The 64,858-nt window shown below is 39.4% G+C and overlaps 4 protein-coding genes and 1 pseudogene across 4 annotated transcripts; 4 read left to right on the forward strand and 1 right to left on the reverse strand.

The window, feature by feature from the left end:
- Nucleotides 1-3,582: 3,582 nt before the first annotated feature.
- LOC123234497 (zinc-alpha-2-glycoprotein-like) lies at nucleotides 3,583-8,071 on the forward strand. The gene is made up of 5 exons (XM_044660397.1): nucleotides 3,583-3,697; nucleotides 5,129-5,392; nucleotides 6,236-6,502; nucleotides 7,528-7,806; nucleotides 7,929-8,071. The coding sequence occupies exons 1-5, from the start codon at nucleotides 3,583-3,585 to the stop codon at nucleotides 8,069-8,071; spliced, it is 1,068 nt and encodes a 355-aa protein (XP_044516332.1).
- A 3,906-nt stretch (nucleotides 8,072-11,977) lies between these two features.
- LOC123233112 lies at nucleotides 11,978-35,781 on the reverse strand (annotated as a pseudogene).
- On the forward strand, nucleotides 26,847-31,621 carry LOC123234498 (zinc-alpha-2-glycoprotein-like). The gene is made up of 5 exons (XM_044660398.1): nucleotides 26,847-26,961; nucleotides 28,413-28,673; nucleotides 29,574-29,840; nucleotides 30,878-31,156; nucleotides 31,279-31,621. Exons 1-5 carry the CDS (start codon nucleotides 26,847-26,849, stop codon nucleotides 31,473-31,475), a joined length of 1,119 nt encoding a protein of 372 aa, XP_044516333.1. The 3' UTR covers nucleotides 31,476-31,621.
- Nucleotides 35,782-42,438: 6,657 nt separating the features above from the next.
- LOC123234499 (zinc-alpha-2-glycoprotein-like) lies at nucleotides 42,439-46,871 on the forward strand. The gene is made up of 5 exons (XM_044660400.1): nucleotides 42,439-42,523; nucleotides 43,955-44,215; nucleotides 45,043-45,309; nucleotides 46,338-46,616; nucleotides 46,744-46,871. Exons 1-5 carry the CDS (start codon nucleotides 42,439-42,441, stop codon nucleotides 46,869-46,871), a joined length of 1,020 nt encoding a protein of 339 aa, XP_044516335.1.
- A 9,311-nt stretch (nucleotides 46,872-56,182) lies between these two features.
- On the forward strand, nucleotides 56,183-60,658 carry LOC123233113 (zinc-alpha-2-glycoprotein-like). Its single transcript, XM_044659282.1, has 5 exons — nucleotides 56,183-56,297; nucleotides 57,743-58,003; nucleotides 58,856-59,122; nucleotides 60,125-60,403; nucleotides 60,531-60,658. The coding sequence occupies exons 1-5, from the start codon at nucleotides 56,183-56,185 to the stop codon at nucleotides 60,656-60,658; spliced, it is 1,050 nt and encodes a 349-aa protein (XP_044515217.1).
- The last annotated feature ends 4,200 nt before the right edge of the window (nucleotides 60,659-64,858 follow it).

Consider the following 64,858-nt stretch of genomic DNA (forward strand, 5'->3'; position numbering starts at 1 on the left):
TCAGTCTTTGCTAGTCTCTGGGCTCTGTCTTGCTTAGGTCTCAGTTAGTGTAGATAAGTCCCTTCCCTGACCCTGGGTTTGCCCTTAGTCTGAAGAGTGTGGTAACCCCTATTCCCATCCTTTATCTTAGTTGTCCCTGATTAAAAGTGTTAAACTCTTGCCTTTACTCGCTGGTTTCCATAGGTCTAGTCTAGATACTGCAGAGTGGCAGTTGGGCCCAACTGCTACTTCAGTAGCAGTCACCTCCTTGGCAGTAAAACCTGGTCTCCCAACTTTGTTTGATCCTGTCCATCTGTCATTCCTGCCTCCCTCACCCCATTGTGAACCCACAGATAATTTTAGTTAACTTCCCTGGTAATCCTCCATTACATAACCATGGAAAAATATTGCAAATTAATTAATTAAATAAAAATTAAAAAAAAAAAGAACCAATATTCACTATTGATTCTAAGAAGGAAGGTAAGGGTTTTAAAAAATAAATTAAAAAAATAAAAATAAGACTCACTGCATGCTAGGCAAAAGACACATAAGGAAAAGAAGTTGAGGAAATTATAGCACTGACCATTCGGCAGTCTGATAAAACCTACAAATTCCTTTTCAGAATCATGTTTTAAAAAAATTAAATAAAATAAGTAAAAATAATATTAGAGACCAGGTAGATGACTGGTAGAGGTTCAATAAATAGGGGTTAGAAAGAAAATGAATTACACTGAAATAGAGTCATTTAAAAAATTTAGACAAATCTCTTAATCCCATGTTATGAACTCTTATTCTAGGACCATTTTTAGACTGAAAGATGACTTTCAGTACCATCTGAACTTACCCCAAGACATCATGTTCTTGTTGTAGGATTCTAAGGCCTGGCTGAGGTTCAATATAAGGAACTCATTTTTCCTAGTCATCATCCTCCTCCTCCTCATGATCATCAAGGATATTTAAGTTTGCAAAGTACTTTATAAAAATTATCTCATCCTTTCCTCCTGTGAGGTAGGGGTTATTATTATGCCTGTTTTGCAAATGAGTTAACTGAGGCAGATAAGTTAAGGAATTCACTCAGTTTTAGATACTCGATAATGGCAATTTTCAATTCAGATCTTTCTTATTTTAAGTCCACTTTTCTGATCAACCTACCCATTCCTGTTCTACCCATCAAAGGAATAGCTGACCTTCAACAGGTGTTTCAGTCAAGCGGCACATAGTGTATTCTCTGAACTTTCCCCAACCTCAGAGATTCCAAAGCTCAGACAAATAAGCAATCTGGTTCTCTCACAAATACGTTTTGCCTACAGTTATAGGCTCTTGTAAGAAGAAAGACAGCCTCTATATGTTTCCATGTGCTCATTCTGTGCATTCTTCCCCAGCAGAACATAAGCTCCTGGAGGGCAGGGACTATTTCCCTTCTGTCTTTGTAGGACTGTCACATAATAGTGCTTGATAAATACTTGTTGATTGAGAGAACACAGACAATGAAGCATCTGTGGGATTATTGCAATTGCCATTATGGGCACACATTGAAAAAAGGTACTTATTGACTTGCCAAAGGTAGTTTCTGTTTGAGCAATCATGTCATCTTTCAGCGCAGTAAATAATGAAAACTATAATTTTTAAAAATGTTGACCCTATTGGAAGGATTTTCCTTTTTTTTAAGGTCTTGTTGATAAATATTTATCAATCAACTCTCAAAAAATATGTACAGTTTCCAGTTTCATCTGCACTTTTAACCTTTTCTCCATCAACTTGTTAAGTCTAGACAACCTAAAAAAAATCAAGTCCTGCTTTGTGTGTACCAGTTTTAGAGATGTAAAGTTAGGAGCCTAGTCCAATAATTATGTGGGAAGAGACAAGAATTTGAAGAAAGGAGATTGAAGTAGGTGATTGAGGGAAAAGCCTGGAAGCAAGAGATATTGTGTACGTAGAAGGAGTAGGTATCTGTCATCTAATTGGCTATATGAGGAAAGAAGAATATAAGACTCTAAATTATAAGCCTTTCAGACTGAAAAGATGAGAATCAATGGATAAACTCTTATCACTGCTGTTCGGTCATGTCATCTATTTTTGACTCTCCACAACCCAATTTGAGATTTTCTTGGCAGAGATATTGGAGTACTTGGTCATTTCCTTCTCTAGTTTGTTTTCAAGATGAGGAAACCGAGGCCAGCAGGAGCTAATTGACTTACCCAGGATCAGATTTGACCAGAGTCTGATGCCAGATGTGAACTCAGCAAAAAGAGTCTTCCTAGTAGGAGTATGAATCATGTAACCATGTTAAAAATGAATATTAATAAATGTTTAAATTAAAAAAAAGGAGTCTTCCTGACATCAGGTCTGGCATTTCTCCATCTTGCCACCTAGCTGCCATACTATGTGTCAGGCATTCATCTAAATGCTGGAAATTAGGGAAAGAGGCAAGGAATGCTTTGGGGGAAAGGTTAATTAAGACTTCACTTTAAGGCAGAGTGAAGTTTTGTTCATGGTGGGACAAATGGAGAAATTTCCACAAGGGAGTCGTGAATAGAGGACTTTGAGCTCTGGGAAATTGAATGTATAGCCAAGACTTCCAGGGTCACATACATGAGACTGATAACTGAAGCCCAGGGATAAAGGTAAGTTAACACTTTCCAGAACCAGTGCCCTTAGGTCCAAATCCCAGGGAAGGGAATAGACTCAGACTCAGCGATGAACAAGGGTGTTACACCTCCCAGTCATAATGATAATGATAAAAGCCAGACACACAGATGGTGAGCCTACAAACACTGCAACATGCCACCCAGGATTCAGTGTCCTGGTCCTGGCAGTCATCCAGGGGCCACATTGGGAGGAGATAATAATTAATCAGCATGGAAAGGCAATGTGGAATAGGATCAAGAATATCAACAGACTTAACGCTAGTATGACTTCTCTTTGAATTCTTCCTTAGACTTTTGCTAGTTTCACCCTAGAAAAGTACTTTAATCTCTCTTGGACTCAGTTTCCTTGTCTGAAAAATGAGGATGGATAATAGTGCCTGCTTCTGCCCCACAGGATTATTGTGACAAACAAGTGAGATAATAATAAATGGAAAGTCCTTTGCTTACCTTAGAAGGGTGTATTCACTGTTATTATTATTATTAAGGGCATATTTTTAAACATGTATCTCCATTTAAACCTGCCCCATAAAATCAGGGGGTCCCTGAGAGCAGGATAAAAGGAGCAATGGGGCCTCTTCCTATTTCTCCCTTCAGAATGAAATCTCCCTTCAGATAGAACAATGTCTAGGTTCAACTAACACTTAGGAATGACAACTGGGTGGTTGGCTCTGAAACAACCAGTCCATCTGGGGCTTCCCAGAAAGTACCTGATGATGACTGTGCTCTGAGGCACTTTCCCCTCACCACAGACTCTGTTTCACTTCCTCTCTTATGTCTGCTGAGCAGGGAACGTTTCAGCCTGGTAACAGGCATCTTAGATGACATTGAGAAGAGGGCAGGGTCTAAGCAGAGCCAACCCCATCCTGGGTAGGGTTAGAGGATGAAAAGCCATATTTAATACACAGGAGACCTCAGTTCCCTTTTAGGTACTGCCTGAGGCTGTTTGGTGTGCTTGATGAAGCCAGGTAGCCCCCTTCTGAGGTCCACTGGATGTCAGAGGAGCTGGAGATGGTTCTTTTCAGCTGGGCTTCTCATTCTGGAAGTATTTGCTCTGAGAAAGACACAGGCAGGTAAGTGTAGAGAGAAGGGGGTTCAGTAGACAGTGTAGAGACAATGGAGCTTTTGGTCTGATGGGGAAAACTTATTCATTGCCTTTAAAAGGTTTGAGGTAAGGCAGTCAGTCAACAAACATTTATTGAGTATATTTGTTGATTAATTCATTATTAAGCATATTAAACATAATTATTGTTATACTCCAGTAAAAATGCTAGGTACTGGGGATACCACCACCACCAAAAATAAAATAAACAGAAAGAACATAGTCCCTGCCTAAAAGGAGCTCATGCTCTAAGAGGGAGAGAACATGTAAATTCAAAAATAACTAGATACATCTAAGGGAGATGAAAAATAATGGAAAACTAACAATTGTTATCCGTGATGGAATGTTTGATGTGAAATATGGTAAATGGGCTAATTTGACTGAAATGTTAAATGCATGAAGGAGAGGACTAGGAATATAGCCTAGAAAGGAAGACTGGAATCAGAATGTGAATGACTTTAAACACCATTAGCTGCCAAAGTTTGTATTTCATCATAGAAGAAGTAGGGAACCACTAAAGTCTTTTGGAGATGGAGTGTGGTGTGCTTTGGGAATAGAAAATGGGAAGATTGGGGAGGACCGATTGAAGAAGGAGAATTCAAAAGAAAGAAACTCATTTAGAAGGAGATTGCCAAGATCCTGGCAAGAGGGAATAAGGGCCTGAACTATGGTGGGGGATGTGTGAATGGAGAGAAAGAAAGAAAGATGTGAGAGAGGAGCTGGAGGCAGAATTAGCTGGGCTTGGCTGCTGGTCCGATATTGAGGAAGGACAGAGAGAGGGAAGATCTGAGAATGGATCTGAGATTACAAACTTGGATGATGAGAATATTAGGGCTATTCTTGGCAAAAATAGAAAGTAAGTGAGAAGCATGGGTTTACAGAGAAATGAATGACAACGTTTTTGACATACTGAGTTTCAAATACGGAAAGATAATCTAATTGAAGAGGTCTGAAAGGAAAGAGTTTTTTAATAAACATTTATTAATCCTCTATTATTCAGTAGGTACTGTAATAAATCCCTTATAAATGCCTCCTTTGAGTACCAATAAAACAATAAGCATTCAGTGTCTTTACTATTTTCATTTTATGGATAATGAAATTCAGGTTTAAAGAGTTTAAGATCATACAGCTTAAATGTCTGAAGCTAGATTTGAACTCAAGTCTTTCTAATTACAAGCCCAGCACTCTATCCTCTGAACCAACTAGCTGATGATAGTTGGAGCTCAAAAGAAAGAGACTATGAGTTGGATATGTACATTTTGGAGTCACCTGTTCAGTGACATTTAATAATAGTAGGAGACAGAGAAAGGGCAAAGAAATGGCTGAGAGGAGGCTCTGGTCCTCTGGTATCCCCAAACCTGAAACATCATCTTCTCTTCTTCTCTTCCTTTCTATAATTCAGCCCACCACAGGCATATGATTCAGTTGACCGCAGTGGGTACAGGCTACTCTGTCTTGGAACTAAGTGCAATTAGCCTCATAGATGATGTTGAAGTGGTGTTTTATAACAAAGCACAGAAGCAAATTGCTATCAAGATACCCTGGGTCTCCAAACTAGTGGGAATTAATTATCTCACACAGCTACATGATTTATTGGTGAGCCATGAGCAACATTTCCACTGGACATTCCAATTCTTACTACTACGGAATAACACTAACCCAGACAGTAAGTCAGGTTTCCCCTCATCCTGTTTTTCATTATTTTGTCTGTTTGTCTCCCAAGCCCAGCAGATCCATGGATCCCCAGTAGGTCATACCACTGAGACAAATTTCTTTGGGCCCTGTCCACTGTATATACTTCCCTGGAGAAAGAACTATCAAGGATCCAGCCCTGGGCCTTAGGCTTCACCCAGTTGGATTAACATCCAGGATCACCATCTCCTATAATCCTTTTAAGAGATTTCTACCTTCTGCCCAGCGACTTTCACTCCATGCCAAAATTTCTTAATCAATAAACCTGAACTCATAGAATAAGTCCCATGCTCTCCTTCAGTCCCAGAGCTTAGAAATGTGCTACAGTCCATCCTAGTTACTGATCTCTCTCTTCATCTGGATTTCAGACATTAGTTCTAGCACCAACTCCTTTCATTATCTTTTACTCCTGCAATTACCCACAACAGACACACTAAGTAATTTCTGGGTTTTGTTTAAAAGGAAAGAAAATACTCAAACTCAGATACAAATTGTCCATAGAGCTTTGAGAGCAAAAAAGTGCACTAAGAATTTGGGGATGCACTGCATAACATGATAGTTCAAGCTGTATGGAGTAGAAATGAGCATAGCCCCAGAATGAAGAGAACCTAACTCCTAAGTTATTCTATGGTACCTGAATTTCCTGTGATTCTCTAGAGACAGTCCAACTTGATTGTGAGCCACAAGCTATAAGTAGCTCCCAATGTTTTTAAAAAAGGAAAATCCTTTTCATACATCTCCCCCAAAAATGGGCTCCTCCTTTGGGTTCCCTGTCCTCTTTCCACCCATAAAAACCCAACTCTGTGTTCCTCCACAGGAAACCACACAGCCCAGCTCCTGGGAGAATGTGAAGTGGACAATGACATCACAGTAAAGAGTCATGCCCATTTAATTTGGGGTGGGAAGGAAAGTTACCGGATAGATGAAGAGGTTGGGCATTGGGAGAACATAGATCCTGATGTCAAACGATACCAACATGTTCTGGAGAGACCTTTATGGACCAATCTAAGGAAACGCTACATGAAGCTATTTTGTGTTGACATAATGAGGAAAATCGTTGAATATTCAAGCATAAGGGATAATGGTGAGTGTTAACTTCTTCCCATCTCCTCCTTAAAGGTCTAGGTTACCTCCGCAATCCTTTTCAGTCCCAGAGAAAGAGACTGCAACCCCACCTTCTGATCATAGACCCAGCTGACAATGGGAAATTTTGTTTTAATGTGAAAAAGTTTGCATTAAGTTCTTTTTTCCTTCTTTTCTTTTTCTTCCTTTCTTATTTTCTTTTTTCTTTTCCATATTTCCTTCCTTCTCTCTATTTTCATCTATCCTTTTTTCCTTTCTTTTTTCTCTACTTTCTTTTCTTTTTACTTCTTTTTTTCTGTTATTTAAGTCCTTTCTTTCCTTCCTTTCTTTTCTCCTTCCTTACCTTTTCTTTTCTTTCTCCTTTCTTTCTCTCTTCCATTCTCTTCTTCTTTACTTTTTCTATTCTTTAAGTTAAAGTCTCACCCCCATGACTTATCAAAGGTAGAGGGTAATCCTAGGAGCTAAGAAATCATGGCAGCAAAATACATATTCTGAAATGATCTCCCAAAGCTGAGAAATCTTTGTTCACAGTACCAGGGATGATGAACTATGTATTTGCTGTGTAAAGAGCTGTCTAGCCAAATTTGAAACATTAGGATGCCGGCCACAAGTAATATTTTACTTTTATTTGGGGAGGTAGTGACAGAGATACATGAAGGATAGCCTAGTAAGAATGGTGGGTATTCAATCTTAATGATCAGTAGTATCCCCACTGATTCAATCATGGGTCATAGAAGACTAAGCTTCTTGAAGATGGTTTAGAAAGCTATTGGTGATAAGTTTGTCAAAACCAACTGATGGTGACTCAGTAACTAGCCGTTAACTTAGCACTCTTTCGGGTGTCCAGAAAGATACATAGGAATAAAAAGTACTCTCAAGGACCTGATGGATCCATTGGGTACAAGAGCACAGGAGATGCTGCAATAAGGAAGCTGAGAGCATTCATGAAGTTAAAGATAAAATGGAAGCATCAAACACTGACTAAGATTGTGACATGAGACCTTCTTCCTTGATCTCTCCTCCTAGTGGCCCCAGAGGTGGTTGTATCTCAACATGTCAGCCCAGAAGGCAGCATCATTCTCTCCTGCATTGCCACAGGTTTCTACCCTCGCTCCATCATCATGCACTGGGAAAAGAATGGGAAGCTGGGGATATGGGGAAATGAGAGTTCCAGTGGCACCCTGCCCAATATGGATTCCACCTTCTACCTCAAAGTTACCTTAGAACTCCCACCAGAGGACTCAGGTGCAGGTTATACCTGCGTAATAGAACATAGTGAGCTGAAGAGTCCTGCTATGTATTCAGGTCAGTGTTTTAGCCACATACTCTCATTACATCCCTAAGAAACTTAGCCCCAGAGTTCCATTCTCTCCCCACTTCTTTCATTGAATGCACACTCACTTACATTCTACTCTTTATTTCTATAGTCCCTAGAAAAACCACTAAAAACAAGCCTTGGATTCTTGCACTGGGCATCATGTTAGCTGTCATGATACTGCTGAGCTGTGCTGGGGTATTCATCAAATGGAAGATGAGGAAGACAGGTATGCATGTAAGAAGAGAGAAGTGACAGGAAGATTTTGGATTGGGAGCACCCAAGGAGACAGGAGATATTGGTATCATAGCAACCTCAATAACTAATTGTAAGAAAATGTTTTGAGAATAGAATCCCAGAATCTTAGGGTCAAAGAAGTACACAAATTTTATAAAATCCAAACTTTACCCAATCAAAAAGCTCCTCAATATCATCCTGGCAAGACAATCTCCAATCCTCAGACATCTTATCTGTAATAGGGGGATATCAATGGCACTTGCATTACAATAATATTCACATAAAGTGCCAGTCAAATCTTTAAGTGCTATGGAAATATTGGTAATCATTATGACTCAAATAATACAGTTAGAGACCACTTTTTTAAAACTGTCATGCCATGTCCAAGGCACATTCCTGATTTCTATGAAGTTTTCAGTCCATTAAAATACCCAGGTCTTTATTATTACAGAAAATATTTTATTGGTGTGTGCATGTATGCATTTATATAACTATAGTATTTAAATTTTATATAAATTTCAATCTAATTCAATGCAATCCAAAAAGAATTTGTCAAGGACCTATTAGTGTCTTGCTAGACTCCTTTAAGACAAAGACAAAAGGAAAATAGTCCCTGCTCTCATAGAGCTTACATTCTATTGGGGTAACTCCTATCAAATTTCATCATCTTAAATTCTGCCCATTGTTCTACCCTTTAAAAATCTTTTGAGATCCTGCCTCATCAACTGTTTTTTTTTAATTTTAAACCCTTAACTTCTGTGTATTGACTTATAGGTGGAAGATTGGTAAGGGTAGGCAATGGGGGTCAAGTGACTTGCCCAGGGTCACACAGCTGGGAAGTGTCTGAGGCCAGATTTGAACCTAGGACCTCCTGTCTCTAGGCCTGGCTCTCAATCCACTGAGCTACCCAGCTGCCCCCTCCACTGTTTTTTTTTAATATTTTTGATGACATTAGCTATCCCTCCAGTATTGGAAACATCTCCAAATTAGATGTTAATGTCATCTATGGCTTCATCCAAGCCATCAAAAACATGGTACCTCTTAGTGAAGAAGCTTCTCTTGCTAGACACTCGGAAATCAGTCAATTGTGTCTTTCAACTCATTAGAATAAATATTTATTAAATACTTGCTATGCTCAAATTAATAGATAGCATGGTTTATAGAATAGAGACTCTGTCCTGAAGTTAGGAAGACCTGGATTCATGTCTCACGTACTGGCTGTGTCACACAGACCTTGAACAAGTCACACACAGAGCCTCAGGTAACTCTCTAAGACTAAATTATAGAAAGTGCAAATCTTCACTGATAGAGGGAGTTCCTCAGTTGGATTTCCCTATACCCATGATGGCACCTGTTGAGACTCTCAAAAAAAGACAGAGGGGGAAGGATTATATACCTTAATAACATTTAGTAGAATCATGTCAATTAATGAAGTTCAGCTCACTGCCTTCTATGAAGAATCCATCATCTTCCCTTAAAAAAATGTTCACTCACTCATCTATTTCCAGACCAGCAGGACTGTGTATGTTGGGAGCATGCATGTGATAATATGATGTGGGGTATCATGGTTAAAGTAAACAGAAAGAGATGCTCTGCCCCATGGGGAAATGTGAATGTGACCCTGGATCATCCCTGGCATGATGTCTTCTTTGTTCTGATTCCACATAATATCTGGTCTAACCTGGAGTTCATGTAGGATCCAACGTTTGCCCTCCTACAACACAGAACCTCCTCATGAATAAGCTTTCCCTAATAAAATCTATTTGATTCTGATGCGGAACAGGCCCCTTTTTCTTTGGCATCACAATAACTTCTCATGAAGATGGGAGGGTCCCTCAGGATAGGTATAATCAAACAGAACCACCCAAAACTCATTGTAGACTTCTCCCACTCACCATCATTTTTTCAGGGATCATTCTTGATGGATCCTCAATGAAATAATCAAGGGTTCATTTTAGTACCTTGAGATGTCCTTAATCCAAGACTGGAGATTTGAGTTTATTGAGGATACCTGTTATCATGAAATAAGGTAAATAATCTGAGCAGGTCAAAGAAACGCAGTTTGGGTCAAAGGAATGATAAAGCGGATATTAGGGGATTATAAAGTGATTGGGGGAGGAACGAAGGAATGGGAAGGTATTTAGGAGATAAAGGAAATGGGGTATGTAGGAGAGGCAGCTCAAACAGGTTTATTCCCAGAGGCTTGAGACAGGATACAGGGAGGAAACCAGGGCCAGCAAGAAATGTTAGGTTTGGCTGGAGAGTTTCTCTTGTTAGTTTCAAAGTCTCTTTTGGGAGGGGTCGAGGAGGCTCCTCCCTGCCAGTCAAACTGATGCTGGAGGAAGTCTGGGGGAGGTACTTCCTGCCAAGATGAATGCCCGAGTTTTCTTAAGAAATAAAAGAAAAATGATCCCTTCCCCTTGAGCCCTTGTCTTAATTTTGGACACAATGACTCACCTCAGGGTTTGAACAGGTAACAAGGGGATTTATTCATACCAGGGTCAGTCAGGAGGGGGGAGGGGTTCAGGGTTTTCTAACTGCTGCTAGGGAGAAGGTGAGGGTGGGGGATGGGTCGTGGAGAGGTTAGACAGAGAGTCCGGCTCTCCCAGTCAGGAAGATTTGACTGCCTTTTAAGTAAGTCTTTATCAAACTTAGGGGTAACTTATTTGAGGATACTCCAATTATGTAAAAAAAAAAAACTAAAATCACTATGTTCAATCACCAAGCCCTCCCTTCCAACCAGAACCCAAAGGAAAATCAGGGAAGGGGAGGGATGGAGATGGGAGATCAGGGAGAGGTCCAGAGAAATGAGATAGGTCCAAATTTCCCCAAAACAAAATAAGCACAGGCCAAAGCCGAAGCAATTAGGCCAAAGCCGAAAGGCCAAAGCAAAAGCCTCCAGCCACAGCGAAAGCCAGAAGGCAAAAGCCCCGTCCGTCCGTCCGTTGGAACTTCACCTCTATTTATAGCTTTAAGTTCTGACTTTCTGAACATTCTAAGATGTTTAACTGACTTTTTTTGACTGTTAGAAATTACAGAAGCAAAAAGTTTCTGTTAGCCACCTTGCATTACATACCTGAAATGTCTCTAGTCAACTTGTCAGTTTCTTTTTTTTTTTAAATGTTTAGGTTTTATTTAAAAATCTCAGTGTTCATTATCATAGTTAAAAGATTGCATACCATTAGATATGCTGTAACCAAAGGAAATTCTCATTAAGGAAAGATGGATTTACTATAATCTGATCTTTTATAAAAAGTAACTGCAAGTTATTGATAACAAAATTTCTTTTTTACTTTCTTAAGTCTAATTCTCTCAAATATTAAACCTTGTTTCTACTCCCCTCTATCTAAAGTTCAACCATGGTCACATTAGGAAATATCTCTGTTCATTTGTTAATCAGAAATACAATTCGAGTGGCATTTATTTCCATCTGCTTCTTCAGCTGGGTTTTAGCTTTATTATATTTTACAAGAAAACAGAAATGTAGTGGCCCAATAAACTCTTTCATGTTGCAACTGAGGCTTAATGATGGCACTGGAGAAAAACAGTGGTGATGCAGAGTAAGGCCAACTCACCCTTATCTGGCCATGGGATCTTTTATTCCTGTCTGGCTTGCATTGTACAAGGAGGTTTTTCTGGTCAGGTTGCCTACACAAAACCTGACTGAAAGAAAAAGTTGACATGCTTTGGTTGATCCAGTTTAAGAGCAATGCTCATTCTTTTGTAGGTGAATAGAGTCTCTCCTTCAATGTGTTAGTTGGGGTATGATACCAATATGAAGAAAATTATCAGTGTAGCTCAGATGTTTCCTTAGCCACTGCAAAGGTATCTCCAACATTGGCTCAATTCCATGAATCAGAATTTGATTCTTCTTTGCCCCGGCTTCAGGAGTAATTGCAGGATAAACTTCTTTTAAGAGTTCTCTTAGTGTAGGCAATTATCCATCTGCAGCAACTGGTCAAAATGACTTCTGAATGAAAGATCATTTAGTTGTTGCTAATAAATTCTATAAGGTATGTATCAAAATCCATTATCTTCTGCAGAATAGTCCGTGAATTTCCAATTAATGGCCCCAAACTGGTAAAATTTATCATTTTGTAATCCCATCCAGAGTTGTTTATGATCCTTTTTCTGTATTTCATAAGTGGCTTGACTTTTAAGCTTTAAATGTTATGAGGGGTGAAGGAACACTAGAGGTCTTGAGCCAGTACAAGCCCAGCAAGAGGATGGAGTTGGTTGTGGTGAAAGAATGAGTGAACTCAGCTGGGAATGAACTCCCTTTATGTTCAAATCCAAACCCAAAGGCTGAGTGCCCAGTGAACCTCACTGCTAGGTACTAGGCTCCTTTAAGATGTCAGGCAGCTGGCCCCTCCCTTCTGAGGAAACTGCCTCCTATAGGATAACGGCAGACCAGCAGGAAGTGGGTGTTAGAGCTTCCTTCCCACAGCAATGGCATTTAGTTCAACCCTAACCGTTCAGAATTCTCTCCTTGTTGCTTGTTCTTCTCAACCTTTGGTGGTAAGCAATAACTACAAGATTCTCTGGTTGAAGGCCATGGGATTTATTGATAACTGGGGAAGGAAAAAGACAAGGTAAGAGGGTTTGATTTTAGCTAAACTGTTAGTATGGTTTGGCTGGCTGAAGCTGGCAAAGGTCCTAAGAAGGTCTTGGCAGGCTGAGGGCTGACAGCCCTCAGTCAAACCTAGCAGTCTTTGGTCAAGAAACTTACCAGATATATTGGCTAAACTTGTAAATTATGATAATAGATAATATTGATTTGTTCTTAATGTTAATTCCTAAAACCCTACTCTATCCTAAGCCTAATTCCCATGTTCCCGCTCCCTCCTCCTGGAGCCTGGTGGAAGGGGGGGGGGGTGAGGGGTAAGTGAGTGCTCAGGGTGAAGTCAGGGGGAAAACAGAACCCAGGCTTGGGTTTCCAGGGCCTTTTATAGTCTCGGTTCAACTGCCAGTTGGCACCTGGCACATGGCGCATGCCATCGTCAACATTCCATCCAGGGCAACTGACAGGATTGCCTAAGCCAAACATGGCAATGCTAAACCTGCATTACATAAAGCATCAGCTTCTTTCATACAAGACATAAAATGGGCTTCAATTGTATCCTTTGATGGACAATGCAGAAGGTCTCTCTCTGGAAAACTCTTAAAATGTACTGTGATATTCCAAGGAAGAGCTGTATTTGATGCAAGAAGATCAAACAACAAACCAATTGGATAATGCCATTTCAGTGATGTGCCTTCATATTCAAATCACATCTCACTAATGCCTTCTTATCTCATAACCTTCTGAAAGTGCTTTTCACTTTGTCAGTAACCAACTTGAAGTAACTTACTCTTGTTAAAGCAATTAATAAGGTTCTGCTTCTCTTTCAGTTATCTAATCTGGAATGTAAAATGGAGTGTAAAATAGGCTGTTATTCATCCAAACCACACATCACAAAGCACATCTTTGTTAGCTGTCATTCTTCCAGTGGATAAGGCAGCACATATAGGATAAATTTTTCCTTTGATTAAAAATACACTTGAACAGGCATGGGAGGTGGAGAAGCCTCCCTCCTACTAGACACTACTTCTGTACTTGGACCCTCCCCTCTAGTCAACTTATTACATGGGATTCAACATTTTGTTGACCACTTCCATGCTTTATCTCTATGTTCTAAAACCATTTTTCCTGGGAGACACAACAGAAGTATTTTCATATTATTTGAAGTTAGAATTATGTAAAAAAAAGGACACAGTCTAAGCCATTACAAATCTGCAGTGCACATCTGAACTATGTGAGTACTTCACAGGATTCTTTATTCACATTGATTGGGATCTAACTGTATTTCTGTCTTGTAATATTACTCCATTCGCTCTAAGAAGTGGTCCTCCTCTTTGAGCTTTCTCTTGTTTCAAATGTAGCTTTACAAAGCACAAAGCTGTTCATGATTGTCCTGTAAAAAATAAAAAGGTGGTTTGGCCAAAGTTGTAATCATATATAATGAGAGAGAGAGAGAGAAGAGAGGGAGAGAGAGAGAGAGAGAGAGAGAGAGAGAGAGAGAGAGAGAGAGAGAGAGAGAGAGAGAAAAGAGACAAGAAGAGAGAAGCCCATTGTGGTCATCTCCATGTTACACTTCCACTTGCCCAGCATCATCCCAGGAAGTCAGTCTTTTCCAGAACAGAAGTAAAAAAAGCTCTCTCCTTCCAACACTCAAATTTTAAACCCCACTAGCTCATCTCTCCTTGCTGGACATTGCATTTTTTTAAACCCTTGACTTCTTTGTATTGACTTATAGGTGGAAGATTGGTAAGGGTAGGCAATGGGGGTCAAGTGACTTGCCCAGGGTCACACAGCTGGGAAGTGTCTGAGGCCAGATTTGAACCTAGGACCTCCTGTCTCTAGGCCTGGCTCTCAATCCACTGAGCTACCCAGCTGCCCCTGGACATTGCATTTTGATGCTCACAGTGACATACCTGGATATCATATTAGATATGGCATTACTCTCAACATCCATCAATAGGGTGCCTAAGGATGATGGTATTTTACTTCACAGGGTCCCAAGAATATGTCTAAGCTTAGCCACCCTAAAATAATTCTTAGATGTCATTAATACTTTTTTTTTCTATTCATAATTAGTTATCATATTCATTCATCTTTTATAAATGTCTTTGGAAAAGCTAATTTTGTAGTTGAACATCCTGAGTGGCAACATTAATATTTCAAACAGCTTCTCTCCTTTTCTTTTTTTAATCAATATTGCTTGTATTTGTTCTAGAGTACATGGCATCTGTCTTGATTGAAATTCCCTAGTAGAATTGGTGGCCTTGAGATGCTATGTGTTGTTTCTCTTAAATCATTGACATTCATTCTTTCAAAATCTATGGTACAATCTGAAATGCCAAATTTTCATTTCTTTATCGATCATAAACTCTATGAAAATGTTGTTACTACCTCTCATTATTCTCATCAATTCTTCATCAACAATCAGTTTCTCCTCATCATTCTAGTCAGAATAGGGGACTTAGAAGAGGTTCCTTTGACCTTTTAAAGAAGTTATTAGTAAGGCAAATTTTCTCATCTGTTATGATTTTGGAAGAAGGATGTCCAATATCCTGAAAATGCTCCCATCAATAGCATATTGTGATGTTGTGTCATATTTATAATCTATTTCCCAAACACAATATCTATTTCCTGTTTCCAACTCTGTGATCTGCGGTATAGTCCCACTATAGTTTTGCCTGTGATTCTCTTTCCATTGGTCATTAATCAAATGCTCCCAAGTTTGCTCCAAATTGTAAATTTATCGTAAGATTTCACCTTCTAAGTTTTCAGGGCTATACTATCACTTCTTTTATCTATTTTTTCTTTTTTTTTTTTAAATTTTAAACCCTTAACTTCTGGGTATTGATTTTTATAGGTGGAAGATTGGTAAGGGTAGGCAATGGGGGTCAAGTGACTTGCCCAGGGTCACACAGCTGGGAAGTGTCTGAGGCCGGATTTGAACCTAGGACCTCCTGTCTCTAGGCCTGGCTTTACTATTTTTTCTTTTTAATTAGATTGGCCTTCCATTAGAGATTCCAAGAATGAATTACATCCCTCAGAGACTCATGGATATCATACTATTTATAAGATTTAGAGCCTATAAAGAATTTAGTAATCATCTAGTTCATCCTTATAATGTGATTTATTGTATAAATTGAGACTTCTAAAGAGTAAGCAACTTGCCTAGTATAAATGAGACAATAAGTACCAGAGGTAGCATCAGGATAATTATTTCTATTCAAAATCCAACCTTATTTACAAGTGGCTATAAGGTCTTGGTACAATAGGATGGTCCATAGAGGGGCAGCATAAACAGGGACCTTAGACAAGGAGTCTCTTGCGCTAGGGTTCTGTACCAGAAAGGTAATGAGGGGAGTTTCTAAGTTTTCCCAGGAGTCCACAGAGATCAAAACAGATTTTTAGGGGCTGATGGTCCTCTATGAAAATGGTGGTAGCCAGGTTTTTGTCTGGGGGTTGGGAGGGAATGAGCAAGTGATTGTAAGCACAGGACCAAGGAGAGAGAAGGGGGGCAGAGTGGTGTCTGTGTTGGCAATGCAGCTCTCTTCTGTTGTGAAGGAAGTCCTACTGTGTGACCTCGAGGGTTCTGTCCCCAGGCTGTTGCCTTGGTCCCTGCTGATAAACAAGCATATAAATGAACTTTAACCAATATCAATTCTCTCTCCACTTGTAGCAGAGTCAAACCTTTGACTCAGTGTCAGGTAAGGGAATATAGTAGGAGCAAAGGAATTTTCCTGTCTATAGTTTGGTTGAAAAACTTCTACACAATGGGAGTACAAGGTCCTATGCCATCCTCCCCACCCCTCCTTCAAATATCTAAGGGAACAGGAGTGATGGTTTCAGTCTTCTGTAGCTTCTTCATAGCTGATAAGGGGTGCAGAATCCCTGGGAGGAGGAGGGGAGGGCATGGGCATGGGGTCTGCGGGGTCCTGTCCATAGCAAAGGTGTAGGTCTAAAGGCTGGGAGATTTGAAGGGCGTGTCTGGCAATCCTATGACAGGGCTGACAGGTCACCAGGGGGAGCATCAGTCTCCAAGGCAGAAGTATGGAAAATGGGCCAGCACCAGATATCTTAGCCAACAGACTCCATCTCCTGAAAACATCCTCTGACAGGAATTTACCCTTTTAGGGAATTTGATTCTGGAGTTGTTTGCAGAGTTGACATGTGATGTTTCTGTTAAAGAATATTCTTTCGGAAAGCCCACATTTACATAGTAACAATATGTCAAAGATGAATTTCTGTACCCCAGATCTTAGAAATCCAGAAAACTTTGGGTTATTTTTCAAAACTCAAGAGCCAAACTTTAATTGTGGCAAATCAAGGCTGCATATACAAGCCATTTATTAATAACTCTACCTAGTTCTCAAAGTATGTTCCCTAAAAATTTGATAATTTTCAATAATTAACCTAATAGGTTGTTTGGGGAAATGGAAACCTGTATTCTTATTCAATTTGCCTTATGTGCTGAGTATGGGAATTTATCACAAAAGAGAAGGCAGACAGGGAAAACATTTCCTCACATCCCAAGGGACACATAGTGAGGGGCTTCACACCGTGGCTGGCTCATGGCATTGTTGTCTCATTCAAGGTTTAGCAGCCCAGATGGTCAGAAAAGTTCAATCCAACTTCAGCCCTCGAATCACTTCTCTAACCATCATAGGTCATTCTGTCTTATTTGTAGTTCATCACCATTGGATCTCAGAAGCCTTCTTTTCCCTTAAAGACAAGTCTTTCCCATTACAGCTCAGAGAAATTCTACTTATCAGCAGTCTAGAAACAATTTTTCATACTCTCAAACAAGCCTTTCACATCCCTACAAGGCTGATCACTCATACACACACACACACACACACACACACACACACACACACACACACACACATATTTTGGTAATAAGGAACACAAGTGCTTAATTGAGTAGCTCCATAGTAAATATAAATAAGGGCTGTATCATCTCCTGGATCTAGGCCTAAGACAAGACCAAACAGGAATCTTTTCAGGGTAACCTTCCAGAGAAATTCCAGAAGCATTTGTGATTGATTTTTCCAAAACCACATAAATCAATTTTAGAAATATCCCTAGGTCAAAGATCCAATTATAAAAGCAGCATTTCTATCTGTTCTGTTTCACCTTCTCTCTCTCTCTCTCTCTCTCTCTCTCTCTCTCTCTCTCTCTCTCTCTCTCTCTCTCTCTCTCTCTCTCTCTCCACAAACCTGCATAAGCAAGTTTTATGGACCCCAGATCAAAGGTCCTCCTTCTTCCACATTCAAACACAACATACTCCTTCACCTTCTTTGATTTGCTTTTACCATCATAAAAATGAACATTCCATTTCGTATAAATACTGTGTCTCTAGTATAGTGCTCATCAGTTATAAATTTTAGGTCATATTAGCAGTAATTCCCATAACAGTCATAAAATTGTGAGCAAGTGTTGTTCATCCATATGCCATTTTTAAAATCCTGCCTGTTTCTGGTCTACTATATGCAATATATATGTTAAAACAGGTCAATATTGAATGAAAATATCAACTAATATCTGGGGGTCTCTCAAGTTACATTCTCAAGATTTGTGTGAGGCAACTCATCAATTATATATTACTCAACACATTTTATAATTTTGGACATGGAAAGTTTGCATTAAGATTCCATAGCTTCAAACAAGCCATCTGGTGGACACAGCTGGCAATTTTACTTCTTTGAACAGCTCCTTAAAATATTCAAATTATACAATTAAAAGATGCTTATCTGTTGTCAACTCTGAGGACATACTCATGTCCTTTGTTGGTATTTCAGTTCCTAAATATCATTGTGGGACAATTATAAATACTATGTTCTCCTTCCTGGCTGAAGACGGGGCTAAATTATTTTTGAAACACATCCAAGTCCAAAGCAGTTTTTCTGAGGGCTGCATGGCTTGATATCTTTCCATGCCCTTTAACTCTTTAGTTACTATACTCATAAAATTTGCATGATTATTTTAAAAACCTGATAATCACTTGAAATTGGATATTAATTAAAAACTTCACAACTTCCAAAATAACTTTGATTAAAATCCCTTAACAATGTTTCCTACACACCAATTTTCCTTACAAACCTCTGCTCAAAAAAGAATAAAACTGCTAGTCTTGCCTCTTTATATCTTAGGACAATTCTACATACCTGATTAAATATTTCTTTCATATTCTGAACTACCATTCTTATATCTTATATCCATTAACTATCTCACACATCATCTGGCTTCTCCTCTTAACTTTTAGTATAAATAGAGGGAGAGGTGACTACTATTAACTTATATTAATAATCTACTACCAAGTCCTATTTGATTTCAGGACTGGTAAAATTTCCTTTGTGAATTAATTATATACAATTTGCATAAAAATTAATTTTCTATCCAGCATACATTTATACAATTTGTATACACCCAATATAGCATTGTAACAAACTATATGTGAGTACTTGCTAATCCTTTCAATTCATACCACATATTTTAAAAATAATTTATAAATCCTAATCAAGTACAACTCTGTATAGTCCAAATACCAAATTCTAAATACCTGTGTAAATTCACCTTACAGATCACCAAATTTAAACTCCTAAAATGTCAATGCTATTAGGTAATCAATTGTTGCTATTTTTAGACAATACAGGAAATAAAGCAACATTTCTTTTTATAAAAAATCCAAAATTAAATCTTAGAAAACATTCTCCACAATTCACTACAACCTTATCCTAATTGGAATTTATATTTATCTAGATCTTATGAAAACAATTTAGCCAGAATAGCGTTTTGCCTTTGAAAAATAAAATTCCTTCTAGGCTACAAGCTGGCTATAAATCACCTTCAAACAGTTCTCAAATTCACATTACAAAACAAAGTTGTAACCAGGAGTTTCTGTGCTCAATAAAATCTGGCTAACATTTCACCTTAACTGACAAACAATTATCACAATAAATGAAATTAAATCATAGCATACAACCATCCTTAAATTTAATCTTAAGTGAAATATATCTCAAATTTTGGAGTAAAATCTCCCTTTTTCTGATCTGAATTTTTCTCCTTCCCCCTTGGGGGCCCATCCAAAGAAGAAAGAAGAAAATCCATTAAAGAGATATTTGCTTATATCCTCTGCTGAGGATTTTTGACTGTGGGAAGGAACTTTTAAATCCCTCCTACTCAGATTTTCTCTCTTTGCTTAGAAATTTTAATATCATTTCTGCTATGCAAAATGGAAAGCAGGATGATTGACACTCAGTAGTTTAGAATTTGGAGCCACCAAGTTTGCCATGAGCCAGCAAGGGACAGACAATTGAGGGCTGACTATATATAAAGCTGAAATTTGAACAAGAAGCGCTCTCAATTTGGAGAAGGGGATTTCTGGTGGGAGGTTGGTTGGGATCTTGGGTAGGCCAAATCAATCCAGGATACCTGCATTCACTATCACATCCTCACCTGCTGTGTGAAGCTGTGCTGTATATCCTAGTCGATTGATCATCAAGGAAGAAGCAACATCAATTCCATAAAATAATCTGGTTCAAGTCAAGCAGCCTGGCTAGCCAGGTTGCAACTGAGGAGATGAATCTCTCCAGCTGATAAGCTCAACCTGATTACCTTCAATTGACAACACCTGATCTTTAGTAATTTAGATAAGCTTTCCTTCACCCCTCTTTCCCTTAGTCCAGTGGTTTCCAAACTCTTTTGGCCTCCCGCCCCCTTTCCAGAAAAAATATGACTTATCCCCCTGGAAATTAATTTTTTAAAATTTTAATAGCAATTAATAGGAAAGATAAATGCACCTGCGTCCATCACCACCTCCCTGGATCACTGCAGCACCCAGCAGGGGGCGGTGGCGCCCACTTTGGGAATCACTGCCCTTAGTACCTATTACCCTTTCCCTAAGTTTATTGTTATTAATTTCTAAACTTACTTAGGTGATTGTCATCATTACCTTAAGGATCAATAACATAGCCTTGGGAATCTGAGGGAAGAGGGATTACCCAAATTACAGTTAAGTCAAGGTCAATAGCATCATCCATCAGCTTTGAAGCCAGGATAAGCAATCACAGAAGTTGTGTGATCCAACCCACAGCCTCTTTATTTGATCACTTATTCCTGGGACGCTGTTATGTTGGGGCTGGATGTTTAGTTTAGCTACAAATATTCCTGTGGTGTTCATCTAGGGATTCCACTCTCACTCAGCTTCAGGCGCTCATATCATCAGAGGACCTTGGGCCATCTTATCATCAATATTACAGTCCCATCTCAGCAACATAACAAAACCTGCTGCTGGAACAAGCACAGCTTTTCCAAGAATGACCATAAATCTGCACCCATCCCAGGTCCTACCTGACATAAGGGCAGTTGGGAGGTCATGACTGTTTTCTTTTCAGGCTGATTTATGGCCATTTTTCCTTGAGCCTGACTGAAATCCTGGGTATAAGGATAAGGGGTGCCCTGCCCAGTATGAAACAGGCTAGTTGTGGAAGGGGCCCCTGTTGGGAGGAGGGGTACAGAGGGCTTAATGGGGGTGCCAATGGTGAACATGGGGATCTGGAGAAGAGGATGGGGAGGGTGGGGAGGATGCGGGGTATAGGTTCCCCATTGACATAGGGGGTTGGCTCTTTCAGGGTCTCCTTGGAGCACAGGAGGAGGAGGATTGTTCTCCAGGAGACCTGCTCTTATCTCCTCAGGAGAGTGGGTTGGCTAGCACAGCAGCCTTTGATTTAGTAGCTGAAAAATTTTAAGAATACATATTAGTGGGGTCTGATAGTCCAATGTTGAGGACTGACCCATTATAGTAAATCACACAAAGACAAGGTTCCAACAGACATCCACAAGACACACATTAATTACGCACTCATCCACTTGAGCCTTTATAGCGACCTGAAGTTCCAAGAGACATTTCAATATGGAACCGGGCTGGGGGCTTAATGCTGTGTCCAGTGGCTCACCAGCCTTGACTGGATCCAGATTCTCAGAATAGATCTCTGGAGTGAAAACAGATCTTTTATGCCAATATCAGCACTCCTAGGCACAGAGCCTCCTAGCTCTGAGAGCGAATACCAGAACAGAGCTCCCAGGTAACAACCTGGGGAGTGAAAACAGCACTCCCAGAATACCCTTAGAGCAGTACCAGAACTCCAGGTTAACAACACCTTAAGGCAAACTAGATCATAACTCTAGAGCAGAACAGATTACCGAACAGATGGCTCCAATAGCTATCAAAATTTGTCCAGGATCTCAAATACCAGAAGCAGGCATGGGCTCCGGAGAAGCCACCATTCACTTTCTCAGCAAAAAAAAAAAAAAACAAAACAAAACACCCTCAAAGGGGATAAGGGTTTGAGACTCCTTCACAGGCTCCAACTTAGCGAGCCCAGATATCTCTCCCCAACCCAAGCACACTCGCTCTTTCACAGCAGCCCTCTCCTAAGTCCTTACCTCCCAGTTCTGGTCCTCAAGATCTCGCTGGGGGGCTCCATCTGAAGTGAGGTACCTCAGATGACAAGTCCAGACACCCAGGAGTTCAATTAATGGAACCAATAATTATTTATTAATCTATTGATTAATAAACATACCTAGCTGGCCAGGACAACCTTCCTAGTGAAGGCTGCCCCGAACTGAAATGAAAATGCAGTTTTTAAAGGGTTCAAGATACAAAGAAAATGTTCATAAATGATATATAACCTTGAGGAACCAGCAGGAACCCTTATCGTTGTCTGGAAGTTATTTTTGCTCAGTAGAGTGGGCTTTGGGACTTCCCCTGTATATCTTATCCTGGACTGTGAAGTAGTAAAGGGAGTCACCTTCTCATGGATCTTGACTGAGACAACCTTCACAGAAAAAGCTCATTTCTGATTTTTACTTTTCCCCGGGGAAAAATAGGTTTTGCTGGACAATGACTTAGTTTACCTCACTTCTAGTGCTTGGCACAAGGTAGATACTATATAAATGTTTATTTCTTTCTCTTTCTTTTCTTTTCCCTTTTTCTTCCTCCCTGTGTCCTCCTTCATCCTAGAAGCTTCCTGAGTCTGTTTCCCTTCCCATTAGCCCAGAGAGTGCAAATTATGTCTCTTATATTAGACTCAGAGCTTTTAGATGGATGAAACCTGGGTCCTGAAACCATACTGGTAGCCAAGAGCTGCTGGAGGACTTGTTTTCCTACACAGCTCCATAATCTCTATCTGCTCCTCCTCTCAGTTCCCTAGACTCACCTGTCTAAGTCTTCCTTAGAGCTAACATGCTAGGATAAGCAGCCAGGACAGGAGCGATCCTTTCCACATTTTCTAACTCTCCATCTTGTTTACCAGAAGGCTCTGGGAATTGTTTTTTTTTTTTTTAAATACAAAGGAGTTTGTGGAAGCAACAGTTCCTCAATCATTTTCTCCAGGGAAAGTCTAAAAGGGAAATAAGGTCCCTCCCTGTACACACAATGTCTCCTATGCCTCACTCTCATCCCTTTTAGAATTCTTTCTGCCAAGGTACTGTTCTTTTAACATTGTTACTATTTGGTTGAGTTGTGTACAACTCTTTAGGACCCCATTTGGGGTTTTCTTGGCAAAGATACTGGAGGGGTTTGTCATTTTCTTTTCCAGCTCACTTTACAGATAAGGAAACTGAGGCAAATAAGGCCTGAAGACTGATTTGAACTCAGGTCTTCCTAACTAGACCTGATGCTCCATCTCTTGTGCCATTTGGCTGCCCCTCTTAGGATTACCGGCTGGCAAATATAATGCTAGGGAGAACCTGTCCCAGAAAAGTAGGCATAAAATTGGAAGGAAAATGGAGACTGTCATGAAACTTTTACTGACTCCTTTAGAAACTGTCCATTCTGATTTTTCACAGATACTGAAACATCTGTGGAATCATTGCAGATAGCATTATGGGCATGCATTCAAAAAGGCACCTATTGACTTTCCAAAGGCCAAACTAAAACTAATTGTCTTTCTCCCCAAATTCTCCCCTCTTCCCACACTTACTATTCCTGCAGAAAGTGTTCCCATCCTCCCAGACCCCCATCTGGCAGTCTCACTGTCAATCTGGATGCCTTTCTGTCTTTACCTCACATGTTCCATCTGTTTTCAGTTCAGGTCATTTCTACCTTCTCTATATATCATATGAATCAACTTTTCTCTTCCTTACATCCACAACTCTTGACAGGCCCTTCTCATCTCTCACCTAGTTGATTACAATAGCCTTTTCATTCACTCCTCTACCTAAAATCTCTCCCCACTATATTCCACCCTCCATATAACTTCCTAATACAAATTGATTTTCCCTATGCTCAGGTCTCACTATGTGACTTCTCTGTTTAACAAAATCCTGGACCTTCCTATGATCTAACTAATCAAGACATACAAAATAAACACACACAACAGACAGGAAGCTCAGATGTGATGATGGACGTATCTGGGGTTATTGTTATTACTGAGTTCGATGAGAAATCTGAGATGGAAGAGATCACTTTCCTGGGAAAGAATGGAGCTCAGGGAAAGTTTCATGGAGTTGGGGGAAATATATTGGATGGAGATTGAGGATACATGCATTTCAGGTACTTGGATGAGGAAGTGGGATCAAAAGCAGAACAGGGATGAGTCAGGGTGAGGGAAAGGGAAATAGAATAGTATTAAGTGAAATTGCCATAGAAATCACATTTCAGTAGAATACCACAAAGCCCTCCATTAAGGAAGGCCTCCAACATCTTAAGTGAAACCTTTGCCATAAAATGATGGAAGGACATGGACAAGAGTCATACAAGATGGTTAGGAATGGACAGGCTAAGATAAAATCATTAAAATGATCACCAGAATTGATGAGATCACAAAATAACTTGAATATTTAAGACAGGATCATGCATTTATACATATTCAGTCACAATGATGAGTGACAGAAGATTTTGGGTTTTGTTTTAATTAGAGGTAGTTTCTTTTTGAACAATCACGTCATCTTTCAGCGCAGTATGAAATGTAAAGGATAATTTTTTTAAATGACTCTTTTGGAAGGATTTTCTTTATATTTAAGGTCATGCTGGTAAATATTTATCAATTAACTCTCAAAAATATGTACAGTTTCCAGTTTCATTTGCACTCTTAACCTTTTCTCCAACAATTTGTTAAGTCTAGACAATCTAAAAATAATCAAGTCCTGCTTTGTGTGCACCAGTTTCAGAGATACGAAGGCTCTCACTGAGAATGTAACAATGGGCTTGCTTTCCCAGTAAGATGGTTCCAGTCCAGCGTACTCTTGCTTATACCAAAGATTCACAAGTCTAGGTACTGTCTATCTGTCCATTTTGAATGAGGAGTGACATCACCAAAGTAGCATAAAAGGAAAGTTTTACAGTCAGTGATGTGAAGCTTGAATTGGAAAAGGGATTGAAATGGAAGTAGGAAGACAAGTTAGGAGCCTATTCTAATAATTATGTGGGAAGAGACAAGAATTTGGAGAAAGGAGATTGAAGTAGGTGATTGAGGGAAAAGCCTGGAAGCAAGAGATATTGTGTAAGTAGAAGGAGTAAGTATCTGTCACCTAATTGGCTATATGAGGTTATGAAGAGGAAAGAAGAACATAAGACTCTAAATTATAAGCCTTTCAGACCGAGAAGATGAGAATCAATTGATAAACACTTATCACTGCTGTTCGGTCATGTCATCTATTTTTGACTCTCCACAATCCAATTTGAGATTTTCTTGGCAGAGATATTGGAGTACTTGGTCATTTCCTTCTCTAGTTTGTTTTCAAGATGAGGAAACTCAGGCCAGCAGGAGCTAATTGACTTACCCAGGATCACATTTGACCAGGGTCTGATGCCAGATGTGAACTCAGCAAAAGGAGTCTTCCTGACATCAGGTCTGGCATTTCTCCATCTTGCCACCTAGCTGCCATACTATGTGTCAGGCATTCTTCTAAATGCTAGAAATTAGGGAGAGGGGCAAGGAATGCTTTGGGAGAAAGATTAATTAAGACTTCACTTTAAGGCAGAGTGAAGTTTTGTTCATGGTGGGACAAATGGAGAAATTTCCACAAGAGAGTTATGAATAGAGGACTTTGAGCTCTGGGAAATTGAATGTATAACCAAGACTTCCAGGGTCACATGCATGGAGATTGATAACTGAAGCCCAGGGATAAAGGTAAGTTAACACTTTCCAGAACCAGTGCCCTTAGGTCCAAATCCCAGGGAAGGGAATAGACTCAGACTCAGGGATGAACAAGGATGTTACACCTCCCAGTCATAATGATAATGATAAAAGCCAGACACACAGATGGTGAGCCTACAAACACTGCAATATGCCACCCAGGATTCAGTGCCCTGGTCCTGGCAGTCATCCAGGGGCCACATTGGGCTTGATTATTTTTAGGTTGTCTAGACTTAACAAGTTGTTGGAGAAAAGGGTAAGAGTGCAGATGAAACTGGAAACTGTACATATTTTTTGAGAGTTAATTAATTAATAATTAATCAGCATGGAAAGGCAATGTGGAATAGGATCAAGAATATCAACAGACCTAACATTAGTATGGCTTCTCTTTGAATTCTTCCTTAGACTTTTGCTAGTTTCACTCTAGGAAAGTACTTTAACCTCTCTTGGACTCAGTTTCCTTGTCTGAAAAATGAGGATGGATAATAGTGCCTGTTTGTGCCCCACAGGATTATTGTGACAAACAAGTGAGATAATAATAAACGGGAAGTCCTTTGCCTACCTTAGAAGGTTGTATTCACTGTTATTATTATTATTAAGGGCATATTTTCAGACAGGTAGCTCCATTAAAAACCGCCCCATAAAATCAGGGGGTCCCTGAGAGCAGGATAAAAGGAGCAATGGGGCCTCTTCCTATTTCTCCCCTTCAGAATGAAATCTCCCTTCAGATAGAATAATGTCTAGGTCCAACTAACACTTAGGAATGACAACTGGATGGTTGGCACTGAAACAACCAGTCCATCTTGGGGCTTGCCAGAAAGTACCTGATGATGACTGTGCTCTGAGGTGCTCTCGTCTCACCACAGACTCTGTTTCACTTCCTCTCTTATGTCTGCTGAGCAGGGAACGTTTCAGCCTGGTAGCAGGCATCTTAGATGACATTGAGAAGAGGGCAGGGTCTAAGCAGAGCCAACCCCATCCTGGGTAGGGTTAGAGGATAAAAAGCCATGTTATATAGATGGGAGACCTCAGTTCCCTTTTAGGTGCTGCCTGAGGCTGTGTGGCATCTAAAGCTTCCCCAGCTGTGGTGTGCTTGATGAAGCCAGGCAGTCCCCTTCCGTGGGCTATGGAGTGTCAAAGGAGCTGGAGATGGCTCTTTTTAGCTGGGATTTTCATTATGGAAGTATTTGCCTTGAGAAAGACACAGGCAGGTAAGTTTTGAAAGAAGGGAGTTCAGTAGACAGTGTAGAGACAATGGAACTTTTGGTCTGTTGGGGAAAACTTATTCATTCCCTTCAAAAGGCTTGGGGTAAAGCAGTCAGTTAACAAACATTTATTCAGTATATTTGTTAATTAATTATTAGTAAGCATATCTTTAAGCATAATTTTTGGTGTACTCCAGAGAAAATGCAAGGTACTGGGGATACCACCCACCACCAAAACAACAACAACAACAACAACAACAACAAAAACAGAAAAAACATAGTCGCTACCTAAAAGGAGCTCATGCTCTAAAAGGGAGAGAGAACATGAAAATTAAAAAATAACAAGATATATCTAAAGGAGATGAAAAATAACAGAAAAAATCTAACAATTGTAGCCCATGATGGAATGTTTGGTGTGAAGGATGGTAAATGGGCCAATTTGACTGAAATTTTAAATGCATGAAGGAGAGGACTAGGAATAGAACCTAGAAAGGAAGATGGGAATCAGAATAGGAATGACTTTAAATGCCATTAGCTGCCAAAGTTTGTATTTCATCATAGAAGAAGTAGGGAACCACTAAAGTTCTTTGGAGATACAGTGTAGTGTGCTTTAGGAATAGAAAACTGGGGAGGACTAATTGGAGAAGGGAGAATTCAAAAGAAGGAAGCCCATTTAGGAGGAAATTGCCAAAATCCTGGTGAGGGGGAATAAGGGCCTGAAGTAGGGTGAGGGATGTGTGAATGGAAAGAAAAAAAGAGAAATTTGAGAGAGGAGCTGAAGGTAAATTATTTGGGCTTGGCCAATGGTCAGATATTGGGGAAGGAGAGAAAAGGGGAAGATTTGAGAATTGATCTGAGATTACAAACTTGGATGATTAGGATATTTGTGCTGTTGCTGGAAAAAATAGAAAGTAAGTGAGAAGCATGGGTTTAGAAAGAAGTGAATGACTTACATTTTTGACATACTGAGTTTCAAATATCTACAAGCAATCTAATTGGAGAGGTCTGAAAGGAAAGGTTTTTAAATAAGCATCTACTAATCCTCTATTATGCAGTAGATACTGTAATAAAACCCTATAAATACCTCCTTTCAGTACCAATAGAACCCTAAGGGGTCAGTGTCTTTACTATTCTCATTTTATGGATAAGGAAACTCAGGTTTAAAGAGCTTTCGTGATTTATTTGCCCAGGCTCATACAACTTAAATGTCCAAAAACAGATTTGAACTACAAACCCTGCACTCTATCCACTGCACAAATTAGATGATAGTCTTGGAGCTCAAAAGAAAGAGTCTAAGAGTTGGATATGTAAATTTTGGAGTCATCTGTTTAGTTACATTTAATAAGGGTGGGAGAAAGAGAAAGGGAAAAGAAATGGCTGAGAGGAGGCTCTGGTTCTCTGGTATCCCCAAACCTGAAACATTATTTTCTCTTCTTCTCTTCCTTCCTATAATTCAGTCCACCACAGACATGAGATTCAATTCATCACAGTGGGTACAGGCCACTCTATCTTGGAACTAAGCGAATTTAGCCTCATAGATGATGTTGAAGTGGCATCTTATAACAAAGGACAGAAGCAAATTACTATCAAGATACCCTGGATCTCCAAAGTACTGGGAGTCAATTATCTCACACAGGTGCATGATTTATTGGTGAAGCATGAACCACATTTCCTCTGGCTACTCCAATTCTTAGCACAACATGACATCAACGATGATAGTAAGTTAGATCAACTAATTTTCCCCCATCCTGTTTTTCAACATATTTTATTTCTCTCCCAAGCCCAGCACATCAAAGGATCCCAGTAGATCATATAACTGAGACAAATTTCTTTGGTCCCAACCCACTCTATCCTTCTCTGGAGAAAGAGCTATGAAGGATCCAGCCCTGGCCCTTAGGCTTGTATCATCCATGTTTCTGTGATGCAGTTTGAACATGGATGATACAGGCTTCACCCAGTTGGATTAACATCCAGGATCCCCATCTCCTATTATCCTTTTAAGATATTTCTACCTTCTGCCAGTGAATTTAATTTCTTAATCAATAAATCTAAACTCTGAGAATAAAGTCCTGCGCTCACCTACAGTCATGGAAGTTAAAAAAGTGCTGCAGTCCATCCTAGTTACCGATCTCTCTCTTCATCTAGATTTCAGACATTAGTTCTAGCACCACCTCCTTTCATTATCTTTTACTCCTGCAATTACAACACACAACAGATACACCAAAGCAGTAATTTTCTGGGTTTTGTTTGAAAGGAAAGAAAATACCCAAATTCAGATATAAATTGTCCATAGATCTTTAAGAGCAAAAAAGTGCACTAAAAATTTGGGGATGCACCACATAACATAACAGTTCAAACTGTACATAGTAGAAATGGACATAGACCCAGGATGAAGAGAATGTAAGTCCGAAGTTAGTCTACCCTACCTGAGTTTCCTGTGATTCTCTGGAGACAGTCTGACTTGATTGTGAGCCACAAGATAATTTAACCTAAACCATAACCCAATGTTTTTAAAAAGGGAAAATCCTTTTCATACATCTCCCCCAAAGATGGGCTCCTCCTTTGGGTTCCCTGTCCTCTTTCCACCCATAAAAACCCAACTCTGTGTTCCTCCACAGGAAACCACACAGCCCAAAACCTGATAGAATGTGAAGTGGACAATAATATCACAGTAAAGAGTCACATTCATTTAATTTTGGATGGGGAGGAAAGTTCCCGGATAGATGAAGAGGTTGGGCATTGGGAGAACATAAAGCCTGAAGCCAAGCAATACCAATACATTCTGGAGAGTCCCTTCTGGACCAATCTAAGGAAAAGCTACATGAAGCTATATTGTGTTGACTTGATGAAGAAAATCGTTGGGTATTCAAGCTTAAGGGATAATGGTGAGTGTTTTCTTCTTCCCATCTCCTCCTTAAAGGTCTAGGTCACCTCCAAAATTCTGTGCAGTCATTGGAGTCCCAGAGAAAGGGGCAGGCAGTAACCCCACCTTCTGATCATAGCCCCAGTTGACAATGGGAAAATTTGTTTTAAATGTAAGAAAGCTTGAATAAGGTTCTATCTTTTTTCCTTCTTTTCTTTTTCTTACTTTTTCATTTCTTTTTCCCCATATTTCCTCCTTTCTTTCCCACTTTCCTTCCTTCTCTCTCTTTTCATCTATCCTTATTTCCTTTCATTTTTCTCTGCTTTCTTTTCTTTTGTCTTCCTTTTTCTGTTATTTCAGTCCTTTCCTTCCTTCCTTTTCTCCTTTCTTACCTTTTCTTTCCTTTCTCCTTTCTGTCTCCCTTCCATTCTTTCCTTCTTTCTTTTTTCTATTCCTCAAGTTAAAGTCTTCCTCCCATGACTCATAAAGACAAGAGGGTGACCCTAAGAGTTAAAAATCATAGCAGGTAAATACACACTCTGAAACAATCTCTCCAGCTGAGAAATCTATGCTCATAGGCCCAGTGATGATGAACTACATATCTGCTGTTTACAGTCTAGCCAAATTTAGAACATCAGCACCAGTAATGTTTTACTTTTATTTGGAGAGGAAGTGACAGAGATACATGAAGGATAGCCTCGTAAGCATGGTAGGTATGCAATCTTCATGATCAGTAGTGTCCCCACTGATTCAATCATGGATCATAGAAGCCTAAGCTTCTTAAAGATGGTTTGGAAAGCTGTTGGTGATACGTTTGTCAAAAACAACTGATGGTGACTCAGTAACCTAGCATTAATCTAGCACTCTTTGAGGTGTCCAGGGAGATACACAAGAATAAAAGCTACTCTCAAGGACCTGATGAATCCATTGGGCACAACAGCATAGGAGATGTGGGAATAAGGAATCTGAGAACATTAATGAAGATAAAGATAAAATGGAAGCATCAAACACTGACTAAGATTGTGACATGAGACCTTCCTTCTTGATCTCTCCTCCTAGTGGCCCCAGAGGTGGTCGTATCTCAACATGTCAGTCCAGAAGGCAGCATCATTCTCTCCTGCATTGCCACAGGTTTCTACCCTCGCTCCATCATCATGCACTGGGAAAAGAATGGGAAGCTGGGGATATGGGGAAATGAGAGTTCCAGTGGCACCCTGCCCAATATGGATTCCACCTTCTACCTCAAAGTTACCTTAGAGCTCCCACCAGAGGACTCAGGTGCAGGTTATAGCTGTGTGGTAGAACACAGTGAGCTGAAGAGTCCTGCTATATATTCAGGTCAGTGTTTTAGCTACACACTCTCATCACATCCCAAGAAAATGGGCCCCAGAATATAATTCTATTATCTCCCCACTTCTTTCATTGAATGCACACTCACTTACATTCTACTCTTTGTGTAGTCCCTAGAAAGTCCACTAGGAAGAAGCCTTGGATTCTTGCACTGGGCATCATATTGGCTGTCATCCTACTGCTGAGCTGTGCTGGTGTCTTCATCAAATGGAAGATAAGGAAGACAGTATGCATGCAAGAATTGAGAAGTGACAGGAAGATTTTGGATTGGGAGCACCCACGAAGACAGGAGATAATGCTATCATAGCAACCTCAATAACTGACTGTAAAAAAATGTTTTGAGACGAGAATCCCAGAATATTAGGGTCAAAGTATTACACAAAGCCTATGAAATCCAAACCTCACTTGATTAAAAAAAAAAAAACTCCTCAATATCATCCTAGCAATTCACTCTCTCCAAACCTCAGTCAGCTTATCTGTAAAAGGGAGATGTTAATGGCACTTGCATCACAGAAATAGTCACATAAAGTTCCAGTCAAACCTTTAAGTGCTGTGGAAATATTGGTAATCATTATGACTCTATTAATGCAGTTAGAGACCACTTTTTTTAAGCTGTCATGCCAAGGTCAAGTCATGCTCCTGGTTTCTATGAAGTTTTCAGTCCATTAAAATATCCAGGTCTTTATTATTACAGAAAATATTTTATTGGTTTGTGCATGTGTATCCATTTTACACAACTATAGTATTTAAATTTTATATTTATTTCAATCTGATCCAATGCAATCCAATAAGAATTTTTCAAGGACCTATTAGTGTTTTGCTAGACTCTTGTAACACAAAGACCAAAGCAAAATAGTCCCTGCTCTCATAGAGCTTACATTCTATTGGAGTAACTCCTATAAAATTTCATCTTTTTGTATTCTGCCCATTATTCTACCCTTTAAAAATCTTTTGGGACCTTGCTTCATCCCCTGGTGTTATTTATATTTTTGATGACATTAGCTACCCCTCCTGGATTGGAGTCATCTCCACATTTGATGTACATGTCATCTATGGCTTCATTCAAGCCATCACAAAGCATGGTAGCTCTTAGTGAAGAAATTTCTCTTGCTAGACACTCACAAATTGGTCAATCATTTCTTTCAATTCATTAGAGTAAATATTTATTAAATACTTGCTATGCTCAAATTAATAGATAGCATGAGTTATAGAATAGAGACTCTGTCCTGAAGTTAGAAAGACCTGGATTCAAGTCTCACATATTAGCTGTGTGACCTTGAACAAGTCATACTGAGAGCATCAGGTAACTCTGTATGACTAAATTATAGAAAGTGAAAATCTTCACTGATAGAGGGAGTTCCTCAAAGGGATTTCCCTATATTCATGATAGCACATATCAAGACCCCCCATTAATAGCTCCAAACTGGTCAAATTTATCATTTTGTAATCCCATCCAGAGTTGTTTATGATCCTTTTTCTGTATTTCATTGATGGCTTGACTTTTATATTTTAAAGCATCAGCTTCTTTCATAGAAGACATAAAATGGGCTTCCATTGAACCTTTGACGGAATGCAGAAGGTCTTTCTCTGGAAAACTCTTAAAATGTGCTATGATGTTCCAAGGAAGAGCTGTATTTGGTGCAAGAAGATCACACAACAAACCAATTGGTGTCAAGATCTATTTATCATCTCCTGATAATCTGATAAGGATGGCTTAGTTGATAAGAAAGTAACAGGACATGGGAGATTTTTCTGTCTGCTCATGCTTCTGCTACATCTCTCACAAATGAGCTTAGGATTTTATTTATATAATGTATACCAACCCCAATTCACACACACACACACACACACACACACAACTTTACAGCTGTGTAGAGGTTACAAATTATACAAAAAAAAACCTTAGAGGCTTCAAAGTAGAGATAGAACAGGGTCCAAGGCCAAATTCTAGCCGCTTATTATCAGAAAGCTAATTCTGGGAATAGTAACTATATTCTATAGATATCCTAAATTAATTGAGTCTTGTACTTTTTATTGGGAGGACTGCACCTGGTTGGATGTCTAAGGAATATTTTTAGAGTTCAGGCACCTTAATTTTCTTGGAGAAAAATTGTTACCTTTGTAACTGCTGCTTTGCTAAGAACTTAAAGCTTTCCAAGCTATAATGTTTTTACAATAAGAAAAGGTGTGGTTCTGAAAAGGAGTCAAAAGAGGAATATCAATGGCTTCCAACAAATTGGATAATGCCATGTCAGTGGTGTGCCTTTATATTCAAATCATATCTGTAACATGGATAATCTTAAGTGGGTTGAACTGCCTCACAGAACTCCACAGGAGAGGGGGCAGTTGGGGCAGTTAAGAATGTGAAAGCAAGACACCCAGCTTGGCAAGATGACTCTTTGGGGGGACAGTAGCTGAGCTTATCTATAACCCAGAGAGCAGGGTGGTTCATTGCTGAATACTCCTTACAGACTCTAACCAGACTGTTTTCCAAAGGCTGTGAGCACTGTGACAAAACCTTGTAAGCAGTGTCCCAGCCAATCCCTAGCCAATTACAGATCTACAATCAAGACCATCTCGGACTTGTTATTTTTAGATTTTGAGATAGTTTAGATTGTGCTGGAGTTTAGGGAGAAATAGTTTTTATTCAGGGGCTTTCCCCTTTGGGGGAATAGTTTCTCTGACAGCACTTTTGAAAATCTTAGATAGATTTTACCTCACCCTCAAACTTAGTCCTTTTCCCTCCTTCCCAGGTTCCATGAATTAACAAATCCCACCTCTTTTTAAGAGTGTGTGGGAGTAATACAAAAACCCAGGACAATTCTGAGAAATTTATGGTAAAGAACACTACCCACATCCAGAGGAAGGACTGCAGGAGAGGAAACATATAAGAAAAACAGCTGCTTGAACACACGGGTTGGGGTAGACATGATTGAGGATGTGGACTCGAAACTACCACACCAATGCAACCACCAACAATTTGGAAATAGGTCTTGATCAAGGACACATGATAAAACCAGTGGAAATGTGTGTCGGCCATGGGTGGGGGGAAGGTGCGGGGGGTGAAGGGGAAAGTAGGAGCATGAATCATGTAACCATGATAAAAATGATTATTAATAAATGTTTAAAATTTTAAAAAAAAAGAGTGTGTGGGAGCGAGGTGTTGTGTTTCAGGTTATATAGCGTAATTCATGCTTTACCTAAGCCAAATATCCATCTTGTCAGATCCTGAGAGTAGTTGAGATCCAATGATCAAGAAAGTTGCTTGAAGACATCCTGAGTATTTTACCTATCTTGGGCTTAGTGTTATAATTATGGGAGGTCTCTTGTATCTATTTGAGATGGTAGAAATGATGTACAGAGAGGAATAAGATGACACTTCTCCTTTTTAACAGTTGCCCAGACAGGATCCTCAGGTCAAAAGAGGTTTATCCTTTAGGACCCACCTGGGGTTAATTGATATATTGATTTGGGCTCTTCAGCTAGGATAAGACTGTGTTGTCTCCCTTCCCAAACAAGCTTTGAAATTGATTTAGGAAGGTACTTTAAACTTTATATATTAAACAGGAAGGATAAGGGTAAAGGACTGTGGTATAGGAGACCCTACTTTAATTGTTACTAATGAAACTCTCAACTGCTGGCAAATGAAGAATCAGTGTAGCTTCCCTCTGGTTCAGCCTGGCCAGGACTAAACCAGAGTAGGTGAACTGCTGGGAAATCTTCAGCTTCTTCTTCTGTAGATCTTCAGCCTTAACAGTTGAGTTATATCCGCCCTTTCCACCCTCTTCTTCGTCTCCTGCCCACTTCCCGGATCCCTCCCGGGCCCTGGGAAACCTAGATATCTAGATGATGAAACTCCCAATATCTAGGGGCAGCAGACACCAAGGTGGTGGCCAGGTACAGGTTGGACGGTATCTCAAGTACAGGAAGAGTTTGCAGAGAGATGTTTGCACCCTCTCACTCGAAGACCAGGATCCACTGATCTCCAGCTTCAGCACAGGTCAGAGACCCAGAATCTCTCCTCAGGGTTCTCAACTGCCCTCTCCTGCCTCTCGCATGCCTCCCTGGGAACATTCTATCCAACCGACTTATTTGTCAATCAAAGGTGAACTTCAAGCTCCCAGAGATTCAATATAACATTAGGGAATAAGCCTCAAACAGTGGAGGTTGTCAATTTCTGTGGGGTTATTCCCTTTTTGCCAGCCAATTTAGCCCAGTGAAAGATAGATCAGATAGCCATTATTTTTGGACAGAAAAGGATTCTGTTAATAACAGTTATCAGAAGCTGCAACTGCCAAAGGAGGGGGTGGAGAAAGAATTCCATTCACTCATTCCCCTCCCCTTGCTAGAAATTCTACAGCCAGGGGCTTGAAGCCTGCTGAGACAACATTGCTAACTGGACTCTAACATATCTCACTAATGCCTTCTTGTCTCATAACTTCTGAAAGTGCTTTTTCACTTTGTCAGTAACCAACGTCAAGTAACTTATTCTAAGGTAAGAGCAAATAATGAGGTTCTGCTTCTTTTTCAGTTATCAGATCTGGATAGAGTGTAAAATGGGTTGGTATTCATCCAAAGCACCCATCCCAAAGCACATCATTGTCAGCTGTCATTCTTCCCATGGATAAGGCAGCACATATAGGCTAAATTTTTTTTTTTTTTGGATTAAAGATACACTGAGACCCTGCCTGGTGAGGGCTCGAACAGGCATGGAGGTAGAGAGGTCCCCCTCCCGCCAGGTGCCACTTTCATACTTGGGCCCTCCCCTCTAGTCAAATTCTTTCATGGGGTCCAACATTTTATCAATCACTTCCATGCCTTATCTCTATGTTCTAAAACCATTTTTCATGGGAGACACAACAGAAGCATTTTCATATTATTTGAAGTTAGAATTATGTAACAAAAAGGGCACTTAGTCCAGCCCATTAGAAATATGCAGTGCACATCTGAACTATGTGACTACTTGATTGGATTCCTTATTCACACTGATTGGAACCTAGTTGTATTTCTGTCTTCTCTTAATATTGCTCAATTCACTCTAAGAAGTAGTCCTCCTCTGTGAGCTTTCTCTTGTATCAACTGTAGCTTTACAAAACTCAAAGCTCTTCATGATTGTCCTGTGAAAAATAAAAAGGTGGTTTGGCCAGAGTTATAATCATATATAATGAGAGGGAGAGAGAGAGAAGAAAGAGAGAGGAGAGACAAGGAGATAGATTCAGCCCATTGTGGTCACCTCCGTGTTGTCCTCCCACTTGCCCAGCATCATCCCAGGGAGTCAGTCTTTTCAGAACGGAAGTAAAAAAAGCTCTCTCTTTCCAACACTCAAATTTTAAACCCCACTAGCTCATCTATCCTTTCTGGACATTGCACTTTGAAGCTCACAGTGACACCAGCAGATGCTGGACCATTAGATATGACATTACTCTGCAACACCCAGAATTGGGGTGCCTCTGGATGGAGGTATTTTACTTCACACAGGCCCAAGATATGTCTAAGCTCAGTCATCCTAAAATAATTCTTAGATATCATTAACATTTTTTCTATTCATACTTAGTTATCGTATTCATTCATCTTTTATAAATGTCTTTGGAAAAGCTAATATGGTAGTTGAACATCCTGAGTGGCAACATTTATATTTTAAACAGTTTCTCTCCTTTTCTTCTTTATCAATATTGTTTGTATTTGTTCTAGAGCACATGTCATCTCTCTTGATTGAAATTCCCTAGTAGAATTGCTGGCCATGAGATGCTGCCCTATTGTTTTTCTAAAATTATTGACATTCGCTCTTTCAAAATTTATGGCACAATCTGAAACTCCAAATTTTCATTTCTTTATCAATCATGAACTCTATGAAAATGTTGTCACTACCTCCCATTATCTTCATCAATTCTACACCAATAATCAGTTTCTCCTTATCTCTCCAGTCAGAATAGGGGACTTGGAAGAGGTTCCTTTGACCTTTTAAAGAAGTTATCAGTAAGGCAAAATTTCTTATCTGCTATGATTTTGGCAGAAGGATCTCCAACCTCCTGAAAAAATCTCCCATCATTAGCATATCATGATGTCATGTCATATTTAAAATCTATTTCCCAAACACAATATCTATTTCCTGTTTCTGACTGAGTGACCTATAGTATAGTTCCACCATAGTATTGCTGTGCTTCTCCTTCCATTGGTCATTAATCAAATGCTCCCAAGTTTGCTCCAAATTGTAAATTTCATCATAAGATTTCACCTTCTAAGTTTTCAGGGTTATACTATCATTTCTTTTATCTATTTTTTCCTTTTTAATTAGACTGGCCTTCCATTTGAGATTCCAAGCATGAATCACATCCCTCAAAGGCTCGTGGATATCATACTATATATAAGATTTAGAGCCTATAGAGAATTTAGTAATAATCTAGTTCATCCTTATACTGTGATTTATTATATAAAATGAGGCTTTGAAAGAGTAAGCAATTTGTTTAGTGTAAAAAAGACAATAAGCACCAGAGGTAGCATCGGGATAATTATTTCTACTCAAAATCCAATGTTATTTATACCAAAGTGGCTATAAGGTCTAATTTTCCCACTTGTGTGTTTTTCCTGACCTGAGAAATTCAAGAATTCTTATTTCCTCTATCTCTACTATCCCCACCAGCATGGTAGATACCTAAGTTGGGCATGGACATAGATAAATAGTAGAGATTGCCCACAGATTTGAATAGATCAAGTGGAAGTCTTTCTCATGTCCCTCCTACTCTTTCACAAGAAAATTGTTATATAACAATACCATTGATATCTCTAATTCTTTATATTTTCTCTAATTTTTATATATAATATTTAGCACACTTGAACATACTCATCTGAGACCACTGGTTTGATTATTTCTTCTCTTGCTGGATATTGGCTTCTGTAAAACACTGGATATTTACTTCTTCATGTCTGCTAGTGTCTGCACCTTCTGAATTGGGGAAATGTATGTTGGTGTTTTTCTCCTTTCTCCTCCAGTGTCCACCTACAGTCCCTTTGATCTGATTATTGAGGCTCCCAGTTACTGTCTTTCAATAGACCTCTTTAGATATAATCCATTCTTAGTCAAGAGTCTGTTGTTTCTATACCTGAATCTGGGATCCAGAAATTCCAGTCTTGTTCTTCTGCATTTCTCTTCTCATGCAGTAGCAATCAAAATACTAAAAACAGTGTCACTCAGAATAATCAGGGATGGTTATCAAAGAGGAGAGAAGACTTAGGTAGGACTCAATATTGCTTAAATATGTGGAATACAGAAAAGGGATCTGATTTGTTCTTGTTTTCAGAAGATAGAAAGAATGAAAAACAATGGGTAAAGTTTATAGAAACACACATGTGGGTTGCTCACAAACAGTAGAGACTGACTCAACAAACAGTAAATTCTGCATTGCTAGAGATCTCCAAAAAGAGACTAGATGACTGTTGAGGAGCAATTTTGTAGAGAGAAATTCAGTTTAGCTATGGGTGAAGTAGATGCTCTCTATGGTCTTTTCCACTTCTAAGATTCCATGAGCACATCGATACACAGAGCATTTCGATTTCTGGATGAGTTCATCTTGGTCTTAATAAATCGTCCTATCTAAAATCAAGCCTCTAGCCATGGTTTGATAGTCATTATGAATTCCCTAACTGAGCCTTGTCATATTTATATGACACCATAAAGTTCTACATGAAGTGAAGCGTTATTGTTTGTCTGATGTCTCATTGGGATCTGGAGGTGGCCTGTAGTTCCTAGATGTTAAAGAAGGAGGGTGCAAGCTCTAGCAGGTTCTGCCAAGCTGGATAGGCCACAAGCATGACCACAGTGACATTTTGTACTTATGTTTTTTGAGTTCTATTTTGGATAAATGGGGTATCTCATCACCAAGAGACCAGGTGAGAATTTCCTCTGGTCTCAGCAATTCATGAAAAGTCTGTCTTCTAAGGCAAGAAGGGACTGTGCCCACATTGATGACACGTCTGACTTACCGAGTTATTCTCATTGTTATTTTGTTCCCCTCTTTTTATTAAAGTTTAAAAAGAAATTATCTTGAGAACAACTGGCAAAAATAGTTTATTCTTGGGAGAAGCTAAGTGGCTCAGTGGATTGAAAGCCTGGGTTCAAGTGTGATCTCAGACTCTTCCTCTCTGCGTATGACCCTGGGCAAGTCACTTAACCCACATTGCCTAGCCCTTACAGCTCTTCTGCCTTGGAACCAATAAACAGTATTGATTCTAAGATGGAAGGTCAAATGTTTACAAGAATATATTATTCTTTGTATTTAATAGTTTCTATACAAGTGACAAAAACCACTTCATTTGATAGTTGAATGAAGGTAGTAGGGTGTCACTCCATCTCCTAGATGAGTGGTTCCCAAACTTTTTTGGCCTACCACCCCCTTTCCAGAAAAAATATTACTTAGCACCCCCTGTCACATACTATCACTGCCCCCTTACAGTTATTCACCGCCCCCAAATGCACCTGTGGTCATCACCGCCCCAGCCCTGGATTGCTGGAGCACCCACCAGGGGGCAGTGGCGCCCACTTTGGAAATCATTATAAATTGAGTCAATATTTGTCACAATTCCAATAGCCAGCAATGTGACAGAAATGACAGTTATTATATGTTAGAGGAGATGAAAATTCATCTCCTCTGCTAGGCCTTCTTATTTTCAAAGTTTCTTACTCAGTGTTGCTTAGAAGCTAAGATTTATCATAATGGCATCAATTAAAATATTACATTTAAATTTTTATGAATCAGTGGTATATCCAGTAATCATGGACAATTTTTAAACTGTGGAAATGCCGTAGCCTTTTGCTTACTATTTATTGATTCAGTTCTCAAGGATTTGTTGAGGTTTCTATCTGCAGTATGTAGATTTCTCATTTTTCTGTCCATAAAAGACAGAGAGCAGCTAATGCTCCCATTTTGTTGATGTGGTTGTCATCTTATTCTCTCTTTTCTAGGGGAGTTTATGAAGAAATTATCCTGGGACAAATCACCATCCTTCTATCGTTCTATTATTATTGTTGTTATTTTCAATATTATTATGCATATTATTAACATTAATAAGAAATTTAGTTGCAACTGTTTCAAGAAAGGTTTCTGGGGTACCTGGCAGGGAGAGCACATAGGTCAAATAGATTCTAAAATTGAGGAGCCTTAGTCATATTTAGGATTTCAGATTCTGAGATCCGAAGTGACCCTGCTTGAAATCAGGAAGTCAAATGAAATGTCTTCTCAAGTCTCACTTCTCAGCAGTGTGCGGATTCTCTGAAAATTTCTCTACTTGTTTAGGAAAAACCATGAAGTACAATGAATGAAGGTATAAACGTGTCACTTCAGCTTCTCAACATTGAGTCAATACTTAGCACAATTCCAGTAGTAGAATACAAAAGATAATAGTGAAGGATGTGAGTTGGGATGAGTAGGAAGAAAATCAAGGAAAATCAGCTCCTTTGGGAAGCAGCAAATATATATAGGTTTGTCTCAGTGTTAGTCATTTCAGAACTCTCATTAACATGGTGAATGGCTGGATTGGTATGGGATGTGAGGAAGATCAACCTGAAGAGTTTGATTAACAGGTAATAACTCCATCCTCCGTACAACTTCCTAATACAAATTGATTTTCCCAATGCTCAGGTCCCACTATGTGACTTCTCTGTTTAACAAAATCCTGGACCTTCCTATGATCTAACTAATCAGGACCTACAAAATAAGCACACAATAGACAACAGGAACCTTAGGTGAGATGATGGGAGCATCTGGGGTTGTCGTTATTGCAGAGCTTGATGAGAAATCAGAGGAAGAAGAGCTCACGTTCCTGGAGTTCAGGGGAAGTTTAGGGGAGGTAGGGGCATTTGACTTATATCTTAAAAAAGGGAACTAGAATGGATGGAGTTTGAGGATCCATGTATTTTAGGCACGTGGATGAGGAAGTGGGATGAAAAGCAGAGTTAGGATAAGTCAGAATGAGAAAAGGGGAAACCAGATAGAATACAGTAGAATTGCCAAGGTATGTGGAAATCACATTTCAGTAAAATACCACAAAGCCCTCCATTAAAGGAAGGCCTCCAACACCTTGAGGGGAACCTTTGCCATAAAGTGTTGGAAGCATGTGGTCAAGAGTCATACAGGGTGGTTAGATTATGATCAAATCATTAAAAAGAGCCCCAGAATGGATGAGATCACAAATTAATTTGACCATCTGAGACAGGATTGTGCATTTATACATTCACAGTCACCATGATGAGTGACAGAAGATTTTAGGCTTTATTTTAATTAGAGGTGGGTTCTACTTAAACAATCTTGTCACCTTTTAGTACAGGCAATGAAAACTAGTCACAGTCACAATAATAAAAGCCAGACACACAGATGGCCAGCATACAAACACTGCGATATGCCACCCAAGATTCAGTGGCCGGGTTCTGGCAGTCATCCTGGGGCCACGTTGAGAGGAAATCACAATTAATCAGCATGGAAAGGCAATGTGGAATAGGATCAAGAATGTCAACAGACCTAGTGTTAGTATGACTTCTCTTTGAATTCTTCTTTAGACTTCACCCTGAGAGTCTTTTTTCTTGAGAAGTAATTTAACCTCTCTTGGACTCAGTTTCCTCATCTGGAAAATGAGGATGAACAATAGTACCTACTCCTGCACCACAGCAATATTGTGACAATCAAGTGAGATAATAATAAATGTGAAGGCCTCTGCCACCTTAATAGGGTATATTCACGGTTGTTTCTGTTAATAGCATATTTTCAGATAGGTAGCTCCATTAAAAACTGCCCCATAAAATCAGGGGCTCCCTGAGATCCAGACGAAAGGAGAAATGGGACCACTTCCCTATTTCTCCCCTCAGGAATGAAAACTCCTAGTGTTCCCCTTCAGATATAACAATTTCTAGAATTTAGGAATGACAACAGGAAGGCTGACCTTGAAACAACCAGTCAATGTCAGGGCCTCCCAGAAAGAGCCTGATGGTGACTGTGCTCGGAGGCTCTCTCCCCTCACCTCTGACTGTTTCACTTCCTCTCTTACATCTGCTAAGCCAGGAAAGTTTCAGCCTGTTAACAGGCATCTTAGATGACAATGAGAGCAGGGCAGGGTCTAAGCAGACCCAACCCCATCCTGGGTAGACCTAGAGGATAAAAAGCCATGTTACATACATAGGAGACCTCAGTTCCCTTTTAGGTACTGCCTGAGGCTGTGGGACATCTAAAGCTTCCCCAGCTGTGGTGTGCTTGATGAAGCCAGGTAGCGCCACTCTGTAGAACATGGAGTGTAGAAGGAGCTGGAGATGGTTCTTCTCAGCCGGGTTTCTCATTATGGAAGTATTTGCCTTGAGAAAGACACAGGCAGGTAAGTCTAGAGAGAAGAGGGTTCAGTAGACAGTGTAGAGACAATGGAGCTTTGGGTCTGATGGGGAAAACTTATTCATTCCCTTCGAAGAGCAGACAGTCCGTCAAAAATATTTAATAAGCATATTTGTTGGTTAATTATTATTAAGCATATTATTAAGCATAAAAGCATACTAAGCATAACTGTTATAGTACAGGAAAAATGCTACATACTGGGGACACCATGACCAAAAAAAATAATAATGAAATGAAACATAGTCTCCGCCTAAAAGGAGCTCATGCTCTAAAAGGAAGAGGCAACACGTAAATAAATATAACATCTAGAGGAGATGAAATGTAACTTTGGAAGGGAAAACAATAGTGACCTCAGGGTTGAATAAATGTTTGGTGTGCAGGATGGTAAGTGGGACAATTTAACAAAAATGTTGAGTGTATGAAAATAGACTAAAAAGGAAGACTGAATCAGAATGTGAATGACTTTAAAGGCCATTAGCTGCCAAAGATTGCATTTTATCCTAGAGGCAGTAGGGAAGCACTAAAGTTCTTTGGAGATGGAGTGTAGTGTGCTTTGGGAATAGGAAAATGGGAAGATTGGGGAGGACTGATTGGAGACGGAAAAATTCAAAAGAAGGAAATCCATTGAGGAGTAAATTGCCAAAATCCTGGTGAGAGGGAATGAGGGTTGAACTAGAGGGTGGGATGTGTGAATGAAAAGAAAAAGAGAGAGATTTGAGAGAGGAGCAGGAGGTGGAATTAGTTGGGCTTGGCTGCTGATCAGATATTGGGGAAGGACAGAAAGAGGTAGGATATGAGAAAGGATCTGAGATTGAAAATATAGATGATTAGAATATTAGTGCGGTTCTTGACAAAAATAGAAAGTTAGTGAGAAGCAGAGGTTTAGAGAGAAGCTAATGACATATTTTTGACATACTGAGTTTCAAATACCTAAAAGCAATCTAATTGGAGATGTCTAAAAGGAAAGAGTTTTTAATAAGCATTTATTAATCCCTTATTATGCAGCAGGTACTGTAATAAGTCCCTTATAAATACCTCCTTTGAGTACCAATAGAATCCTAAGGAGTCAGTGTATTTATTATTCTCATTTTATGGATAAGGAAACTCAGGTTTAAAGAGCTTACGTGATTTATTTACCCAGGATCATACAGTGCAAATGTCTGAGTCTAGATTGGAACTCATCTTTATAACAACAATTCCAGCCCTCTATCCACTGCACCAACTAGTGGATAATAAATAGGCTCAAAAGAAAGAGACTAAGAGTTGGATATATAAATTTTGGAGTCATCTGTTAAACTACATTTAATATGGGTGGGAAACAGAGAAAGGGGAAAAATGGCTGAGGAGACTCTGGTCCTCTGGTATCCCCAAACCTGAAACACCATTTTCTCTTCTTCTCTTCCTTCCTATAATTCAGTCCACCACAGGCATGAGCTTCAGTCCACCACAGTGGGTACAATCCACTCTGTCTTGGAACTAAGTGCAATTACCCTCATAGATGATGTTGAAGTGGCATCTTATAATAAAGGACAGAAGCAAATTACTATCAAGATACCCTGGATCCCCAAAGTACTGGGAGAAAATTATCTTACTCAGAGCCATAATTCACTGGTGAAACACGAGCAAGATTTCCTCTGGCCAATACAGTTCTTAGCACAGCATGACATCAACCATGATAGTAAGTTAGATCAGCTCATTTTCCCCCATCCTGTTTTTCAACGTACTTTGTCTGTTTCTCTCCCAAGATCCAAGGATCCCAGTAGATCGTACCACTGAGGCAAATTTCTTTGGTCTCAACCCTCTCTATCCTTCTCTCAGGAAAGAGCTATGAAGGATCCAGCCCTGGGCCAAAGGTTTCACCCAGTTGGATTAACATCCAGGATCACCATCTCCTATTATCCTTTTAAGAGACTTCTACCTTCTGCCCAGTGACTTTCACTGCCTGCCAAAATTTCTTAATCAATAAACCTGAACATAAAGGCCCGTGCTCTCCTTCAGTCCCAGAGGTTAGAAATGTCCATCCTAGTTACTGATCTCTCTCTTCTTCTGGATTTCAGACATTAGTTCTAGCACCAGCTCCTTTCATTATCTTTTACTCCTGCAATTACACACAACAGAACCACCTCAACAACAAGGCTCTATTTTCTGGGGGGTTTTGAAAGGAAAGAGAATACCCAAATTCAGATATAAATTTTATGTAGACCTTAAAAAGCAAAAAAATGCACTAAGAATTTGGGAATGCACTGCATAATATGACAGTTCAAACTGGATGAAGTAGAAATGGACATAGACCAAGAATGAAGAGAATCTAACTCCAAAGTTATTGTCTACTCTACCTGAATTTCCTGTGATTCTCTGGAGACAATTTGCCCAAACTATAAGTAACCCCCAATGTTTTTAAAAAAGGAAAATCCCCTTTCTACATCTCCTCCACAGATGGGTTCCTCTTTTGGATTCTCTGTCCCCTTTTCAACTAGAGGAGCCCAACTCTATGTTCCTCCACAGGAAACCACACAGTCCAGCTTCTGGCAGAATGTGAAGTGTACAATGACATCACAGTAAAGAGTCACATCCATTTAATTTGGAATGGAGAGGAAAGTTACAGGCTAGATGAAGAGGTTGGACATTGGGAGAACATAAATCCTGAAGTCAAGCAATACCCATACATTCTGCAGAGTCCCCTCTGGACCAATCTAACAAAATACTACATGAAGGTATATTGTGTTGACTTGATGAGGAAAATCGTTGGATATTCAAGCTTAAAAGAAAATGGTGAGTGTTTTCTTCTTTCATCTCCTCCTTAAAGGTCTAGGTCACCTCCATAATTCAATGCAGTCACTGGAGTCCCAGAGAAAGAGGCAGGAACCCTACCTTCTGATCATAGCCCCAGTTGACAATGGCAAAATTTATTTTAAATGTGAGAAACTTTGAATTATGTTCTTTCTTTTTTCCTTCTTCTTTTTCTTACTTTCTTATTTTCGTTTTTCTTTTCCATATTTCCTTCTTTTCTCCCACTTTCTTTCCTTCTCTCTCTTTTCATCTATCCTTTTTCCTTTCTTTTTTCTCTACTTTCCTTTCTTTTTCCTTCTTTTTCCTGTTATTTCAGTCCATCCTTTCCTTCCTTCCTTACCCTTTTCTTTCTCCTTTCTTTCTCCCTTCCATTTTGTCCATCTTTCTTTTTGTCTGTTCCTCAAGTTAAAATCTTCCTCCTATGACTCATCAAGGTTAGGAGTTCAAAAATTGTGGCAGGTAAATACATACTCTAAAATTATCACTTAGGCTGAGAAATCTATGCTCACAGGCCCAGGAATGATGAACTATGTATCTGCTGTGTAAAGAGCAGACTAGCCAGATTTAGAACATCAGCAGCAGGAGACTGGCCACCAGTAATGTTTTACTTTTATTTGGGGAGGAAGTGACAGAGATACATGAAGTATAGCTTAGTATGCATGGTGGGTATACAATCTTCATGATCAGTAGTACCCCCACTGATTCAATCATGGGTCACAGAAGATTAAGCTTCTTGAAGATGATTTAGAAAGCCTTTGTGACAAGTATGTCAAAATCAGTTGATGGTGACTCAGTAATTAGTGTTAACCTAGCACTCTTTGAGGTGTCCAGAGAGATATGTAGGAATAAAAGCTACTCTCAAGGACCTGATGCATCCATTGGGTATCATAGCAGAGGAGATGTGGGAATAAGGAATCTGAGAACATTAATGAAGATAAAGATAAAATGGAAGCATCAAACACTGACTAAGATTGTGACATGAGACCTTCTTTCTTGATCTCTTCTTGTAGTGGCCCCAGAGGTGGCTGTATCTCAACATGTCAGTCCAGAAGGCAGCATCATTCTCTCCTGCATTGCCACAGGTTTCTACCCTCGCTCCATCATCATGCACTGGGAAAAGAATGGGAAGCTGGGGATATGGGGAAATGAGAGTTCCAGTGGCACCCTGCCCAATATGGATTCCACCTTCTACCTCAAAGTTACCTTAGAACTCCCACCAGAAGACTCAGGTGCAGGTTATGCCTGTGTGGTAGAACACAGTGAGCTGAAGAGTCCTGCTATGTATTCAGGTCAGTGTTTCAGCCAAATACTCTCATCACATCCCTAGGAATCTGGGCACCAGAATATAGTTCCATTCTCTCTCCACTTCTTTCATTGAATGCATACTCACTTACATTCTACTCTTTATTTCTATAGTCCCTAGAAAGCCCACTATGAACAAGCCTTGGATTCTTGTACTGGGCATCATATTGGCTGTCATCCTACTGCTGAGCTGTGCTGGGGTCTTCATCAAATGGAAGATGAGGAAGACAGTATCCATGTAAGAAGAGAAAAGTGACAGGAAGATTTTTGATTGGGAACACCCAAGAAGACAAAAGATATTGCTATCATGGCAACCTGATAGTAAGAAAATGTTTTGAGAAGAGAATCCCAGAATATCAGGGTCAAAGTAGTACACAAAGTCTATGAAATTCAAATCTTACCTGGTCAAAAAACTCCTCAATATCATCCTGGCAAGTCAATCTCCAAGCCTCAGTCAGCTTATTTGAGAAAATGGGATATTAATGGTACTTGCATCACAGTAATATTCACAGAAAGTGCCAGTCAAACCTTTAAGTGCTATGGAAATATTGGTAATCGTTATGACTCTATTAATGCAATTAGAGACCACTTTTTTAAAACTGTCATGCCAAGACCAAATCACATTCCTGATTTCTATGAAGTTTTCAGTCCATTAAAATACCCAGGACTTTATAAGTATAAAAAGTATTTTATTGGCGTGTGCATGTGTGCATTTTACACAACTGTAGTATTTAAATTTTATACATATTTCAATCTAATCCAATGCAATCCAACAAGAATTTGACAAGGACCTATTAATGTTTTGCTAGACTCTTGTAACACAAGGACCAAAGGAAAATAGTCTCTGCTCTCATAGAGCTTACATTCTATTGGAGTAATTCCTATCAAACTTCATCGTCTTATATTCTGCCCATTGTTCTACCATTTAAGAATCTTTTGAGATTATGCCTCATCCCCCGATTTTATTTATATATTTGATGACAATAGCTATCCCTCCTGGATTGGAGTCATCTCCAGATTTGATTGTCATCTATGGCTTCATCTAAGCCATCACAAACATGGTAGCTCTTAGTGAAGAAACTTCTCTTGCTAGACACTCACAAATCAGTCAATCATTTCTTTCAACTCATTAGAGTAAATATTCATTAAATATTTGCTATGCTTAAATTAATAGATAGCATGGTTTATAGAATAAAGACTCTGTCATGAAGTTAAGAAGACCTGGATTCAAGTCTCACATATTGACTGTGTGACCTTGAACAAGTCACATGCAGAGCCTCAGGTAACTTTCTATGACTAAATTATAGAAAGTGAAAATCTTCACTGATAGAGGGAGTTCCTCACTGAGATTTCTCTATACTCATGTTAGCATATGTCAAGATCCCTAAAAAAAGGCAGAGGGAGATGGATTTATTGTCTTAATAACATTTAATAGAATCATGTTGATAAATGAAGTTCAGCTCTCTGCCTTCTATGAAAATCCATCATCTTCCCTTAAAAAAATGTTCACTCACTCATCTATTTCCAGACCAGTAAGACTGTGTATGTTGGGCGCATGAGAGTGATAATGGGATGTGAGGTATCATGGTTAAAGTAAACAGAAAAGGCAGCTCTATCTCATGGGGAAATGTGAATGTGACCCTGGATCATCCCTGGCATGACGTCTTCTTTGTTCTGATTCCACATAATATCTGTTCTAACCTGGGGTTCATGTAGGGATCCAACATTGGCCTGCTACAACACAGAACCTCCTCATGAATAAGCTTTTCCTAATAAAATCAATTTGATACTGATCTGAAATGGGCCCCTTTTTCTTTGGTATCATAATAACTTCTCGTTAAGATGGAATGGTCCCTCAGGATAGGTATAATCAAAATAGAACCACCCAAAACTCATTATAGACTTCTCCCACTCACCATTATTTTTCAGGGATCATTCTTGGTGGCTTCTCAATCTTTTCAGTACCTTGAGATGTTCTTTATCCAAGACTGGAGACTTGCGCTCATTGAGGGTACCCAAAACATCTCTAGTCAACTTGTCAGCTTCTTTTTTTAAAAAACACGTTTAGGTTTTATTTAAAAATCTCACTGCTCATTATCGTAGTTAAAAGATGGCACACCAGTAGACATGCTGTAACCACAGGAAATTCTAATTAAGGAAAGTTGGATTTACAGTAATCTGATCTTTTACAAAAAAATTACTGCAAGTTATTGATAACAGAATTTCTTTTTTACTTTAAGTTTAATTCTCTCAAATATTAAACCTTATTTCCACTCCCCTCTATCCAAAGTTCGACCATGGTCACATTAGGAAATACCTCTGTTTATTTGTTAATCAGAAATACAATTCAAGTGGCATGTATTTCCATTTGCTTCTTGAGCTGGGTTTCAGCTTCATTGTATTTTTTTTTCTCATCACTGTATTCATGGTTTTATTGTGGAGTTTTGGTTTTATTGGGTTTTTTACATTTTTTAACATTTATTAATATTTATTTTTTTGAAAAGTTAACATGGTTACTTACATAATTCATGCTCTTACTTAGCTTCATTGTATTTTACAAGAAAACAGAAATGCAGTGGTCCCGTAAAGACTTTTACTGAGGTTTAATGATGGCAGTGGAGGAAAGCAGTGGTGATGCAGAGTAAGGCCAGCTCAGCTGCCCTGATCTGGCCATGGGATCTTTTTTTCTTGTCTGGCTTGCATTGTAGCAAGGAGGTTTTTCTGGTCAGGCTGCCTCCACCAAACCTGACTGAAGGAAAAGTTTCACGTGCTCTGGTTGATCCTTTTTAAGGGTGATGCCCATTCTTTTGTAGATGAATAGAGTCTCTCCTTCAGTCTGTTACTAATATGAAGGAAATTATCAGGGTAGCACAGATGTTCACTTAGTCACTGCAAAGGTATCTCCAACATTGACTCAATTCCATGAATCAAAATTTGAGTCTTCTTTACCCCATCTTCAGGAGTAATTGCAGAAGGACAAACTTCTTTTAAGAGATCTCTTAGTGTAGGCAATTGTCTATCTGCAGCAACTGGTTGAAATGACTTCTGAATGAAAAGTCATTCAGTTGTTTCCTGATATATTCTACAGGGTATGTATTGAAATCCATTATCTTCTGCAGAATATTCCATGAATTTCTATTTAATGGCCCTAAGCTGGTCAAATTTATCATTTTGTAATTCCAATCAGAGTTGTTTAAGATCCTTTTTCTGTATTTCATTGATGACTTGACTTTTCTGCTTTAAAGCATCAACTTCTTTCATATAAGCCATAAAACGGGCTTCAATTGTAACCTTTGATGGACAATGCAGAAGGTCCCTCTCTGGAAAACTCTTAAAATGTACTGTGATGTTCTAAGGAAGAACTGTATTTGATGAAAGAAGATCAAACAACAAAGCAATTGGATAATGCCATTTCAATGGTGTGCCTTTGTATTCAAATCACATCTCACTAATGCCTTCTTGTCTCATAACCTTCTGAAAGTGCCTTTTCACTTTGTCAGTAACCAACATGAAGTAACTCATTCTTGGTAAAAGCAAATAATGAGGTTCTGCTTCTCTTTCAGTTATGTCATCTGGATAGACTGTAAAATCGGATGTTATCCATCCAAACCACACATCCTGAAGTACATCTTTGTCAGCTGTCATTCTTTCCGTGGATAAGGCAACACATATAGGCTAAATTTTTTCTTAGATTAAAGATAGGTCAGGGGAAGAGGGTTATTAGGGTTCTCTATCTAATGACACTGAGCAATGGCAAGTCCTTCAGCCATGGGTAAAGCCGGGCTGACCTGGATTTTCCTATGCTAACTAATTCTAGGCTAAATCTCAAAAAGAGCAAGTCTCTAGTTGGCACAGGTGAGGAGTTTGTCTTCAGGACTGATCCAGCCTATCCTCAGGGTAAACTCTTCAGGTAAACTGACAGCTTGATCCCTCCACGCAGGTCTTCTTTATTCATGAACAGGAGCAATGGCAGAGATTTAGTAGTTGTCTGGGTAAGGTAGGAATCTCTCAGGAATGGGTTTGATTTTCAGTCTTGGAGCTGGATCAGGAGCTGCTCTCTCCCCTCACAGTCTAAGAGCAATCCCCTCCCTCCCTCTGACATTCCAATGTTCTCCCAGAAGCCCCTCCTCTCTCTTCTCTGTTTCACCACATGCCATTTCATGCTCTTGCAAAATTCCCTTCCCTCAGTCATTGAGCTTTTTGCCTTCCTCTCCAATTTTTAATACATTTTAATAATTTATTAGTGTGCAATTTATCAATTTCATTTTTTGTCAATTCCTGCCTTATCCCCCAAAATTTTGATGTACAATATAGATAAATTACATTGTAATTTTAGCTAACACTTTTTAAAACATTTCAAAACATATAAAAGGTTCTCCTTTATTCCCTCTTTTGCTATTTTAGTTCTTGAATTCCAATGAATAATAATTAGAAACTTTTTTTCTTTCCTCTTGCTGAAGAGACTTTTGTGCTCTTCTGATTAGAATTGGAACTTTGTCAGAGACAAGCTGGATTTCATTGGAGCAGACTATAGAGTGGTAGACTAGACAATTTTCTACCTCATTCCTACATTTCCCTCTTTTTACTATCTCTATTTTAATTAAACTTAAATTGTAAACGCTACTAATAGCCTCATAATTTAATTTTTAATTATCACAATTGGCAACCACCCTTTTTAACTATTACAGTTCCAAACTCTGAATACCTGTTCCATTCTACATTTGCAGGTTAACAAATTTAAAACTTCTTTAACATACTCATTTGTAAACCAAAATTTTAGATCATACAGAAGTTTCTCCATATTACATTACCATTTCTTTCAGAAATCTGGTACTAATTCCTATACAGATTACATTCGTTTTATTACACTTTATCTTCATTTAAGCAGTTAGGACAGTCTTATTGGGGGTTTGCTACCCATCTGCTTTTTTAAAATAAAAAAATCCTTCTTTCTGCATTAGGCTGGCTATTAATTACTTTTAGAGAAAATGTTATATTCCCCATTTTCAGTTGACTCAGATATTTTAGGTATGTGCAGTCATTCAAATCTGTAACCATTACTTATCTCAAATCCTAATGAGAATAGGCAATACTTTCACCATTAAGTTTTGTACAGAATCAAACATCTGAAATTTTACACAATTTGATAAACAATTTTAACACTAACAATTATTTCACACAAGTACATTTCAGAATCATTCATGATTTCCAAAATCATATGTATATATATATATATATACACATATATATCTTTAAAATTAATCCTAATTAAAAATACAATCAAATCATGAGATCAAATCTTCCTTCTCTTCCTTTTTTTCACTTAGATGTTCTTAAAGTTTAAGAGGTTCAAAAGTTCATGTTTCCTTTTAAATCTCTCGAACACAGTTTCTGATCTGTCTGGATGTGGGAAGCCAATAGGAGAAACAGAGTCTTAAATAGATAAAAATCTGAGGCTCCTCTTTTAACCCCTTTTGTGATCCTTGTGATTTCTTGTTGAAAAGTATTGTGGCCTTATTGAAGAGCTTTAGGTTCCTAGCAGGCCAGAATTTAAAAGGTTAACACTCTCCCTCTTTGGCCAGGAATGCAGCTGCCTGGTACAGCCAAGGCCAAAACCTTAGCAGGGGCAATTCAACCCTGAGAAAAATATTCCCCAACTTGGCTTTCTGATAAGAACCCCGTCAAAATTCAGCCTTGGCCTTGGTCTGTTCTGAAGCCAATGAGACCTTTTGTGTTTTGATATGACATAATTTATAACTTCTGTGCATCTGCAAAGTTTGGGGGGGGGTTCTTTTGTGTGAAATGAGTCTTGAAATATATATAATAAACTCAATGCTCCTAGAGATAGAACAATAGCATGAGCTGATGAAAAGATCTTCCATGTCCATCATTTCCTTATCAACTAAACTGTCCTTATCAGATTATCAGAGATGATAAAGAGATCTTGAGGTCTGTACCCCACTTTCCTGAATGATGGGGGACAGAGAGAGGCAGATTTCTTTTAAACCAATCCCTCTTTTTTTGTGCACACAACACAACATGGTCACAAAGGACAACACAGATAACATTTAACATAAACATTTGAATTTGGGATCATCTAATGTATTTACTTTTTCTTAACATTTTGGGACAGAGTGTTTAAAAATCTTCTTGCTATGTGTTGGCTGAAACATTTACTGACTCCTTTAGATGCCGTCCATTCTGATTTTTCACAGATACTGAAACATCTGTGGTATCACTGCAGATAGCATTATGGGCATGCATTCAAAAAGGCACCTATTGGCCTCAGCCACTTCCCAGCTGTGTGACCCTGGGCAAGTCACTTGACCCCCATTGCCCACCCTTACCACTCTTCCACCTATGAGACAATACACCGAAGTACAAGGGTTTTTAAAAAAAAAAAGGCACCTATTGACTTTCCAAAGGCCAAAGTAAAACCAATTGTCTTTCTCCCCAAATTCTGCCCTCTTTCCACACTCATTATTCCTACTGAAGGTGTTTCCATCCTCCCAGACCCTCATCTGGCAGGTTCACTGTGATTCTGGACACTTTACTGTCATTCACCTCACATGTCCCATCTGTTGTCAGTTCACATCATTTCTGCCTTCTCTATATATCATATAAATCAACTTCTCTCTTCCCTACATCCACAACTCCTCTACCGGCCCTTCTCATTTCTCACCTAGATGATTACAATAACTTTTTCATTCACTCCTACCCAAAGTCTCTCCCCACTATCTTCCATCCTCCATACAACTTCCTAATACAAATTGATTTTCCCAATGCCCAGGTCTCATTATGTAACTGATTTGTTTAACAAATTCCTGGGCACTCCTATTATCTAACTAATCAGGACATACAAAATAAGCACACAATAGACAGACAGGAATCTTAGGTGAGATGATGGGAGCATCTGGGGTTGTCCTTATTGCAGAGCTCATTGAGAAATAGGAGGAAGAAGAGATCACTTTCCTGGGAAGGGCTGGAGTTCAGGAGAAGTTTAGGGGAGGTAGTGACATCTGAGTTATATCTTAAAAAAGGGAACTACATTGGATGGAGTTTGAGGATATATGTATTTTAGGCACATGGATGAGGAAGTGGGATGAAAAGCAGAGTTAGGATAAGTCAGAGTGAGAAAAGGGGAAACCAGATAGAATACAGTGGAATTGCCAAGGTATATAGAAATCACATTTCAGTAAAATACCACAAAGCCCTCCATTAAGGAAGGCCTCCAACACCTTGAGGGCAACCTTTGCCATAAAGTGTTGGAAGCACATGGTCAAGAGTCATACAGGGTGGTTAGGTTATGATCAAATCATTAAAATGAGCACCAGAATGGATGAGATCACAAATTAATTTGAATATTTGAGGCAGGATCATGCATTTATACATATACAGTCACAATGATGAGTGACAGAAGATTTTTGCGTTTGTTTTAATTAGAGGTGGGTTCTGTTTAAACAATCTTGTCATCTTTTAGTACATGCAATGAAAACTAGTCACAATCACAGTAATAAAAAACAGACACACAAATACAGCAATATACCACCTAAGATTCAGTGCCTAGGTCCTGGCAGTCATCCAGGGGGCTCATTGAGAGGAAATCACAATTAATCAGCATGGAAAGGCAATGTGGAATAGGATCAAGAATGTCAACAGACCTAGCATTAGTATGACTTCTCTTTGAATTTTTCCTTAGACTTCACCCTGAGAGTCTTTTTTCTTGAGAAGTAATTTAACCTCTCTTGGACTCAGTTTTCTTATCTTAAAAATGAGGATGAATAGGGGGCAGCTGGGTGGCTCAGTGGATTGAGAGCCAGACCTAGAGGAGGGAGGTCCTAGGTTCAAATCTGACCTCAGACACTTCTCAGCTGTGTGACCCTGGGCAAGTCACTTGACCCCCATTGCCTACCCTTACCACTCTTCTGCCTTGGAGCCAATACACAGTATTGACTCCAAGATGGAAGGTAAGGGTTAAAAAAAATGAGGATGAATAATAGTACCTACTTCAATACCACAGTAATATTGTGACAATCAAGTGAGATAATAATAAATGTGAAGTCCTTTGCCAATGTTAGAAGGGTATATTCACTGTTATTTAACAGAAATAACATTAACAGAATAGCATATTTTCAGACAGGTAGCTCCATTAAAAACTGCCCCATAAAAGCAGGGGTTCCCTGAGAGCAGAATGAAAGGAGAAATGGGGCCTCTTCCTTATCTCTCTCCTCCAGGAGGAAGTATCTCTGGTGTTTTCTTTCATATATAACAATTTCTAGGTTCAGCTAACACTTCTGAATGACAACTGGATGGTTGGCACTGAAACAACCAGTCCATCTCTGGACTGTAGGATTAGGTAAACTGTAAGATGTCAGAGGTCAGTAGCAATGAAGTCTCCCTAATCCTTGGTCTTTAGAGAAACACACACACACAGGCAGGCTTGACTGAATGGGAGGGGCTGGAGCTTGTGGAAGTGCTCCTTCACCTCCCCCCTCCCATTTAGCAGTTGGAAATCAGTTAACAGTTTGGTAATGGTGGACAATCTGGCTTGATAACTTCTTGGCCAAAATGGTAAGTAGGGAAAGGCGAAACTCCTTATGACGATATCTTTCTCTGAATTATTTCCCTGCAGGATGATAGAATTGGTGAAGCTTGATGTCTTAGAAACTCACTGGCTCAGAGGCTAGGATCAATTTCAGAGCTACAAGTAGGAGGAACTTGGCTTATGGAGGTTGTGAGTATATCCCCAAAATATCTATATCCAGACAATGTTCCTAGTTGATAAAGGTTTAATGGTATCAGGAAATGGGAAGGGGGAATTAGGATTGATAGGTAAGGAAAAACTACCTAAACAGGTATGTCAAAAGCAGCCCCTCCCCTCAAAAGGGGAAATGTATCTTAATTGGCTGATCTCTCTAAGCCTCTAAATATTCTTCTTCTAAACCTAGATAGCTAAACTAAGGTAGTCTGTGGTATTGTTTGAAGGTCTAACAAAAGTAAAACAGCTTTGGCTGTCAGAGACTGAATGGCTCAGCTCAGAGCTTTGCCCCTCTGCTCAGATCCAAGAGCAGAGACAGCACTCAGATCAGGATCAGGACCCAGGACCCAAGACCTAGGACCCAAGACTCTGCAAGCAGGATGATCTGCCTTTTTATACCAGGACTCCAACTGTCTTTAACTGCCCCCTCTCTTAGAGTTCTGGGGGGCACTATGGAATTCTGTGCTGCAGCTTGAACCCCTCTCAGCAATACGGATCCCACCGGACCTTCCAGAAAGAGCCTAATGGTGACTGTGCTCAGAGGCACTTTCCCCTCACCACAGACTCTGTTTCACTTCCTCTCTTATGTCTGCTGAGCAGGGAAAGTTTCAGCCTACCAACAGGCATCTTAGATGACAATGAGATCAAGGAAGGGTCTAAGCAGAACCAAACTCTTTCTGAGTAGGGTTAGAGGATAAAAAGCTACATTATATATATATAGGAGACCTCAGTTCCCTTTTAGGTACTGCCTGAGGCTGTGGGACATCTAAAGCTTCCCCAGCTGTGGTGTGTTTGATGAAGCCAGGTAGCCCCCTTATGAGGTCCACTGGGTGTCAAAGGAGCTGGAGATGGTTCTTCTCAGCCGGGATTTTCATTATGGAAGTATTTGCCTTGAGAAAGACACAGGCAGGTAAGTCTAGAGAGAAGGGGGTTCAGTAGACAGTGTAGAGACAATGGAGCTTTGGGTCTGATGGGGGAAAGTTATTCATTCCCTTCGAAGAGCAGGCAGTCTGTCAAAAAATATTTATTAAGCATACTTGTTGATTAATTATTATTAAGCATAAAAGCATATTAAGCATAACTCTTATACTCCAGCAAAAATGTGAGGTACTGGGGATACCACCAGCCACCAAAATAATAATAATAATAATAATATAGTCCTTGCATAAAGGAGCTCATGCTCTAAAAGGAAGAGACAATATATAAATAAACAAATAACAAGATACATTTAGAGGAGCTGAAATGTAACTTTGGAAGGGAAAACTCTAATGATTGTGGCCCCGGGATTGAATGTTTGGTGTGAAGGATGGTAAGTGGGTCAATTTAATGAAAATGTTGAATGAAGGGGGGGGGGGGGGTTAAGAAAATAGCCTAGAAAGGAAGACTGGAATCAGAATGTGAATAACTTTAAACGTCATTAGCTGCCAAAGTTTGCATTTTATCCTAGAGGCAGTAGGGAAGCACTAAAGTTTTTTGGAGATGGAGTGTGGTGTGCTCTGAGAATAGAAAATGGGAAGATTGGGGAGGACTGATTGGAGAGAGGAGAATTCAAAAGAAGGAAACCCATTGAGGAGCAAATTGCCAAAATCCTGGTGCGAGGGAATGAGGGCCTGAACTAGGGTGGAGGAGAGAAAGAGAGAGATTTGAGAGGGGAGACAGAGGTGAATTTAGTTCGGCTTGGATGCTGGTCACATATTGGGAAAGGACAGAGAGAGGGAAGATTTGAGAATGGATCTGAGATTGCAAATATAGATGATTAGAATATTAGTGCAGTTCTTAACAAAAATAGAAAGTAAGTGAGAAACAGAGGTTTAGGGAGAAGCTAATGACTTACATTTTTGACATACTGAGTTTCAAATACCTAGAAGCAATCAAATTGGAGAGGTCTGAAAGGAAATGGCTTTTTAATAAGCATTTATTAATCCTCTATTATGCAGCAGGTACTGTAGTGAGCCCCTTATAAATACTTCCTTCGAGTACCAATAGAAACCTAAGAGGTCAATGTCTTTATTATTCTCATTTTATGGATAAGGAAACTCAGGTTTAAAGAGCTTTCATGATTTACTTGCCCAGAATCAAACAGCTTAAATGTCTGAGGCTAGATTTGAACTCGAGTCTTTATAACTACAAGCCTAGCACTCTATCCGCTGTGCCAACTAGCTGATAATAATTAGACTCAAAAGAAAGAGACTAAGAGTTGGATATATAAATTTTGGAGTGACTTTTTAAATTACATTTAATAGGGGTGGGAAACAGAGAAAGGGCACAGAAATGACTGAGAGGAGGCTCTGGTCCTCTGGTATCCCCTAACCTGAAACATCATTTTCTCTTCTTCTCTTCCTTCCTATAATTCAGTCCACCACAGACATGAGCTTCAGTTCACCACAGTGGGTACAATCCACTCTGTCTTGGAACTAAGTGCAATTAGCCTCATAGATGATGTTGAAGTGGTATCTTATAACAAAGGACAGAAGCAAATTACTATCAAGATACCCTGGATCTCCATAGTACTGGGAAAAATTCATCTTACCCAGTGGTATAATTTACTGGTGAAATATGAGAAAGATTTCCTCTGGCCAATCCAATTTTTAGCACGGCATGACATCAACCATGATAGTAAGTCAAATCAACTCATTTCCCCCCCAGCCTGTTTTCCCACATACTTTGTCTGTTTCTCTCCTGAGCCCAGCAGATTCAAGGATCTCAGTAGATCATACCATTGAGACAAATTTCTTTGGTCTCATCCCACTGTATCCTTCTCTGGAGAAAGAGCTATGAAGGATCCAGCCCTGGGCCAAAGGTTTCACCCAGTTGGATTAACATCCAGGATCATCATCTCCTATAATCCTCTTAAGAGAGTTCTACTTTCTGCCCAGCGACTTTCACTGCTTGCCAAAATTTCTTAATCAATAAATGTGAACTTCAGAGAATCAAGTCCCGTGCTCTCCTTCAGTCCCAGAGGTTAGAAATATGCTACAGTCCATCCTAGTTACTGATCTCTCTCTTCATCTGGATTTCAGACATTAGTTCTAGCACCAACTCCTTTCATTATCTTTTATTCCTGCAATTACAAACAACAGAACCACCTCAACAACAAGGTTCTATTATCTGGGGAGTTTTGAAAGGAAAGAGAATACCCAAATTCAGATATAAATTGATGTAGATCTTAAAAAGCAGAACAGCGCACTGAGAATTTGGGAATGCACTGCATAATATAACAGTTCAAACTGGATGGAGTAGAAATGGACATACACCCAGAATGAAGAGAACCTAACTCCCTAGTTAGTCTACCCTACCTGAATTTCCTTTGATTCTCTGAAGACAGTTTGTTCAAACTATAAATAACCCCCAATGTTTTAAAAAAAAAAAAAAAGGAAAGTCCTCTTTCTACATCTCCCCCACAGAGGGGCTCCTCTTTTGGGTTCCCTGTCCCCTTTTCACCCAGAAGAACTCTATGTTCCTCCACAGGACACCACACAGCCCAGCTCCTGGCAGAATGTGAAGTGGACAATGACATCACAGTAAAGAGTCACATCCATTTAATTTGGAATGGGGAGGAAAGTTACCGGATAGATGAAGAGGTTGGACATTGGGAGAACATAAATCCTGAAGCCAAGGAATACCCATATATTCTGCAGAGTCCTCTCTGGACCAATCTAACAAAATACTACATGAAGGTATATTGTGTTGACTTGATGAGGAAAATCATTGGGTATTCAAGCTTAAGGGATAATGGTGAGTGTTACCTTATTCCCATCTCCTCCTGAAAGGTCTAGGTCACCTCCACAATTCTGTATAGTCACTGGAGTCTCAGAGAAAGAGGCAGGAATCCTACCTTCAGATCATAGCCCCAATTGTCAATGGGAAAATTTGTTTTAAATGTGAGAAAGTATGAGTTAGGTTATTTCTTTTTTCCATATTTCCTTCTTTCTTTCACACTTTCCTTCCTTCTCTCCATTTCCTTTTTTCCTTTCTTTTTTCTCTACTTTCATTTCTGTTTCCTTCTTTTTTCTGTTATTTCAGTACTTTCTTTCCTTCCTTCTTTTCCTCCTTCTTGCCTTTTTATTTCTCCTTTCTTTCTCCCTTCCATTCTTTCCTCCTTTCTTTTTTCTTATCCTCAAGTTAAAGTCTTTCTCCCATCACTCATCGAGGCAAGACAATGACTCCTAGAGTTCAAAAACCATGGCAGGTAAATACATACTCTAAAATGATCTCCTTGGCTGAGAAATCTATGTTTACAGTCATGGGGATAAAGAACTATGTATTTTCTGTGTAAAGAGCAGTCTAGCTAAATTTAGAACATCAGCAGCAGGCAGTTTGCCACCAATAATGTTTTACTTTTTGAGGGGGAGGAAGTGACAGAGATACATGAAGGATAGCCTAGTAAGCATGATGGGTATTCAATCTACATGATCAGGAGTATCCCCACTGATTCAATCATGGGTGACAGAAGACTAAGTTTCTTGAAGATGGTTTAGAAAGCTGTTGGTGATAAGTTTGTCAAAACCAACAGATGGTGACTCAGTAACTAGACGTTAACTTAGCACTCTTTCAGGTGTCCAGGCATATACACAGGAATAAAAGGTACTCTCAAGGACCTCATAGATCCATTGGGCACCACAGCATAGGAGATGGTGCAATGAGGAATCTGAGAGTATTCATGAAGGTAAAGATAATGGAAGCATCAAACATTGACTAAAGATTGTGACATGAGACATTCTTGATCTCTCCTCCTAGTGGCTCCTGAGGTGGCTGTATCTCAACATGTCAGTCCAGAAGGCAGCATCATTCTCTCCTGCATTGCCACAGGTTTCTACCCTCGCTCCATCATCATGCACTGGGAAAAGAATGGGAAGCTGGGGATATGGGGAAATGAGAGTTCCAGTGGCACCCTGCCCAATATGGATTCTACCTTCTACCTCAAAGTTACCTTAGAACTCTCACCAGAGGACTCAGGTGCAGGTTATACCTGTGTGGTAGAACACAGTGAGCTGAAGAGTCCTGGTATATATTCAGGTCAGTGTTTTAGCCACACACTCTCATCACATCCCTAAGAAACTGGGCCCCAGAATATAGTTCCATTCTCTCCCCACTTCTTTCATTGAATGCACACTCACTTGCATTCTATTCTTTATTTCAATAGTCCCTAGTAAGCCCACTATAAACAAGCCTTGGATTCTTGCACTGGGCATCATGTTGGCTGTCATCCTACTGCTGAGCTGTGCTGGGGTCTTCATCAAATGGAAGATGAGGAAGACAGTACGAATGTAAGAAGAGAGAAGTGACAGGAAGATTTTGGATTGGGAGCACCAAGGAGACAGGAGATATTGCTATCATGGCAACCTCAATAACTGATTGTAAGAAAATGTTTTAAGTAGATAATTCCAAAATCTTAGGGTCAAAGTAGTACACAAAGTCTATGAAATCCCAACCTTACCTGATCAAAAAACTCCTCAATAACATCATGGCAAGTCAATCTCTTCAAGCCCAGTCAGCTTACCTGGGAAAATAGGATATTAATGGCATGTGCATCACAGTAATATTCACATAATGTGCCAGTCAAACCTTTAAGTGCTATGGAAATATTGGTAATTGTTATGCCTCTATTAATGCAATTAGAGACCACTTTTTAAAAACTGTCATGCCAAGACCAAATCACATTCCTGATTTCTATGAAGTTTTCAGTCCATTAAAATACCCAGGACTTTATGATTACAGAAAATATTTTATTGGTGTGTGCATGTGTGCATTTTACACAACTGTAGTATTTAAATTTTATACATATTTCAATCTAATCCAATGCAATCCAACAAGAATTTGACAAGGACCTATTAATGTTTTGCTAGACTCTTGTAACACAAGGAGCAAAGGAAAATAGTCTCTGCTCTCATAGAGCTTACATTCTATTGGGGTAACTCCTGTAAAATTTCATCTTTTTGTATTCTGCCCATTGTTCTACCCTTTAAAAATCTTTCGGGATCTTGTCTCATTCCCTGGTGTTATTTATATTTTTGATGACATTAACTACCCGTCCTGGATTGGAGTCATCTCCAGATTTGATGGACATGTCATCTATGGCTTCATCCAAGCCATCACAAATATGGTAGCTCTTAGTGAAGAAACTTCTCTTGCTAGACACTCAAAAATTGGTCAATCATCTCTTACAATTCATTAGAGTAAATATTTATTAAATACTTGCTATGCTCAAATGAATAGATAGCTTGTTATATATAATGGAGACTCTGTCCTGAAGTTAGGAAGATCTGGATTCGAGTCTCAGATATTTGTTGTTTGACCTTGAACAAGTCATAGTCAGAGCCTTAGGTAACTCTCTTAGACTAAATTATAAGAAGTGTAAATCTTCGCTGATAGAAGGAGTTCCTCACTGAGATTTCTTTATACTTATGATAGCACATGTCGAGACCCCCCAAAAATGCTGAGAGGGAAGTATTATATGCCATTACAGTTCATAGAATCATGTTGATAAATGAAGTTCAGCTCACTGCCTTCTATGAAGAATCCATCATCTTCCCTTAAAAAAATGTTCAGCCACTCATCTATTTCCAGACCAGCAGGACTGTGTATGTTGGGAGCATGAGTGTGATAATATGATGTGGGGTATCGTGGTTAAAGTAAACAGAAAGAGATGCTTTGTCCCATGGGGAAATGTGAACGTGACCCTGGATCATCCCTGGCATGATGTCTTCTTTGTTCTGATTCCACATGATATCTGGTCTAACCTGGGGTTCATGTATGGATCCACCATTTGTCCTGCTACAGCAGAGAACCTCCTCATGAATAAGCTTTCCCTAATAAAATCTATTTGATTCTGATCTAGAACAGGCCCCTTTTTCTTTGGTATCACCATAACTTCTCATTAAGATGGAATGGCCCCTCAGGATGGGTATAATCAAAACAGAACCACCCAAAACTCATTATAGACTTCTCCCACTCACCATTATTTTTCAGGGATCATTCTTGGTGGCTCCTCAATCTTTTCAGTACCTTGAGATGCTCTTTATCCAAGACTGGAGACTTGCGCTCTTTGAGGGTACCCCAAACATCTCTAGTCAACTTGTCAGCTTTTTTTAAAAAACACGTTTAGCTTTATTTAAAAATCTCACTGCTCATTATCATAGTTAAAAGATTGCACACCAGTAGATATGCTGTAACCACAGGAAATTCTTATTAAAGTTGGGTTTACAGTAATCTGATCCTTTACCAAAAAAAATTACTGCAAGTTATTGATAACAGAATTTCTTTTTTACTTTCTTAAGTCTAATTCTCTCAAATATTAAACCTTATTTCCACTCCCCTCTATCCAAAGTTCGACCATGGTCACATTAGGAAATACCTCTGTTTATTTGTTAATCAGAAATACAATTCAAGTGGCATGTATTTCCATTTGCTTCTTGAGCTGGGTTTCAGCTTCATTGTATTTTACAAGAAAACAGAAATGCAGTGGTCCCATAAAGACTTTCAGGTTGCAACTGAGGTTTAATGATGGCAGTTGAGGAAAGCAGCAGGGATGCAGAGTAAGGCCAGCTCAGCTGCCCTGATCTGGCCATGAGATCTTTTTTCTTGTCTGGTTTGCATTGTAGCAAGGAGGTCTTTCTGGTCAGGTTGCCTCCACCAAATCTGACTGAAGGAAAAGTTTCACATGCTCTGGTTGATCCTTTTTAAGGGTGATGCCCATTCTTTTTTAAGTCATAGAGTCTCTCCTTCAGTCTGTTAGTTGGGGTATGATACTAATATGAAGAAAAGTGTCAGTGTAGCCCAGATGTTCACTTAGCCACTACAAAGGTATCCTCCAACATTGACTCAATTCCATGAATCAAAATTTGAGTCTTCTTTTCCCCATCTTCAGGAGTAATTGCAGAAGGACAAACTTCTTCTAAGAGGTCTCTTAGTGCAGGCAATTGTCCATCTGCAGCAACTGGTTGCAATGACTTCTGGATAAAAAATCATTCAGTTGGGTCAGCTGGGTAGCTCAGTGAATGGAGAGCCAGGCCTAGAGATAGGAGGTCCTGGGTTCAAATCTGGCCTCAGACACTTCCCAGCTGTGTGACCCTGGGCAAGTCACTTGACTCCCATTGCCCACCCTTGCCACTCTTCCACCTAGGAGCCAATACACAGAAGTTAAGGGTTTAAAAAATAAAAAACAAAAGAAAAGATCATTCAGTTGTTGCCTGATATATTCTACAGGGTATGTATCAAAATCCATTATCTTCTGTAGAATATTCCATGAATTTCCATTTAATGGTCCCAAACTGGTCAAATTTATCATTTTGTAATCTCAATCAGAGTTGTTTAAGATCCTTGTTCTGTATTTCATTTGACTTGATTTAAGAGGGACTTAAACCTTTTTTCTTAAATGACAAAAAATCCTACACATTGCAGTTGAGAGAAAACCTGTTCTCTTAATGTTTCAATTTCATTCTTTTAAAATCCATAATTTCAAACAAGCTTCCTGTTTTTTGCTTATTATTCTAATGGTTTCTAAAAAGTCTTACTTCAAGTTTATCTAAAAACTAAATATACTTCTTAAAAATTCTCTACATTGGCTATGGGGGGAGGTGTATTGGGGGGTTTGGGGGAGAGGGAAAGAACATGAAACATGTAACTATGGGAAAATATTCAAAATAAAAATTAAAAAATTTTTAAAACTTTTTCTGCAATAACTGCTAATTCTGTATGGTCTTTATTCTATACCTATTTATATTGGCCTTACTGTGGTTGTCAAAACATTTGTCTTCCTATCTCAAATTCTAATTAAAATTAGTTTATCCCTAAGAAGCATCTGCTAATAGTGGAATCTTTTCCAATAAATAATCAGATTAGTTTGTGGTCAGTATATTCCTTTCCATTCACTCCACAAGCTTCTGCCAGAGCTTGACCTTCCCCTTATCTGCTTAGTGAAAAAGAGAAGGGGGAAATTAGCCACGGTAGAGGTTTAGTCTTTTTTAAATAGGAGGGAGACCCCTGAGTTGTAATATTGATGGATGATCAGGTTTTTGCTTCCACATGATCTGACAAGGTATCTCCCTCTTGGACCAAGATGTCTGCTCTCCCTGTTCTGGACCAGTACAATTCTGCTGAGAAGGTAAATAAAGCCCCTGAGCAGAGATAAAGGAAGAACTTAGGAGAATGGTATAAATGTTTGGCTAGGGTTTTGCTGCACATAGCTTCTCCAAGGTGTCCTGTGCTGGGAGAAAATCTCTCTCCAGGATAAACCCTTCTCACAACAATCATCTCCTCCTCGTCCTCCTCGTCCTCCTCGTCCTCCTCGTCCTCCTCGTCCTCCTTGTCCTCCTGGTCCTCGTCCTCGTCCTCCTCGTCCTCCTCGTCCTCCTCGTCCTCCTCGTCCTCCTCGTCCTCCTCGTCCTCGTCCTCCTCGTCCTCCTCGTCCTCCTCGTCCTCGTCCTCCTCGTCCTCCTCGTCCTCCTCGTCCTCCTCGTCCTCCTCGTCCTC

Source organism: Gracilinanus agilis, chromosome 2 (genome assembly GCF_016433145.1).
Source record: "Gracilinanus agilis isolate LMUSP501 chromosome 2, AgileGrace, whole genome shotgun sequence".
Taxonomy (NCBI): Eukaryota; Metazoa; Chordata; class Mammalia; order Didelphimorphia; family Didelphidae; genus Gracilinanus; species Gracilinanus agilis.

Coding starts and splice junctions, on each gene's coding strand:
- LOC123234497 (XM_044660397.1), top strand. CDS start 3,583: ATGAAGCCAGGTAGCCCCCTTCTGAGGTCCACTGGATGTCAGAGGAGC. Junction 6,503..7,527: donor TTCAAGCATAAGGGATAATG/GTGAGTGTTAAC, acceptor CTCTCCTCCTAG/TGGCCCCAGAGGTGGTTGTA. Junction 7,807..7,928: donor GAGTCCTGCTATGTATTCAG/GTCAGTGTTTTA, acceptor TTATTTCTATAG/TCCCTAGAAAAACCACTAAA.
- LOC123234498 (XM_044660398.1), top strand. CDS start 26,847: ATGAAGCCAGGCAGTCCCCTTCCGTGGGCTATGGAGTGTCAAAGGAGC. Junction 26,962..28,412: donor CTTGAGAAAGACACAGGCAG/GTAAGTTTTGAA, acceptor CCTATAATTCAG/TCCACCACAGACATGAGATT. Junction 31,157..31,278: donor GAGTCCTGCTATATATTCAG/GTCAGTGTTTTA, acceptor CTCTTTGTGTAG/TCCCTAGAAAGTCCACTAGG.
- LOC123234499 (XM_044660400.1), top strand. CDS start 42,439: ATGGAGTGTAGAAGGAGCTGGAGATGGTTCTTCTCAGCCGGGTTTCTC. Junction 45,310..46,337: donor TTCAAGCTTAAAAGAAAATG/GTGAGTGTTTTC, acceptor CTCTTCTTGTAG/TGGCCCCAGAGGTGGCTGTA. Junction 46,617..46,743: donor GAGTCCTGCTATGTATTCAG/GTCAGTGTTTCA, acceptor TTATTTCTATAG/TCCCTAGAAAGCCCACTATG.
- LOC123233113 (XM_044659282.1), top strand. CDS start 56,183: ATGAAGCCAGGTAGCCCCCTTATGAGGTCCACTGGGTGTCAAAGGAGC. Junction 56,298..57,742: donor CTTGAGAAAGACACAGGCAG/GTAAGTCTAGAG, acceptor CCTATAATTCAG/TCCACCACAGACATGAGCTT. Junction 59,123..60,124: donor TTCAAGCTTAAGGGATAATG/GTGAGTGTTACC, acceptor CTCTCCTCCTAG/TGGCTCCTGAGGTGGCTGTA.